Below are 72,089 nucleotides of genomic sequence, written 5' to 3' on the forward strand. Positions count from 1 at the left end.
TGTACCACTGGGCTCCAAGGAGATGAACGGGGAGGCTGAGGCACTGGCCAAGGAATTAGTAAATAAGCGGAACAAGTTTTTCAGCTGTGGAAGACCACAAGTACCTTGCAGATAGGGGTGAGTGACATGTAGCTGCTGTACCCTCACTCATGTATGTAAGCACATCATTGCTGTGCAGGAGCTCCAGCTGTCTGTGCTGGGAGACACAAGACATGTTGGATATTCATATGGGAACGAGCTTGTTCCCTCCCTGTGCACTGTTGTGTCCACAGGCAAATCCCCATCTGCAGCAGTGCTGAAGGGTTTTTAAATAATCAAACAGTACATCCATGGTAAAGCCCAGGAGCTGGACTTTCTCAAGAGGAATACAGCCCTGGTGAATACATGCAAATAACTCCTTTCACATTTGGGGACCACCTCTTGCTGGTCCCCAGTTGCCTGATCTAGATCAGTGGTATGTTCCAACAATAATAAATTCATCTGGAGACAACTGCCTCAGACACAACCAACCCCATTCCAGCACCACGATCCGCTCAGCACTAATAACTGTCTCTACACTGCCAAGCTGGCTGAAAGGCAATTGCAATAACTAACAGTGCAGAAAACGAACAAATGTGTTTTGACATCTAATCCACTGTGCAACTTGGATGAGCATAAGCATTATGTTGGTGCGGTTCTGACCAGCTGGAGCCATGGAGGAGGTTTTCCTTTCTGACAGTGCTGGTTTACAATCAGATTCAGGTGAGCGGTCAAGCTGTGAGCAACCAGAGCAACTGGGAGAGTCTGGCCTTTCTGGCCAGCCCCAAGAGATACATTCTCCATCATTAATGACTTAATGCAGAATAGTAGTCACAGCATAGAAACACTATCAAGTTCATGAGAAGAGCAGAAGGGGGTAAGGCATGTGAATTATTCAGCCTCAACAGGCTCTTTGGAAAAAATGACATTCCCACTGAAAATGCTGACTTTTTGGGAAAATGGATCAGCCTAAACCTGAAACCATTAGATTCAAGCTGTCACTGTAATTTCGTGTGCAAACTCCAGCTCAGATGCCACGCTCTTTCACTCTGCTCTCTGGGTAAAGCTGTCTGACATATCCTTCCATAATATGTTTTTCCCTCCCAGTGAGAGAGGGCGCTGCATGGCAGCCCAGGTGTTTCACAGGAAACATCGTCCAGCCACAGTCCTGCAGGCAGAGGCAAGCAGGAGGTTGCGGCACTTGAACCACAACGCCCATGAGCTTACATGATGGCATTTTGAAGAGAAAAAAAATCTCCAAGGAGCTCTACTTGAAAACTCATATCACTTTGAGTAAATGATTCATCCTTTAGAAGAAAGTACATTTGATTGAAAATGCAGTTTTTCATCAAAGATCAGTACTGATGGAAATTACCAGGTAGTTCTGATATTCTGTGGGAGGCAACAATGTGAAACACCACCACATGGTACAATAGCCAGAATGTCAGGAGGGAAATATCCAATCCATCTTTGTTGGATATTCACAAGAGTACTTCAGGAGGGACTGGGCTACGTTAGTAGTTTTGATAACATTTTAAAAATCCTACTCCACCAAAAAAAAAAAAGTATCTACACTTCATATTCAGCCTTGCTCACATGGTCTTGACTCTTTCACCAAATGAAGTTATAAACTGTAATGTAATATCTTGTGAGTGGTGAAATAGAATGATAAGAGTCTTCCGGGAATAAAAGACCTTTGATCAGGCTGAGTGAGCATTACAAGTCTGACCCCACTTCTCAGTGATTTCTTCATGAGCCCAAACTCACTGGTCCACCCTGAGGATCTGACTGGTAAATATACACGATGTCTGCTTTGTTTCGTTCACTTTGTGTCATCAGCTTCTCTTTCATCTCCCTACTGCAGGACTGGCTGTTGCGGTAATTTCTGTGCTTTCAGGAAATTAAAAAAAGATCTGCCGTCCTTGCGCTTAAAATAGACTAGAGGGCGCAGCTAATTTATACTTGCCTTGTAGGATCTAGGAGGTGGTGGAATTGGAAACCAATTTGAAAAGGAGTAAGTGATGAGATAGAGAAGTGTAACCTTTTAAAATAAAAGGTCCTCAGTTCACTCAGAAAAATTCTCAGGGCATAGGAGTTCAGGAATCACTGGGACACCCACTCACTGGCACAACATGATGCTGCAAGAACACGATGCTCTACCCTGATGTGAACTGCTGCTGAACCAGCCCTGCCAGCAGCATCTGCTCACTGGAAATGTAACCAGGCAAACTTAGCCATGTAGATAAAAACTGTTCCTTGGATTTCCTCACTGCATTAATGCAGTTATAGGGAGCAGCCAGGCCATTTGGTACCCAAATTTCACCCAATTCTTCCTATGATTCAAGATCTTTTTCCTATCTCTCTCTTCTCCAAATGAAGCAGGGGTTGATTCTCAGATTGATTATTGCATTTGATGGAAATGACTTGTTGTTGTTGTTCTTTGTTTTAAAGAGGCACATTCCTGCTTGTGTACAGTAGTAACCCTCAACACTTCTACCTCTTACCCTGACCAAAGGTAGATATTAGGAAAGGTTTCCCCCGCCCCTGGGCAGAGACTTGATTCCATGAGTCGGGTCAGTTCCTCTCCTCAGCATCATCACACAAAGCAGCTAAAGAACTATCCAGAGGAAAACCTGCAGAGGCAGAAGAGAGACAATAGCTACTGAAGCCATTTTGGTTATGGATTCAGATGATGAGGTCAGAAGAGACTTTTAGCTATGCAGACATCTGCATCAAATAAGATCATCCTTGTACTAATCACATAATCGCCTGTACCTCTGAGTGATAAAACATCCACTTAAAAATGATATTGCTCTTAAAAAAAAAAAATCTTCTTTTGCCTGAAGAACCTATGAGTACCAGAGATTAAATGTTATGGAAAATAAGTACACATAATTTTCACTTTGCTTTGTGCCAGCAAGAGACAGGGAATGTTTGGACAGAGAAGAAAATTGGGATAGAAACAGTCTGCTCTGCCATTTGTCTGCTCTTTCACACTAGCAGAGGAGAGGAAATATTTTTATGATTGGGAAATGCAGAGACAAGAACAGTGTCTGTACCTCTTAAGAGACGATATTTCAAGTGGATAGTGTTCATTCACCACTGCTCTTTTCTTTGTTAACATCTCTTTTTATTATCTAATGTTTTAGCAAGAAGCATTCATGGCCTGAATTCAGGTGGAGATGAGGTTTCTCCTGTTCACAGCTCTCCCTGTTACCTTAGCTGTGACATTTCCAGCAGGTTTATTTCCCTACAAGAATATATCACATAGATCTTTCTGTTTCCAGTTCCACCCTCAAGTTTCCCTGTACTCAGGAGCAGCAATCACTTGTGTCTGACACTGGCACCACGTTTGTTTTGCAGGTGGTTGATGATGTCAGGAGTAAAGAGAAACCCAGATGAAGAGCGGCATAAGCAATGGAGGGACCAACCCCCGAGCCTGTGTATGTTGATGTGGACAAGGGACTGACATTGGCATGTTTTGTCTTCCTCTGCCTCTTCTTGATTGTGATGATTATTCGCTGTGCAAAAGTCATCATGGACCCTTACAGTGCCATCCCCACGTCTACATGGGAGGAGCAGCATCTAGATGACTGAGAGGACTTTACTAGGCAGAGCCACAAAATGCTGCAATCCAGGAGGCCTCTTCCCGCCGGGAAAGCAAACACACAAAAAGCCATTTTCAGATATGCAGGGTAATGGCAATATCTCTAAGAGCACACAGTGTGAGTGATTCTTGCTCAACAGATCAGGATATCAGCAAGCCATTCAGGCAGCCCAGTTTAATACTATGCAGCAACCCTTATTTTGCTGAAACCAGTTATCATTAACTCAAGTAGCACAAGACTTCCCAAACTTTTCACATTGTAACTCTTGGTCTAGCACAGTTTGCCCTCCTCTTACTGTCTCCCACAAATTCAGGGTAACCATCAGAATTTGGTAAAGCAACAAGAACATTTTGTCTTTTCTGGAAATGGATTGCTCCAAATATCTTCCTCAGTCATTATATTTCTGCTTTGAAAAAGGCTCAGGTTTTATAGTGTTGTATCCCAGAGCATCAGTAAGTAGAAGCTCTAAAACATCCTGGTTAAATAGGGTAATATGAGCAGATTAATTCCTGGCTCGCTTGTTTCTGGATACACACTTCCTACCACAACACAGTCATATTTCCCATGATCAGGATACGGAAGCTCTCAGATTGCGGTTCCCAAGGGTGTCACGCACTACTGATGATCCTGTAGCACCACCTCACTCTATCCTACTCATGCAAACAACAGGCATTTTATCATCTGCCACAGTTCCATGGATTAGCCAGAAGTGTCAGACCATCTACGATGAGCTTGGTAGCCACAAGAAGTCCAAGGAGAAGAGCTTGGACAGCACTAGTTTCAAGCATATAGAACTCGCTGTGATTTTCAAAGAGTGATTCCACATGCAACTTCATCTTTTGTTTCAGATTCACTTCAGTGGGGTGAGATACAAATAGAATGACAAAGACAATAAGCAAGGAGACAATGCTCCTAGTTTGTCCCTCAGATTCCTAAGCATAACAGTTACGGCAACATACAATAATATGCATTCTACCTCGGAGATATTCAGCACCTTCGAAAGAATTTTCCTGCAAATGTGTGAGGCGAAGAGCTGTACATTTCCTTCTCTCAATTCATTAAGACAACCATTTTGCAAGAAAGCTTATGAGAACAGGGGAGCTTTAGAAATCTATTATTTACCATCTGAACAGTGGTGATTGAGGGATTCCCATGTCCTCTATTCCCCCTAAGGTTTGCTCACAGCTGCCTTTTTTAGCGACTACATGTTTGGCTTAAGGGATTTTAAGGAGTTGCTGAAGCAATATGGAATAAGTACTGCAATCACAACAAGCATCATATGCAGACAAGACTTGAAAGCACAAATCTGCAAGAAGGGCATTTCACTATTTCTCCTCTTCCTTAACGTCCTACCATCCATTCCCAAAGGTCTGGGAAGGAATCAGGACATAGACATTGAAGGTTACCATTCTCAGTTCTGACAGATTTGTTTGATGATCACACGAGTCACTTTATGTGCCTCGGTCTGCTCATTGGTGAAATGGCTACAACAATATTAACTTGTCACACATTGTTTTTTCTGTCTCATAATACCAGAAAGCACTTGGAGACCTTTACATAGAGACACAGAAATAAGGTATTGATTCACAACTCTTCCTGTGAAACTAATGGGGAAGGTCTGAATCTTAGTATACAGCCAGGGAAGTTCTCTCCAGGCAGAGGACTTGTCCAGACCTCCATTTACTCTCTCACTAAGACTGTAGTATTTTGAGTCATGCCAAGTATCTCCTGGCTTTGTTACATAGTCCACTGATTTCTGAGGACAGTCTGGATGTAAGGCACTCGGCACTGTGATTACAGAGTTCCCAAAATAGCAGGCTATGAGGCACATGATGATTTTTGCATAAATCCTTTGCACTGCATAAATTTCGCTAATCTCTGTTGTAGGAGATCTCATTCAGGAGGCAGGAGATTTGAGGACTGGCTTTAATCCTCCTATTCTCTACCAAGAGACCTCCACTGCTTCAATTACCCACTACAGATTGCTCATCAGGCTATTATTTAGCCTCAGTTTCTGCTAGCCAGCTAATCACCAGTAACAGGACTTACTCAAGCGTGAATATTAATGTTCACCATACTTTGAGCAAACACATTACTCTCTCTTATTCATGAGTGTGTCTATCTGTACCATACGAATGGGTGCCCTAGCTCAAAGGAGATTGCTTCTGTTCCCTGGGCTAAAGCTTTAAACCCATTTTTTTATCACCACGTCTCACATCCCACCTTGATACTAGTGGAGCCACTTACAGAATAAACAAAAAAATCCCAAATAAATCTATTTCCAAACTAGAGATGCTTTCACTTCACAGATTACCTGGCTGCATTCACAGATGATGCAGAGCAAGACCAGAGCCTGTCATCGCTTTCCCAATGCCAATACTGCACTTGGTGTTTATCTGCATGCAGAACTCTCTTTGTCACGTGTCTCTGATAAGCCCCTGTTCAGCTAAGGACTTACACACATGCTTAAGTTTAAGCCTCCGAGCATCCTGCTTGACTACGCAGAGATCAAGGCCAGTCATGTTGCTGTCTTTGGCAGGGTCACCAATGCACAATCCTTGCAAGAGCAAAGCCTGTGTGAGAACAAAGGGTTACAAATGCTGGGGAAGAAAATGAACATTTTTTTCTTTGCAAGAATGTGTGCCACTTCTTTTATCTCTGTTTGTCCAACTGTACAAACCATCTTCTGGATCTTCCTGAAGATTCTAGAGGAAAGATCCCTATGGGTAGCTCTATTTTATAATGAAAAGGTACTTAACTTTCTGGCATAGTCTGTCAAGTCCATCCTGCTGTTGACAAAAAGAGTCTCTATAAGCATCTACATATTCATGTCAAACCTTTTCAGATGACTGTGTAAAAGTCAATGCAATTGTTTTTATATAGCTAATGTAAACGCATTCTAATTTCTGCCTTCACCCACTGGTTACAATCACACAAAGTCACCACTTTTTAACCAAAAGCAATACTAAACATCATGCCAAAAGCAGAAATTTTACCCTTCTTGTATTCAGAGTCAGGACTTGCCCACCTGAGGTGCATCACTGCAGTATTCCAATGCCAATCCTGCAAGCCTTGGCAGCAAAGCCGCCCTCACAGCCCATGGATGGTCCACTTTAGCAGGGGCTGCATTGCTGGGCTTGCTAGTAATTTCAGCTGCATGCAACAAGTGCCTCTGCTAGTTTGTTTCTTTTAATCATTATGCCATACTACCAGCAATTGCACTCAGAGGAAATAATTCAAACTTGCAGCAAATATATTTATCTAATGCAATAAACAGCTTCAATATGAAAAGCCTTCTTGTTGTCTCTCTTGTGGTTCACTTGTAGTTACCAGGATCTCTCAAAAGCCACCCCCAACACAAGAACATGATTTTCAAGAAAGATACACATTCCTGAGAGCCCTCCTTAGAGGCTGACAGCAGAGAACTGCTCGCTGTGCAGCAACACCACTACAGACTCTCAGGAGCTCAGGACAGAGCTGATGGAGCTCTGAGGTTCCTGGGGCTCTGCTGGGAGGTCAGGTCCTCCTAAAGGGCTGTTTCAGGTTATTCCCTTGGTCAGGAGGAACACAGAGCTGAGCAGAGCTGCAGTTCAGCGGGGGACTGCAACATGCTGTGTTTCAGTAACTCCTTATCAGTAACGAATTGCATGCTGAAAGAAATACAGAGACCAGAATCCCTCCTGCTAGCAACTGAAAATGAAGAGTGTGGAACATCTGTGGGGTCTCTTTGAAGAAGCCACAGAGTATGGGATGTGCTGAGTACCAAGTGCCCAGGGAACCACTCCTCTTGAAAAAGATGAAGAGATAAATTGCTAATTCTTTCATCTTGTAAGAAAGCTCTGTTGCCTGAAAGCTGGGCACTTTATATATGTGCTTGTCCCTGCAGTGAGTCCTCTGGCACAAGAACCTTTTTGCCTGAAACCCAGTTTGTCACAAAGACAAAACTCCAGTGATAAATCATTAACCATGCCCTAGTCAGAAGCAGAGGCTGGAGTCTTTATGCAGCTACTATGGCTAATATAAGTACACCTGAACTGAAGCCAGCAGTGCCTGAGTTTGGGTAGACACCCTGGACAACTGCAAGCATAAAGGTTTTTTCTGAAAAAAAAAAAAAACACGAATAATGCCAGCCAGGGAACTGCATGAGCAATGCTGCTGCAGCCTGGGCTGTCCAAAGGTGTCCCCAGCTTGTTGGGTCATTACAGGTCTCAGTGGGTAACCCCAGCCCATGTTACCAGAGCTCGGAAGTCAAGTCAGCTCAGGACTTTGATGGGGAAAATGCTTTGCTCAGACTCTGGCAATCTCCATGGCACACACAGGGAGGGTGGTGAAGACAGCAGACTTCATATATCTAACAGGTTCACTTTAGCAGCCAGTGCCCCAGAAAAAAAGAGTGAGTGTATGAGAGATTATGGCAGTGACTTCAAGACAGCTCCAAATTAAACTTCCATGGAGCCAGACTGATGGCAATCACCCGCAGCTTGGCTCTCTGTGATAATTGAGCCTACAAAGCCTTGAGCTTCTCCACCTGGAGATACCCAAGGACAGCAGCGACACCATGACCTGCATGTAGACTGAGCATTACTGCTGGGGAGCGAGGAGACAGCCCAAAGGAGCAGCCACCCCTACAGATCAACATGGCAATGCATGGAGTGACATCCATGCACCAGCACCAGACACCAAACTCAGTCCTGGTCCACAGTGGTGCTGGATCTGCCCCAACCATCAGCACAGCAACACCATTGCAATGGCTTTGGCTGAGCTGCCCATGACAGGAAAATTAAACACATGCTGGAAAATTTAAATTCACTTTCTCCCTTTCCTTTGTCTCTGTCTCTGACCTTGTCAACCCAGATTTGCCAGCCTTCAAACCACTTGTCTTAGCTGTCTCATGGTTTTATGTCTCAGGTGACTTGATTTAAATAAAGGATATTAAATCCTGAATTTTAACCATGTCTTAACACTGCAATGGGAATTCTTTATTTCAGTCAACATTCTTTTGTATTTACATATTTGTAAAAAACTGGTTTTGTTAAAAATGGTTGACACCCTTTGGCCACTACTTGTTCTTGCTAACCAGGAGGAAAACACTGCTCATACATACATTTTTAAAGCAATACACAGTTTAAGATTCTGTTTGCATTTATTCTCAGGGTTCGATTAAATGAACAATGGCATTAAGATTTGTTGAATGATACACTTCTTAGTTACAAAACTCCATGTTTTGTACTGGGACTTGTCCAGGCAGCTCCCAGAAAGAAATCAGAAATCAAAAGTGTATTAAAATTTCATGCAGTGTGCTGAAGCCATAAGAAAAGCAAAGTTTTTTGAAATGTATTTTATATTTAAGACTAATTGGATTTCTCAGGCAGCAGCTGCATTGCCTCTGCAGAACAAAGGAAGTACCCGGTATGGGCAAGTGGGCAGCAGAGCTGGGCAGCCCACCAGCCCCTGAGGACAACCCCAGAGCCACCCAGGATCAGGGTCATGGGACATGGCAGCTCCAGGGCATCCACCGCTCTGCAGGGCAGTGGGGATGCAGGTCCTCAGCCCTGAAGCACATCTGCCCTGGCTCCAGCAACAGCAAAGAGGGGGCCAAAAACCCCTGCTTGCACTTGCAGCTCCCAACCACTTCCTTAATATTCACTGGCAAATGTGTCGATCTACAAGCCAACCCAACAGGTGCTCAGCTGCCTCCAGGGACCTCTGCTCCTGCAGCCTTTCCCTTAGACATTAACCGTGTCTACCCCAGCCCTGTTACAGCTGCCAATTAAACAATATCAAGCAAATGGAGTAAAAATTAGAAAGCATAGGTCTGTAATTAAAACTTCACAGAAAGCCAAAGACATATGCAACAGAGAAAATGTTGAGGTGAAGATGTTCTTGGAGATGAGGGGACATGAGGAGGAGAAACAGCTCACAGCAGATTGGTGCGGGGCAGCATGGTGTCAATACTTCAGTGTGTCCTCAGCTACTTCCAAAGTCTTCAATCAGTTTTTAAATTCCAGAAATCATCTCTTTCTTTCTTACTAAGCAGTAACTACGTGGGCATCCTAAACAGAGGCAGCAATCAAGCCTGAGAAATGGCCTCCTGCCTTACTGCTTAAAGCCAAAACCAGTATGAATATCACCTACCACCTCTGTCCCCCTTAACAAAGCCACTGCCTTGACCCTGAATAGCTACTGAAAAAAACGTTTTACTTTGAGTTATTACCATCTGGTTAATGAAAGAATTGTGAATATTGCTGACCAAAACATTTTCATCAAAACTGATTTTTTTTTCCATGATATCACATCCATTTCTAATTAGAATCACTGCAGAAAACTATTTTTGGCAAAAATGCTGGCATTTCACACAGAAAATCTATTGTTTCCCTTCAATTCTGAAATAGTGCTTTAAGGGCTTTATTCTGTGCTTTTCTTTTGACACTTAATTATACCAAAAGTGCTATTATAAATTATAGTCAGCTTTTTCATTACATACCAACCAGATGATGCTTTGGTCTATAAGAAAACAGATCTCAAACAGAGGCTGCCTTTAGTTTCCTTACCAGCAAAATAACAAAAACAGATGAAATATTATCAGGCAGTGTGATTCACTGCAGGTATGACCCTCTCAATAAGGCAGCACAACACAGAAGTATCTCCTGCATCCCTCCAAGACCTCCCATGCAACATTTCAGCGTTACTCACCCCAGGATCGCTGCACTCCAGCACGGGTCACTCCTGGGAACTGCTGAACTCCATTGAACATGAAACACAGTCAGCAAGAAGGATGCTCCAGGCAAGCTTAAGAGCTGTGGTTTCTATTTAAACACACATTTTCCTTTCCTCTGGTCAGGAAAGAAAGGTCTCCCTTCCAACACAACTTTTCATGGCTCTGAACGAGGTCTCCCTGGTGGCTGACCCAGCAGAAGGGTTTTATTTTTCCTCCAGGCTTCTGAAGGTCCAAGGAGGAATTTCTTCTCCTACACCCAGGTCACAAACCTGGTGCTATGACATGGCAGAGGAAAAGGAGCTCTGGGATTGATTTTTGTTCCTTTTTCATTTTTGGTGGAACCCAGGTTATAAGGAAGCTAAGGAAGACATTTAAATCAAATTAACATTGATAACCTCTATAAGCAGAGAGAGCAGTGCTCAAACTTAGTTGCAGCAAAAACCTCCAGAAGCAGGGGGTAAGCTCTTTACAAAGAGGATCAACCCAGTTGAAATGGCACTTCAAAAATAAACTTTTCTAAGCACCAAGCCCACATGCTGAACTGAAAGCACCCAAACTGAAGCACCCTCCTGCTCCAAGAACCTCATCTTCTCATCTCTGCTCACCTTCATTTCCATTCTGCAGATACCTTTCCCCCAAACCAGAAGAAGAGCTCTCTGACTTTCAATTTAAAGGCCAAGGGTGCAAAATGGCCCCAGCTGCCCCAGTGGAGCAAACAGGAGGTGCCCAAAACACCTGGGTGTTTCCCAAAACTTGCCTTGGAGGCTGTTACCTCCCCAGGCAGTGGGTGCAGCTGTGGCTGTACTGCTGCAAGTCGTAGGAAAAAGCAACACTAATTTAGGACAGCACTGCAGGTTGCAATATAGATGTATCCTTCATTTTCCCCTTGACACAGGATACCCTGGCAGGGGTGAGGATCAGGAGTGTTGGTGGCTCTGGGTTTGCTGTGCCCAGCTGTGGGACCCCTATGGGACCCACCCAAACAAAGCCCATGACCTTATTCTAGGGTTGAAAAGAAAGTGGCCTTGGGCATCAAAAGAAAAGTTTATCTCCTTTTTTAGCATCTCCCTGCTTTTTGGCCCCCATCCATGCAGCAGGCAGCAGATGTCTCTGAGCTCTGTCCTGAGCAAGGTTTTGGACTTTCTCCAGCTCACCTCTGAAACCTGCTCTCAGAGCTGTAGCTGAGCTCTTTTCCAGAAAATCTTCACCTTCTGGGAACCTAGGACTTCTCCATATGTCCCCAGGCTGGAGTAGCTTCAGCTCTGTCATCTTGGAGTTGCAGGGGGGACCTTTCCACCTCCCGCCCATGCCCAATCCAGTGCAGGGGTGCTTGGCCAGACACTGGGGGTTGTGGCCCCGGGACGGGACGTTTGGCCACAGCAGATGGAAAGGGGCTGGGGCTGTGGCTGGCAGCCTGGCTCTGGTCGGGATTTGTGCCTGGGTGTCTCTGTCATGGCAGGGTTTGGTTTGCAGCAGGGCTCTCAGCACCACTGACCTTCCTGCCTGCCCAAGCAAGGAGCTCAATTTCCACTTGTTGGCAGCAACTGTAGCGTCAGGTTGGCTCTCTGGCAGAGGAACTTGCTGTCCATGTACAGGACTCACCTTTCCCTTGCACAAAGTGAGGGGAGAGCACCATGGATTGAACAGTTCCTATAAGTATCCCTGCACCCAGAAAGCATTGACACCGCGGTCCTTCCTGCCTGCAAAATGTCTTGCATCAAGGTCAAACCCCACGACTAATGACACGCTGCCCCAACATCAGCTCTTGTCTCTCTGTAGTTGCACCCTTCTCCTCAGACATCGCGTTTCCAACACATCAGATACAGCAAGGTGCAATATGGGTGTTGTTTCTGCGGAGAAATTCCTCCACTGGATAAATGCTTTCTGTGTCCTCCTGCTGCTACCAGGACTAAAGCCAGGCTGCACTCAGAGGAGCCGCATGAGTTATTTCAAAATCCAAGAGGGAGGGTGTCAACTGTGGTTGTGCTTTAAGGTCAAAAGAGAGCACAAAGCATCCTATAAATTGACAACCAAGTCAGAGTACATTAAATAAATATCTGCCTATTAGTTCAGCTCTGAGTTTCCACAAAAGCCTGAAGGGGAAATAGCTTTTCCTTGATAAACAACGAGCCACTGTTTTCCTGGCCAGGTCATCCCTCCCTGTGAGAGTGGAATGTCTTGGGCTGAAAATTTAAATTGATCTGGGGATGATCCTCCAAGTATAATTCTTTAAAGGGACTATTATTACTGCACACTGGAATAGAGCCCATTTCAGTTAACATGCCCCGTTAGCAGTGATTTATCTGCATTGCCATATTTTTTCATTAATCTTCACTTCAAATAGATTTTTCTCTCCTGTGTGGCCGAGAGGTTCACACTCCCGATGATATCAAACACCCACGTGGCCCACACCAGCAAAACTACCCAGGAGACCTTGAGAGGAGCGACGGGGCAGCCACGGAAAAGCAGCCACCTGTGCTCATCCCGCTGTCACTGCACGGAGCCAGCAGCCTCATCAGGCTCTCCACTTTGAGGACCAAGCAAATATTTAACAAGTTCCCTTTGCATTGTACCAGAGTTCATTATCCAGTCTCCTGAGCTCCTTCAGTCAGTAATATCCCTCTAATTGATGTGATTTGGCACTTGGCCATAGAGTTTAATTGATTTGTAGGCCAGCGGGAGACGGCAGATGCCCTTTACACTTGAGAAAAGTGGCATGTGGCTTTGTTTACCGCTGGCTGCAAGGGGATGCCAAGGCAAGAGATGCCTTGTAGGAGTGCGGGAAGGGGGTTTGCCTCCTCCCTGTCCTCTCACCGCAGCCCCTGTGAGGTGACCAGGTGTGACCACCTGCGGATCACTCCAAGCCATGAAGTTCACCCTCCCTCCTTGACCCCAGGGAAGCTGGTGCACAGGGTGAGAGAAATCATAGAATCATAGAATCATTTGGGTTGGAAGACACCCTTAAGATCATCGAGTCCAACCATAACCTAACTCTGGCACTAAACCATGTCCCTAAGAGCCTCATGTATACATCTTTTAAACATCTCCAGGGATGGTGACTCCACCACTGCCCTGGACAGCCTGCTCCAATGCCTGACAACCCTTTCTGTGAAGAATTTTTTCCTGACATCCAATCTAAACCTTCCCTGGCACAACTTCAAGACATTTCCTCTTGTCCTATCACTGGATATTTGGGAGAAGAGACCAACACCTTCCAAGCTACAACAAGGAAACCCTTCTCTAAAAGCAGGGCAAGGTCACGAGGTATGTCCACTCTCTCTTCTGAGGGGTGTCCCAGCACAGGCTGCCATCAGGTCTGGCATCGATCTCTGTTCTGGGGCATGGAGAGCTGCCTCTGCCAGTGTCGGGACAGGAGGAGCAGGGACAACCCCCTTGCTCCCAGGGCAAGGGGACGGTGGCAGATTTGGACTGCACCCTGCTGGGGTTTCTTTCCAGGAGCTCGTCGGTGCTGCGCTGTAAGGGCTGAACTCCAAATCCTGCACAGATTTTCTTTCCAAGATACAGGAGTTTAGTGCTGAATCTTCTCGGTCATCATTAGTTATTCGTTGGTGGGTTGGATTTTTTTGTACAGTACAATTTTTGTTTTCGCTATTTTAAAGAGTTGTTAGTTTGTCTAGTACTTTTTTGTTTTGCTTTTCTGTTCCTTTCAGTCATACTATCACATTTGCAAATTGCTTTGTTACAGATTAATTTAAGGCATAATCATGTAACTCTCTTTTACTCAGAATGATCTACAAGTTTTTAGCATCCATATGCAACTCGCCTTCAGGGTTTTACCTTCAGTGTATTAACACTGAAAAAAGGAGGTCAGCATGCAGTCTCAGCTATTATCATCAACCTAGCGCTCTGAATGTGCAAGTTTACTTGAAAGCCTCTTTTTATCATTATGAAAAAATATCAATAAAATAGAAGAGTTAAGATTCTCACTTTCCGTTTCGGTAATCTTATTTTGAGAATTTTAAGCTAGCATTGAAATCTTTTTCTTATCACACCAGAGAGCCACATTCATCTGTAAGATATTTATTGATCGTTAAAAATAATAAGATTCCAATCACTCATATAAAAATAATAAGTCTGAATAAAGGAGCATAACTGTTAGAGGTGGGCGGAGAGATCCTCTTCCTCAGATGTCGCCTTACTCCAGTCGTCATGGATCTGACAGGGCTGGAAGGATTTTTCCGGAGCACTGGCCGAATCCCACGCGGAAGCCGTTGCCCTGGCAGTAACCTGGGCCCAGAAAACAACAGACAGCTTGTTCTGTAAGGACGGCAGGATTTTACCAAGGGTCAAAGTGAATAAAGGCATCAAGAGATGAAAAACTAGTGGAAACATTTCAGAAATGAAATAAGGGGTAAAAAAAAGAGCACCTGGAAGAGTTCAAGTAGCCCAGGAATAGAAAAGTAGAAAAAAGAAGCACGAAACATTAAACACAGCAATATGCAAGTTCAGTGAACTGATCAAAGAGCCAACAAGATGTGCAATATTTCTGTTTTCAAACCTAATCTGCAGCATCATCAATCTAACCGGCAAGCTGATTCGCTGCCTGGCCCAGCCTTGCAATTAATAAAGTAAATCTGAATTCTCTTTCTGCAGCATTAGGACTGCTCTTGGGACAACGGGATGCTTATAGCCAGAAAGATGATCATTAAACCTCCTCAAACAGCAGGACCTACCCTTGCAGAGCCTGTTTCTCTCGCTAAAATCAAGTAGTTTGTTTCCATGAGAAACTCAGCATCTGACTCAAAATATTCATTTATCCTCTGTTATATAAAAAGGCATTGAAAGTCTGCTGACTGCTGCTGAAGTTACCGGCCTGTGACAACATCTCCAGCTGCAGGACGATCCAATCTCTCCCTGCTCCTGCATGATGGGACAGATGACATTAGGACCGAGACGCCGCAGAACCTCTTGCTGCCACGGGCCAGCCGAGCTGCTCCAGAAACAGCATCCCTGAGCAAAGCTGCGGATAGAGGAGGGGAAGGGACACAGCCAGGGGCTTCAGGCCCATCTGGGAAGACTATTCTGGGAAGACACAGCTGAGTAGACCTACTGTAGCTCTCCGCTAACAACAGCTGATCAAAGGAAGGACACGAGTGGCATATGCTGTATTTTAAAGACTGATTTCTTAGTTAGAGATGGATTTTCTTAAAATAATGGAATGCATCATCTTTGCTGCATGTGATAAAACCCAGCTGCCTTTGAGAAGCCTAGAGGGAGCTGAACAGAACAGACTTTAGCCCCAATTCCCACCTTTAGCAGGGATCAGTGGCAAACTCCGCTGAGGAAGAGGAGGACGGGTGGGCTCAGGCAGCCAAAGTAACTGTAGCATGAGGACATTTTTCCAAGGCCAGCAGTGTCTATAAGTGCTAACAGCCTGCCCACGGCCACCACCCCAGTATCTGCCGGCTAATCCTCATTCCTAAGATTTACTTGAGTAAGGCACTTGCTTTGAGGTTCAGCTCAGTTTCCATTTGTCTCATTAGGCTTCATCGCCAGCTCTCCTTTGAGCGCTGGCTTATTATTTCAGTCCAGTTTAGTTATCCCTGCTGTCAACTACAATTTAGAGCAGCACCAAATTTAACAAAGCGAGCTCTGTGCTGCCAGAGCGGTGGCCTGAGCAGGGTGCCAAGGAGCAAGAGGTTTTTACAATGGCTGCAGCAAACCTTCCCTTGCAAGGCTCCCTCCCTGAGATGCACTTCTTGGGAAATACATATTTCTCTCATTTTATGTGTTTGGGTCCTGAAATAGTTCCTATGAGGGGAGTGAGAACAAAATGTTGAAATAGCAGACTAGCAATTATGGGTTGGTCACTTCAGAAGAGCTAACAGCACAGCCTCGGGGGAGGATGCAATAGCAGTAGCCCTGCCTCAAGGGTGTCTTAAGGCACTGGACTTGCTATATATCAGTAAACAGGAGCAGGTCCCAAACTGTCCCAGCAGACAGCCCCAGCAGCATCTGCCTCTCACGAATGGCGTGATGCCCTGATCACTACAGCCACAAACTGTTGCTGGTGTAAAATAGCATAGCAGAGCGATTAACGTGAGACTGTCCCACTGAGGCAACAGTGCCTTCATCCAGGTTAACACCACCACCATCGTGCCATCTTTAAGGAGAAAAGACATCAAAGATTTAAAGTATTTATTTAAAGGCAGCTTGGTCTGGGTATGAAGAACAACATGGGTCACAGTCTGGTCCCATTTGTCACACAGCTGGTCACCTTGTGCCAGGTTGCCAAACTGCAAGGTGCTCATTGCCAGTAAGGATGTCAGCAAGTAACTCCAAAGGGACATTCAGAATACCTGACTGTACCCTAAGTGAAGGCTCCTGGCATAGTTACTGGAGGGACGTCTGCACCTCTGGAGGGCAATGAGGTGCCCTGAATTGCTGGAGGAGCGTCTCTTTGCACTGAATGTATGGGAGCCTATGGAGAGCAGCATCAGGTGCCTACATATTGCAGCATGAATTGTTGCTGGGTTGTTGGAAGGCAGAAGGATGTCAGTGGTATTGGGGACTCCTTGGTTTCACCATCCACAGTTCTCTCCAGCACATCTAGATCTCCAGTTGTCTCAGCATCTTCCTCTGCAAAACTGGCAGCATCTCACAGAAACATGATTTTCAAAGCTATTGCACAGACTGCCAGATGGGAGGCACCAAGGCTCTGGCTGCAGCACTACCAAGACTACTCATAGAGCTATCACTGGGAGATTGAAATATATCCGCATATGCATAGGGGGTTTTTTTCATCACAGGCAAGTTCTTGGGTTTTGTTAAAAAGCTTTCTGAAAAAATGAGAAATTTTAGAATGTTTTGGCAAAAGTTCTAAAAGTCCTGGTTGGATTGAGCAGGCACAGGTATGTGAACACATACTAGCGTCACACTGTCATGTCCTTCAGGTTGCTGCATAGGCATCAGTCACATTTTCTCTTCCTTAAGTCATATTTTTAAGTGTTTTCTCATCGCTTGAACCATTTTGCTCTTGTGCAGACTATCCCTGATCACATCAGCACAATGGAGTTGCTCAGAGCCAGTTGTGGCACTGGCTGGGTCTCAACTGATGGTGCACAACATCCCACAAGATATTCTCTAAAAATGCAGTAAGTGACACGGCAAGGACATATGCAGGCTTGAATCAAAAGTTTCTCATGGCTGTTTTGCCAAATATTTGTCACCTCAAAGGCATAAGGGGTTGACAGGATGAGAGGAAAGGAAATAATAGATTTTTTTGCACTGTTCTTTGGATTTAAAAAAAAGTAGGAGTGGGATTTAGATTGCAAATCACCATGGTAGATTTTAATTAATAAAATATTTAGTTTCTCAAGGTGAAAATTAAAACCATGCCCCAGCATGAAACAGCTCTGAAGCACAGCCCTTTTCAGAAGGGAGCTTGTTAGCTGTTTTAGCAGGCTTCGTGCTGTTGCCTACATATTTGATTTGCAACACACTTCACTGAATATGCACATTTTACAATTTTTTTTTTTTTTTTCAAAATAAAGTTGTGAAGCATTTGCCAAGCTCTGTTCCAAATGCAGACTTGGACTGTGGTGGCAACGACAAATCAACTACTTTTGGTCCCGATATATTTTTCGTCCATAAAGGCGAAAACCTCTCCATTCCCTTAGCATTCACGCCCAGTCATAGTGAGATTGTCAATTACTTAGCAAAGCAAATAATCTAACTCAGAAAGCATTTATTGCAGGGAAATTTATATCCACCTGCTTCTGCCTCCTGACAGGTAGGATGGAAACAACGGTGCTTGCGTGCCAGGTACGTACACAACAGCCCATCTCCCCGCCAGGTGCTCGCACTGCTGGGATCAATCTATGGAAACACGTCCTCGCTGCCATGTAAGAGCAGATTTTTGGCCATTACCTGTCAAAATGATTTCATCTCCGTCCTGCAGGAATTTACGAGACTGTCCCCTGCCAAGAGGGATTTCTTTCGTTCCATTCCAGGACAGCTCCAGCATGGAGCCGAAGCTCTCCGGCTCCTGCAGCAACAGTTCATAAACAAATAAACAGCTTTTTAGCATCTGTCCTACCGTTAAGCTGCTTTCTGCTGGAAGTACAGGCACAAGTACGTTAACTCTACAGAACAGTGTTTTGCTGTTGCTTGAATTCATTGATACATTATCTTATTTTCCTGCCTTTGCATTTTACTTGTTGTTTGCAGTCAGAAGCTGTGCTTCCAGCCATTAGCTGGTGTGTTTAACATAGCGCTAAAACCTAAAAAGCAGTTTAGTCTGTTACAGAAAGAATGGAAACAAATCAAGGGCACTTCCGCAAATGCAGTGCTTTTATGTTGTCACGTTTCGCAGTTTTATTTACATTTTGTTCTTCAGAAGAGCAAAGCTGGCAAATGTTTGTAAGTCTTTAATGTCAATCTGCGGTACAATAGTTCAGAAGAAGGAAAAAGCACTTCAGAAATGCTTAAAATGGAAGTATAGGTATCCCAGCTTGGAAACAACTTACTGTCTTCCAGAGCAGGATTTAAATCGGATGCTTCAGAAAGTGCTGGTACCTTACCCACATATTGCGACAACTGTGCATGTGGCAGTACATGCAGAATAACAGCTTGTGAAATTAGCTCCAAATATGTAGCATTAGAGAACTGAAAAGTTACACCCATGCACCTTTTACATGCTCCTCAGAAATAAAAAACCTGCATTTCACAGAGTATAAATGGGCTGTGTGGATTCTTGTGCACAGAAATTAATTTGTATCTGTAGTAAAATAGTTCTTAGGAAAAGGAACACAGGGGAGATCAAAAAACCAAAAACCAATAAGAACAATATACCCACCACTTCTCAGTGCAATTTTGGGGCTACAAAAGCATTAACTCAAAGTACCTAGGAAGTACAGATATTTTCATGGCTGCTCAAATCAAACAGGGCTTAGACCCAAAGCCCTGCTCAGTCAGTTTTGGATTGGTGACCAGTTCTCAGCGACTGTCGTTATTTGAACACTTACGGGTCCACTGATGGTGCCGGAGGCCAGGAGATCTCCAGGTCTGAGGTTGCACCCGTTGATGGAATGATGAGCCAGCTGCTGTTTCATGGTCCAGTACATGTGCTGGAGGAAGGAGAAGAGGAAGCTAAAGCAATGAAGGCCAATCCTCCCAGGCATGTCATTAGCCTATGCAGAATATATTGCATTCTCGGGATGATGCTGGTAAGGCTGTCCCTAAAGAAAAGTTTCCTTATTTAATGAGGAACCGCTGCTACTTAGTGCTGCATTCACAGTATTTACTGTGGCCTGGCTGATTGCTTCCTAAATGATGACCAAGAGCTCCTATGTGCGTATAAAACACATACTTTAACATGCAATTTAGTCACGTAAAACTTCTCTCCTTTCAGCTGGATGTCATCCCTCATCTTATTCTTCCTCTTTAAGGCCAGCACTGCTGACCCAGGATCCATGATTAAGTTCAGTATTTTAATGAGTTTATAGCAAAATCTCCTTATTACTGATTTACTGACTACTGATTTACTGATTAAGGCAATTACTATGCAAAGAACCAAATGTGAATATGAAATTGATTGAGAAATCCTGCAGCTGGTACATATACCTCCTGCCTTATGATCCCTTCGGTCAGCCTGCAGGGACAGAGGGACAGACAGGGGCTGGGGACAGACTGGGGCTTGCACCTCAGCACATCAAGAGGCAATTCCTTTGCTTGCGAGTTGTCCGCTCTCATTGCTCTCTGCAGAATTAGCACATGATTTACAATGCTCTGAGCATACTAAGCTGAACAGTGGAAAGAGCTGCCACCTTCTTCAGTGCTCGAGCATTCAGGTATTTCCATCTCCACAGAGGGATGAACTATCACCACCCTCCACTCTTCTGTCTGTCCCCTACAGAAACACTCGCCAGGCTTGACCTCCAGCTAATGCAAAAGTCAGTGTTTGAAATTGCCTATGGCTGGAGCTGATGGCATCAGCAAGATTTCAAGCAAATGAAAGATAGTGGAGCCTTACCTTGAAATTGGATCTGCATATGGTCGTTGGCATGCTCATTCCTTCTCCTGCAGAAAATAAAAAATAAGAAACATGGAAGCAATTTGTTTGTGTCGGGTGAATAATTTTGGAGTCTTTTGATTTTACAGATGGATGGAGACTTCTTTTATCATTGTAATCGCTAGCAGGAAACAAGCAACAACATTATCTATTTCGATATGAAGGCCAGCATTTCATAGAAAACAAGTGTGTGGTGGCACTGGGGTAGTATCAAGGTGCCCATTTCCTACACTTTGCTCTCCTCAAGGAGCAGCACCTGGACCTATGGGGCAGCAGGGCCACGAGCTGGCGGTGTGAGCTGAGTTAACGTCTGTATCTCCTGTCGATCTGACCTTTCCATGCCCAGGCAGGCAGACCCCACAGGGACCCTCCTTATCACGAGCTGATCACCTGGGAGACATTACCTCCTCAACAAATTGCTGCGCGGCCAGCAGGGAGCATGAAGAGCTTTGCCTCTTTCTCTGGCGGAGACAATATGGGCAAAGAAAGAAAAGGAGGATCGCAGAGCCAAGGGTAAACTGTCTGAAATACATGGTGGCTCTGCATCCCTTAATTGGCAATTTCAGCTTTATAACTCACTCAGCAGTATTGTACCTTTAATAGCAACGAAGAGCTTGATGTCAAAAGTGTAGGGCTCTTTATCCTGAAGGTAGGGCAGTGGCTTGGGATCCTGAAAGCAAATAAACGGCACCACAGTCTAAACAAACAGAAAGGAAAAATTCCACCAGCCATCCCGGTGACTTTTTGTTTAACCAGGCTGTGCTGCACACCCCATTTACTCCACCGTTGCTACTGCTCAGATCATTGCTTTGCTTGCTCTCATGCACACGCTTTGAAAGATCTTTCTGAGCAGATGTGATAGCCGTACAATCTGACTCCTTGGTCTGCACGTGGGCTCCAAAAGCCCTCTCCGTCATTATGGCGTGGATGTCAATCCAAAACAAACACAGGGCTCGCACACCTTTGCTCTGTGCCTGCACAGAGAAGGCGGTGGTGAGCTCTCTGCAGGACTCTTTATTGTCTTTTTCCATATTAACTAAATCTCTACATAACGCAGATGACTGGAAATGCTTGAACAAAGTGTTTTGGCTCAAGTTCACTCTCTCCACTGCTTGCTGGATGCCAAGGGCTACCGGACACTAACAAGAAGCTCTCTGATCAGTTTATTTTCCAGATGTTTTTAAGGAGACCATTTTTCTGCCCTGCTCAAGCAGGCAGGATGGCAGCTCAGGGCACCATGTGGCAGCGCCAGTGACATCAATGAGCGTTTGAACGCAGATGTCCCAGGATGCCTTCATATGTTTAGAAGCAGGATCACACTTGCAAACTCTATAAAGAACTGGTACAGCTCAGTGATTTCTACTGATGGGACCTACCAGCCCTGCCGAGATTTTTCTAGCCCTACTTTGTTTCTACCCTTTCTCTTGCTAACCTGGACAGGGTTTGGCAGCACGAATGGCATAAGAGCTTCCATGGTAACCACCCAAGGAGAGATGGTTGTGCCAAAGCTCTTGCCCAGGAACGGACCCAGAGGAACATATTCCCATTTCTGGATGTCACGGGCTAGGAAGAGAAAATTCAAAGCAATACTGTTAAATATATCCCAGGAATTACACAGCCTTCACACCTTTGAAAGAGTAATATGGACTGGACATGTTATCACCACCCTTTTCTAGCCACTGTGCCCAAATCCTGATTTCAATCCATCCCTTTCAGATCCTCAAACTAGTTTTCTTAGACCAGCTAGATTAGGAAGAAAAGTCAACTATAATTAAACAAGTCAGGCCACCCCTATATAACCAGTAGTTTTGTCCCCACTTTATTTAATGTTTTTACACCCAGCTAAAGGTCCATGCCAGTTGCAGGGCCAATTTCAGCCAGTGAAATCTATGCAGAGACTGAGGGATTTGTGATTGCCAAATCCTTTTCCTACTCCTGATACTGAAATCAATCCTCTGTTGGAATCACCATCCTTAGGGCTGCTCAATCCCTGCCCAGAAGAACTTAGACTGATACTAGCTCTTTCATGAGTAAATAAATCTTCATTAGGCAGCAATTTCTGGTTCTACTGATTGATCGAAGATGGATTGCGATAGAGCCTGAGAAATGCAGACAGCATTTCATTTTCACCCTTTTCAACCATACCCAGTGGTTTCAATCACCACTATTCTACTATTAAAATATATAATTTATCCCTGTCTAAGGTTTCCTGTGACGCTGTAACCCCCTCTCCAGCAGAGTCCCACACCACGGATTACCGCTCCAATCGTTCATCAGGACCGTCCCAAAGATGTGCTCCTGTGCTCTGCTGATAGGAATTGGCTCCCCATACTTGTTGCCAGGACCTACAAAGAATGCCTGAAATTGCAAAATGTTGATTAAGGAAGTTTTTGAGGCTAAAAATTTTCACTGCACAGGGGGTTACATGCACGAGCAACAGAGGATGTGTGGGATGGGATTTTGCATCATTTCCCGTATACAATTAGACAAAACCCATGGCCTAACTCCTCCTTTCTTCCCCTCCATGGAGCTGGCAGGCTTGAAATACTTAAGAGCACTGTGTTGCTAAGAGACAGTCATTAAACAAGGGCGTGACATTGTCAAAACACTGGAGAAAAAATGGTCCCTCTCAATTACAATCTGGATGCAGAGCAGGTTTGCCCACTGAAGTGACTCTGTTTGCTGCAGACAGTGACCAGGAAAGAGTTTAAAGTCATCTGAGGGGATGCCGAAGGTGGCTGGAGCCTGTCATGACAGTGGGGAAGAGGAGACAGGTGGAGAAATGTGCCCACTAAATAAAACAAGCTCATGAACTGGGTGCCTGCCCTTACTCCTTTAGAAAATGCACAGCCTGAGCCCTTGGCAGAGATATCTACAGGGAATCTCAGTTGTCTCTTTCTGCCAACAGTATGAAAGTTTTTTCTTCCAAAGCCTTCACCAGTCTAAATTCACTCTCACAGCTGCCAGCGCTAGAACTCAGGCTGCAAAGCAGACATACGGCAGCACTTCAGGTACCCCACTCTATGGGGCTGCCTCCTACTTTATCGCATTGATCTGCAAAGCATACAGCATTAAAGGCTTTCAGTTTATTTTTACTACCATTTCCCTTTTACATTAAACTTCTTTCACTTTTTTTTTCTTTTTTTTTACAGGAGAGAGTTGGGGAATAAATCATATAAAATGATACAAATCATATAAATCATAATGAACAGTCCTGTAAAACTCTCTCTTCTGGGCCACACTAAGCCACAAGAAGATGCACCTTCCAAGGATGATTTTTTACAACACCCACAGCATGGGTTTCATCTTTCCAGCCAGAAGGATGAGGGGTTTGAATTGCATTCCCAAGAACTCACGTCTTCCTCTTCTCTAGACTCAAGGCACAGACATCCTGTACTTCCAAAATCCCCAGCATCCATTAAAAGATCCTGGCTACAGTGCAGAGGTAACTGCTAACCAGATAGCAGGCTGTGGTGTCTGATAAAAAGAATTATGCCTGAGTGCTTCCAGACTGCTGCACTGGTGCTCGGATTTGGCCAGACGAGCTGTTTCCAGCCTGAAAGCTGTATTAGCAAACCACTGAACAAGGTAACGCATCCCGCGACTCCTCAGAAGGGAAGGTTTCTGTCATAGAAATCTTTATTGCCAGCTGCACAGACTGCTCAGAGGAAAACACAGGAATGGACCTCATGAGACATTCATTTTAGAAGATAAACCTACCTTTTCTTCTCTGTTTCTGTTTTGATGTTTGTTTATTAAAGTACCAGGGGGGAAAAGCCTCATCTTACCATTTCTAACTCAATATCCAGACGCTTACAAGCACCAAACACTGGAGGTTTATCTGTGGATAGAAGAAAGAGTATTTCACGGCAGGGAGGCAGGTAGGGAAATAAAAGTAACAGCCAGAAGAAACAGAGCAGCATGGCATGCAAAGACGAGATGGACTTAACTCAGGGCTTTCTCTTGCCCTGACCCCAGGCTGGGCTTTGGACAGGGCATCCCAGACCTGTCCTCTCCACTATTCTGTGATGTGGAGGAAAAATAAAAACTAAAAAAAAAAAGAAGTCGTATTAAACGCCTACCACGGACTCACCATTATCAGGTCTCATTTGCCCCACAGGTCTCCGGATGGGTGTCCCAGACACCACAACGGACGATGCCCGGCCATGATAACCCACAGGTAAGTGCAGCCTGTGAAAGAACATCACAGAGCTCAGGTTAGCTGTGTAACCATCGCCATCCAGAGCAGCTTTTTGGGGTCGAAACACCACGGGGATGTGAGGTACAAGGAGCGAGCTCTGCATAAATGGGCATGGACATTTGCAGCTCACTTGCTCTGATATAAAGATGTGAGCAAACTATAATCCAAAGCCATGTCTTAATGCACTTTTCTGCCACTGCTCCACTTAATTCCCTGGAGCTTAAACTCTGCTTTCTTGTCATTCAGCAAAACACCATTTCTTAGGTAAATCTGTCTTTGTACCAGAGGTTTGCACTGTAATTGGTGCGGCTGCTGCAATGAAATGCAGTGCAGACTCAGCTAAGGCTGGGGAAATGTGGTTTTCAGTTCTCTTATCAAACTCTTGACAGTATAGATTCTTATCCGCCACAGAACTGAAATCAGTATTTTCCTGAAAAACCGCTCAGATCTTTGAAAAATTCTGTATAAGTACATATAAGCATACAAAATAATGCTGTGTCAGGGAAAAACCTGAACTACCCACCAGTTAGGCATCAAAGCATTCTCCTTCCCCCTGAACATGATCCCAATGTTGGTGGCATGTTGGCGTGAAGAATAGAAGTCAGTGTAATCTCCTGCATGGAAAGAAACCCGTAAAATAGAGATGAACGGCAGGAAAATCCCTCATCTGCTTGGGCTAGATCACAGTGCACACTGCTGGCAATGAAAAGAGTAGAAAAGGAGATAGTGAGAGCGCTGAGCAGGAGCATGTAGCAACAATTAATATTAGCAGTACAGGAATGTAATTAATAGCACAAAGGTGGTGATTGGCACAGTTCACCTATAAAATTATGCATGCAAAACTGGCCTTTTTTTTTTTTTTTTTTTTAAAGCCTTCAGCAGAGAAGAGGTGTAAAAAGAGCAGGGACATAAAACAGCAGCCAGCTTCCCATGGACAAGCCGGGTCCCGCTGCTCGTTTTGTTGTTTTGTTTTGCCGGCGGTACCCGGGTGAAGGGAATCGGCTCATACTCAGGACATCTGCTGCCCTCTGCTGCCATCCCTGCCAAACAGCTCCCACCCTTCGGATTCATGGGAAATCAGAGGGTTTGGGGGAAAAACCTGCATTTAGCATGGGGCGTTTACATGACGTTGTTTTGCAAGCTCAGTAAGTTATCTCGCAGCCCCAGCAGAGGATACAGCCAGCGCTTGCTCTCAGGACAAGCACGAATGTTGCACAGGGCAGAGCTGAACCAAGTGTGGTGGAAACATAAATAACTTGTAGATGTGTGAGACAGCGAGTTCACATCTCTGCTGCTGTGAAGGTCGTACCCCTCGAGCGATTTTGATCAAGTTGTTTTGGGTCCAAATATAAATTTCTGTTAAAAACAGGAAAATGTTTATATACCTTTATGAACACACTAACTCCAAACCAGTCCATGGCCTCACAGGAGTGGAGGTAAGATCTGAGCTGCAGAGTAACAGTCTGGGAGCAGAGACTCATGCTTATTTATGAGGCTGTGCCAGAGACTCTGTCTTGCAAAACTTTGAAAGATCTGCGTTATTTTCTGATGGCAAATGAGGAAAATGTTGGAAACTGAACAAGCGTTTCTTCCTTGGCTCTAGTCACAAAGGCCTTTGGTGATGCCAGTTTGATGACAAGAGTTATATGGCACCAGGCAATATATTCACCGATTTAGTGAAAAATGCATCCAGGAATTTTCTGGCTGCTACTGAGCTTCCCCAGGCTTTTATTCTTGTGCCACAGACAGCGCCTACCTTTCATTATATGCAATAATCTACTTCTAGCTCCTGCAAAACCCATTCTATGTCACGGTTATGATCTGCCTGTCTGAGCAAGCTGGAAATAAAGCAGCTTCTCTGGGAGAGAGCGAAGGGCAGCACTGAGCAGCCCTCGGCTGTGGGAGACTCACCGATGTGGGCTGGCAGGTGCATCATCGCAGAAGCCTGAGGTACGAACGCTCTGAAATGAAAAACGATGACTTCAGCTTTCAGAAAACTTGCAGCGCTCACTCTTAAATATTAATAGTTTATAAGCATGTAAGAGGCTGAGTCTCGACTAGCTCCTTCCTTAATTTCTTTTGCAAAGACTTGCAGCAAAAAAACCTTGCAGAAAAATTATGACGACTGCACAGGCTGCTGTTACTGAGACCGAAAGGAGCATCCATCGGGGCGTGAGCGGGACGGGAGGTGATGCTTGCGGTGAGCTGGCTGGCTTCCCAAGGGGCACGGAGAGACGCGCGATGCCCGTGCACACAGCCCAGCTGGTTCCCGCTGCCTCTGCTGCATGGAAAGGAGGATTTCATGGGATGGGGCTCTCGGGGTGCCCGATTCAAACTGCTGAACATGCTCAGGGAAGGTCTACGAGTCAAGCAGCCATTCAACCCGTTTCCTGCCTGTGTGTGCCTAAGTCATCCCGGCAAGACAGGCAGGAATGGCTCCTGCTGCTGCCAGGGTGAGTGGTTGTAGTGTTTAAAGCATCGCTCTGGACGAACAAGGTGTGCGATTAACGGACACGCACATTTTCCATCAGCACAGCACGGAGCAGGGCCCCGTCCTCCCCTCCCACCCCACACCAGTGCACTGCCCCGTATCTGAAACCAATTTGTGACAACGGGGTTGGTTTTAGCAAACTCAGGCTGTTTCTGAGGAGCAATTGGAGGGGTGACCCCTTGCCAGAAGAGGCTCCAGGCGGGACGGGGGAGGTGGCAGAGGTGGGGTGCGGACCCTGGCAGCCACCTCCTCACTAAGGGCCGTGATGGAGGGGACGCAGCCCCGCGCCCTCCTGGGCACCCAGCTGGATGCTCCGTGGAGGCAGCGGGCCTGGGCCACCCCGGGGCAGAGCTCGGTGTCCCCAGGGGGAGGGTGACGCCCCGGATCTGTGGGCAGCTAAAGGATTAATCAGAGACATAATTAAAAGAGGGAAGGTCTCAATATACCCAAACCCCGGTGAATTCCCGTGTAGGTGGCCAGCGGGTGACACGGGTGGCACAGGGCACGGGCGGAAGGCCACCGTGCCGCTCTCCGCTCCCTCACCTTCCCCGCAGCTCCGCGTTGTCCCTCAGGGCCGGCTCGCTGGCCGACAGCAGCTTCTGCAGACAAGCCCTCGCCTCCATCCACGCCGCCCGGCCCAGCCCCATGAAGGCGTTCAGGGTCGGCTGACAGGTGACAGAGAGGCGAGAAGGCGGATAAAAGACCACGTTTTGCTTCCCCTCTGTGCGTGTGGAAGACGTCCGGCGCTCGCGCCCCGGGGCTGTGCGGCGGGGCCTGCCCAGATAGCCCGTCCTCCCTGTTGGTGACCCCCCGTGCTCCCGTCCTCCCACCACAAGTCCTCCGCAGCAGGACCTGCCGCTCCCTCGCCATGTGCCCATCCTACTTCAGGCCTTCGCAGCTTTGATAACTCAACTAGCTGTGACCAGAGGCCATTTGTATTTTCCTTCAAAACACAGCCTCTCTGTCATCAAAATCCCATCTGATTCCTTGCCATGAAGTGCTGAAGGCACGAGGGGGACTGAAGTAATGTTTATGCTGTCAGGCCCCTGCATTGCCAAAGTCTGATGAAAATGTCCTTTGGACCCCAGACGCCTCTGATACCCTTGCTATCACAGGTGTGATGAGATTTCCCTGTAAGTAGAGCCCACCTGACAACGCATTTCCAGTTCTTGCTTTTTTCTCTCGCCACAAGTTTCTAAAAACTCTCAGGGATGTTTCCAAAGTGTGTGTGGAAATTAGAACAACAGACGCTATGATAAATACCTGGTCAAAGACTTGCTGATGTTTGGCAAGAGCTGGTCCATTGAACAGATGTTTAATGACACTGAGATCCAAAATCTGGTCTCCAATCGCGACCCCGAGCCTGTGTCTGGGCTGCAAAGCAGTGAGAGCGGGAGAGAAGAAGAGTTTACGCTTGTACCCAAAAATCCGCTAAAGAGGGCATGGAGGAAGACGGTGACAGAGAGTTTTATTCATCGAGGACAAGGGTATTGCTGGTATTACAGCAGTTTGCCATTAAAAGCTAATCAATGAGACTGGCTACTGAAAAATGTGAAGACCTAGAGGCAGAGCGTTATTGCAGACTCCCTGCAGCCTTTGAGGGGTGCGAGAGAGCCTTCCCCTCGTCCCCATCTTTTGGGAGAATGATAGGACAACAAATAGAGGTTTACTTCCATGCTCCCTTCCCCCCACTCCTCATTAATGACATGCATTTCAGAATCAACTTGTTTAATTGCCAGCCCAGCCTTCACGCTGTGAAGTGGAAAAAAGCTATTCCTCCTTCTACAGGTGGAGAACTGAAGCACAGACATGCCACGGCAGGACTGATCTCATCCCTATAGCCATGTAACTGGAGAGATAAACAGGGATTTCTGCAGCACAGTTCCTCCCCAGCAGACAAAGGGTGCTCTGGACCCCACTGACGGGAGCACAGCACATATTGCGCAGCCACGTTATTTCTGCCCCACGTTGAGTGAGGCCGCCCTACGTAACCCACCCTCATGCCACGCGAGGCGAACCCCAGCCTGGATCCTCACTCCATGACCAGCTTCCCGCATCTACACGGACATCGCGGCTGCATTCACAGGCAGATGCAACCCAGGACACAAAGACTCTGTTCATCCTCCACAGCACCAAGCACGTGCGGAGCCGGCGGCGACGGCGGGGGAGCAGCACGGACGGTCCCGCCGCAGCTGCACGGGGGGTTATAAAAATGCTCCGTATTTCAATTATTCCTGTCTTTAGACAAACTAGTTACAGTCATCATGAAAACTGGCTTACCAAAAGGGAACAGCCATCTATGAAAATCCGCGCTGCTAAGCCTTTAATTTCTGAACAAGATTCCAAAAGTGATAGTAAGTGTTTATTCAGCAAACATTCATGCAGAAAACTCTAAAGGTCATGTCAGGTTAATTTGTAACTGGGATAGTCAGGAATGACATCGACTGCTTCAGCTTGAAATCGTTACAACACTGGGCCACTTCTAGAACATTATTTTCCTAAATAATTTCTCTACGTCCTTGTCTGCCTTTTCATAGGGTTTGAGTGATGATTTCTTCAGAGAACAGTTACTGTAGAAGGCAGAAAAATAATCCCAACTTGCTAGATAACAGTACACACATCTAGGAAGAGATTAAACAAACCATATCAGTTTTATCTTTGGAAAATACCACATCGGAAAACACAATCTCCCAGTTTACATTTTTTTTTAAACCTGCATGGATAAGCCAAGACAGCAGAAACCAGGAGATAATAATGAAATTTCCGTGACCAATGATAAATAAATCCTCCACTTTTTCCTTCCGAGATGCAGCTCTTGGCTCGTTTCCCTTTCTCCGAGGGCACATCCCCGGGCTCTGTCCCGTCAGGCACTGGGAGGTGTGAGATTCTGTCCAGCTGGGCTCAGTTCTCATGAAAATGGGAATCAGGAGCCACCTCCTTGGAAAAAAAGGTTGAACCGTGTCTTCTTCTGTTAGCATAAAATGCAAGGCCTGAAGCTGTGGCTCAATCTGTAGCCTTTGGGCACAGCTTTAAACGTAACACGCTTTTAAATGTTTCAGGCATCATTGCATAAATGTACACCTGATAAAACACAATGGGTTAGCTGCAAAGACAGAAATGAAACATACATTTTTGTGCCCCGGTTTAATGCTTTTGCAGCCACCAAACTGGCCAAGAGCCGGCTCTTAGACCACCAGACCACACTGGCTGGCAAATGCAGGGTTTGCAGTTCAGACTTCACTCTTCTGTCAGTTCCTGCTGTGCAGGGGGCAGTGGGTGCTTCAGAATTAACGCTAGATTAAAATAAATATATAATGTGGCTTCTTAAGGGTGAAGATGTGATTACACTCAGCCACAAGGAAAATGAGGGATTGAATTAAGAAAAAAAAAAATAGTGTGAACTGTGCCGTGCCTCTACTTAAAAGGATTAAATGCAGAATTAATGATTTCACAAACACAGTCAAAAACACACAGAAACTGCTGTATGTATTAGCCAAAGTACTTCTCATAAGTATTAACACTTTTGTGCAACCTTAAAAGAAGCTGTTATCAGAATAACCACATTAAGAGCCAATGCAGCAGCTATGGTTTTGCTGTCTCATCAGAAAGGTCCTGCGAGCGTCTCAGGCTGGGAAGTTCTCCTTTATACCAGGTTGCGGGGGAATTTCTGCTGTTATCCGTAGCCTCGGAACAATTACGACACCCCAAGGACAAAGTTTGCTGTTACTCACCTCCTCCTTAGTGGAGAAAACCCCATATGGGAGATTTTGGAGAGGAAAATCCGAGTCCTTGTCCACCTGGATGAAAGACATGCTGACCACCGAGCAGTCCCCACCTCCCGAGGAGGAAGATCCTCTCCAGATGTTGCAACCCAGAGCACAGCAGCACCAAATCCCACCCTCTGTCCTCAGCCCCAAACCAATCGCAGACCCATCTCCATCCCACCCCTCTGCTGAGGGTTAATTAGTGCCAGAGGTCAGCATGAGCCAGCAGCTCTTAACTGCTCCCAGTGACGTAGGGACCGGTGGAAAAAAACTCTTCCTGCTCGAGAAACCCGCATGTGAACCTGGGGCCCTTCTTCCTGCAGTTGGACTCGATAATCTTAAAGGTCTTTCCCAATCAAAATGATTCTATATGTGCACGACTGCGGGTGGGGGATCTGAGCAGACAGCTCCAAAACCAGGGGTAGTCCCTCTCATTTTACTTCCAAGGGGTCACTTACATGCCCAAGCGATGGTGAAACGATTATCCCCACACTGAGTTCTTCCAGCAGGAGCTCAGCAACCCTTGGGACATCACACACCTCACTGTGTGCTTTTTAGTTTTGAAATGCTGCACCTGATTTGAGTTCTTCCATTTTCTCCAGATAGCTCCAGCAGCTTAAAACAAGACATATTTGTGCAACCAACCACAAAAAGTGGAGAGGCTGGTCCCTCTGCTCCCCATCCCAACTGTCTCCCATCCACAGCAGAAAATTCACCCATATTCAGGAAAAGTAGAAAGTAATGAGGGAATATCCTTGCAATTAGAACTAAATAGCAAAGACCACCCCTTTTCAATAAAAAGGGTGAGATGCTTGCCACTGCCAAAGAACCTGTCTCTTGCTCAGCTTTTTTTTTTTTGGCAGAGAAGACTCATTAGAAGAGATGCAGCACACTGTATAGCCAGAGATTCAATGTGAAGTGACGCAACACCACTGATGACAGCCCATCTGTGACAGCTCTTCACAAGTGGAGACACAAGCTCACATGATGCTGGTTGAAAGGGGATCTTAGTGGAGGACAATGCCTAGCACAAACTTCTGTAAAATTTCCTGTAAAATTCCTGTATCTAAGGTACAACCCATTACACTGATTGTTGAAAAAGGTTTTAACACAATTAAGGGGGTTCACACCAAGGTCATGGGAATTGGGTGTAGAACTGCTCGTTCCAAAACCACTTTGAAAGCATGTTTCCAATACACACCATGTATCTTGAGAAGACAGATTCACTCAAGTGTTGTGTAGTGCTGCTAGTGTGCTGATATTAAAAAATTCATTTCCTAACCTCAAGCTGATGACACAAAACATGAAGCTTCACTACTTACCCATACTGAGAAGCAGATCGACCACAACAGCACAGAGCCAGTGCCAAAACAGAGACAACATGCAGTTCTTAAGCATTAGGGAAAGGTGGGTTTCCAGTCAAAATACAAGCTTATACACCAGGACCATACGCTCTTTCAGTATTCTTAGCTCTGAGAAACCTGCACAAGACAGGCCAGAGGAGGTTTATTGCTTTGAGAGTGACAGGAGTGACAGCAGAACTGCCCGATGCTGACCTGCCTCCCTGTCAGCGCTGCCATCGCCTTGAAAGGGAATTTTCCTCTGAGCAGTTACATTTCCTACCACATAACCGACAGCCAGAAGAGTTGTTGCTTCATAACAGGTAAAGGGAATGCGAACTCCAAAAGGTTTTTATTGTACTTTTTCTTCTTTCAGTCTCTTAGATACCAGAAAATATGAACAGGATCGGTTTCCCCTCATTGTGAAGTCTACAGCATCTCCTCTCTGCTGGGCACCATCAGCTGAAAGGTGGATTGGAGGGGAGGGCACATAAGGGAGAGAAAAAAAGATACTTTTAGGAAAAGGAGGAGACCAAACATAGGGAAAAGGGAGGAGTCAAACTGAGAAGGGAAGGATTACAGAACAGGGAAGCAGCAGCAAAGAGGAAAGCAAAACTGAGGAACACCCACACAAAGGAGAGGATGCTGCTGCTGTTCCATGCTCTGTGCTGTGGTAAGAGAAAGTTTAGCAAATGCTCTGAGAAAATACAGGATCTTTGACCCATAAAAAGGCAGACCATTACTGAAATGTGCCAGTATGAGTTATTTATTCCCTCCTCTACTATAAAAACCATGTACTTCATAGATTGTGGTTAAGTCATTTTTGCAAGCACAAGATACTTCATTTATTATTGGGTTTTGCAGATTACTGTCCACAGCTATCTGACAGAGGAAGCTCCTTCTGCTGCGTAGCATTTTTATGCTAAATGTAGTGCTTTATCTACTAATTGCCAGCCACAGCTTATAAAGAGCATTCCAAATTTTAAAGGATGTAGCCCAGCTTTGATTAAAAATTTAACATTTAAAATAAAGCCATGCAATCTCATTTATTTCACAAATGCTCTAAAGCAGCAGCAAGTCACCAAGTGAAATTTCAACTGCAGATCAGTACCATCTGGAAAGGAATTAGTTGTACTTTAGTGCACTGTTAAGTGTGGTGATAAGCAGCACTGAAGTTACCTACGGCACTACATAAACCACTCAACCTTTAAGTTATATAGGTGACCAGGGTGGATGGATGGTTGAAGCAGACACAGACTCTGATCTGCCAAGACAGGCAGTCTTAATTAACTCTGAGCATCCTCACAAGACAATAGAAGAACAATTCCCCCTACCTGCAGATCACTGACAAGCCCGTAGATCCACTAAGGAGCACGTGAAGGGTGGCTGTGGCAGCATTCAATGTTGAAGTCTACAGATACCAAACTTCAGGAGGACATCTTGCTGCAGAAACTGTCTCAAGAACCGTTCTCTCACCTAACTTCAAGAAATCTGTGCAGCGCTGTCAGACGCTGGATCACAAACCCCATGGCTGTATTTCCAAAAACCACATAAATGGATCCACAGCCTTGTCACCGGCCACATCTGTGCTACCTGCAGGTCTGCCCCCAACTGAAGGACATTGTCACAAATTACCCCAACTCCTGCACAGAGTGACACTGCACAGGAAGCACAGAGAACTCCCTGCGCAGAATGTATCGACACACAAGCTCGAAAGCTGCTGGAAACTCTGGTCTCTGATAGTCACAGGTGAAAAGGTAAAAAAAAAAAAAAGTCAGAAGTTAGCTGGAATTGGGATATATGTGGTCTCTGTGAACAAATACACTCTAAGTAAAGGAACCACCAATAGAGGGTCCCCATGAAATCAAAACAAGAGAAATCCAAATTACAGATGCTAGTGACAGCCACAGGGGCTCCAATTCTTTTAAATTTTATTTAATCAAAGTTAAGACGTGGATAAACATAAATACAGCACAGGTACTTCAGATCATTCTTCATATTTGTGTACAGACAGACTGGTGGATGTAATCCCAATGAAACCTGCAGTCAATGAAGTGCATACAGCCTTCCCCCCCACACACACAAAAACAAAACCCAATTTAAAAAAAAAGGAAAAAAAAACCCACCAAAACACGCAGACAATCTCAGCACACGCTCTCATTACAAATGATTCATACATAAATAGGTAGAGGGTGCAAACAAGCTAATATGCAAACATGTATAACCTCTCGTTAATGGGAAAAACAAAAACAAAAAAACAGAAGCAGCCATAATGATTAAAATACATTCAGTTACTGATAACTAGTTGTCCCATACAAGGCATTATCAAAAAAAGGAAATTGTGCTGCAGAGAAAAGCTATATACAACAAGAAAATAAACTGCAAAGTTAATGCATGCATGTTTTATCCTGGAAAAGCACAGCCCTCCAATATTTTCTCCACATTTGTTATAAAAGCCCTCTGCACTTAACTAAAATTAAAATGATCTTAAAGGATAATACTTGTAAAGTTTACTTAAGTCTTCAGCCACAGAAAACTGCAATGAAAATAAATGTTCAGAGTCATTTTCGAAACAAACAAAAAAAAAACAAAACCAAAAAAATCTATTCATCTGATGACATGCATGATTAAAAGGTCTAGGCAAGATACACTGCTCTACATTCCTGATGACTAAGGAAAGAAGCTCAAGTCAATTTAATCTGCAGATGGTCAGAGGATTTTGTATTCCAGCAGAAGCAGCAGTTCAGATCTTCTGGATCTTTTCCCCAACAACTACAGGATTCTCTTTTCTGATTTTCTCAGCAGCATCGGCTTTGTAGTTGTAAGAGCAACTGTGTACATCTGAATAACGGTGCATACCACAGTAAACATTTCCACACCGACACTCAAACCCTGTGGACAGAAATATTAGCTTAGACATTTCAACATTCTTAATTATACGGGTTTGTTTTAAAACCTGAATCGTGTTCACTCACTAGCAATAAATGTCAGTCACCACTGTCAATCAGCCAAAGGGCCTCTGCTGCAGAAAGCATAAGAATCACAAATAATACATTTTTAAACAATTACAGCAAAATTTGACTTGACCATTCCTTCGTATCGCATGACACACAACACATCCCTGGAGACCTCCTGCCCTTTTTCTTTGTTTAGGAATCTTCACCTAGAAGAACTCAAGTTTTCTTAGGCCCTTTCACTGAATCACCGCAAAGCCAGTTAGTGAACAGCAGCAAACTATCATCCAATTCCTCAGCTAAGCAGACTTGCAAAAGGGAAGTATTGGGAATTACGAATTTCAATTAAAGACAGGAAGCTGAAAAACAAAATCCATGAATGACTAAGTCTAGTAAGAGCCAAGCTGAAAGCAGCTTTGGCCAAGTTCTGTTTCAAATCAACAACATCAAGATGACCACGGACCCTACAAAGGTCCAAAGCGTAACCGAGTCTCCCTTTAAGAAAAGGTGAAATCAGAATTTCTTACCAGTAAGTCCAACCTTCTTCCTGCACATGAAACAACGATTCTTTTTCTGTTTTGGTTTGTCAAGTGACTTGTCTTGTTCTTCAGGTGTAGGCTCTGCGTTCTCTGACGCTGAAGCTAACATTAAAAAAGTTAATGAGAACAACGGAAAAAAAAAAAGTCTGTCTCTCTCCCCTTCTTCTGTTTAAGTCATACAATAATCTAAAGCCCAAGTTGTAAATTTACAAGTTCTGGGGTTAGCCACTTTGCTGCAGCTTCCGTGTCAGAAATGTAATGGACTCTTCAGTAACTGTATTCCCTCTAGACCTTCAATCTCATTTAAGGAGTGAATTCGCTGAGTGCTCAAAGTTCATGGTAAAAAATAGCACAAAGAAACATAAAAATTAAAGTTTGAGAGTAAGATTCAAAGAGGTCAGATTTGGTAACAGAATGAATATCCAACACCGAATATTTCCCTACCAGTGTTACTAGTCCAGTTCCCAAAATCTGCTTATAAGCAGCATTGTACTTATTAGGATCAGTTGAGTAAAACACTCATATCAAATCAACATTATTTTTGCTGAAGGCTGCAGTACCGAGGCCACACAAAATGCAGTGTTTCAGAACAGTCTCTACCACTGTGATGCTGCTAATCTTGCACATCTGGAAAAAACCTGCAGATGGGCTATCGACTACCTGGGGTGAAAAAACGATCGGCTCGAGACACAGACTTGCAGGGAGGACACACACTACCCTGAAACCCAGATGGAAGCAGGTAAACACCTCATTTTAAAGACAACTTTGCACCTACTTTAATATTCTCTCACATCTGAAGGAGATAGGTTACAGGTTGTGTGGGAGAATATAAACAAGCAATGGTAGTATTAGCCTGACCCAGGTAAAAATAGAAATTGGCTGCTTTTCCTCAAGTATTTGCACATTCCTTACATTACAAAACAGAAATAGAAACCAAAAAAACCCAACTGCATTTCAAGAATGGCTCAGAGCCAATCTCCGCCTTCCAGCCCATTGCTAGACCACAGCAGGACAAGTCTCCAGTGAGTAAGGTACACAGAAGCCAGGAGTATTTGCAGCAAAGAACAAGAGCAAGCTCCAGGAAAGAGCAGTGTCAGTGGAAGCAGAGCCAGAAGCGGCGCCGTGGAGAAGGGGATACAGCAGCACGGCCAGACATTTGTCAGGGAAAAAGCTGCAGCATCTCAGTGCAGCTGGACTTTTGTTAGATGGAGACTGTCAGATGCAGCTCTGTGCTAGTTCTACGCCAGCCGACTGCTGTTCTGCATAATGATTTTCCCTGTGCTGCTATTCTGATGACTTTTTTTTAAAAAAAGGAAAGGACGCTTTGCGTCTTTGCGATGTATCAAAACAGTGTAGTCAGTACCAAGTATCAATAGGCAGCAAAATACCTGACCTCCTGCAAGGACTTTGCCAAGTGGACAGTATATGCCAAAGGTTAATCTAGCAAAGATAGGCTGCTACACATGGTTTATTAAACTATTTATAATCATCATGTTACAAGCAGCGCTTTTCTTTTTCCAGAAGCATATAAGAATTGATAGTTTGCAAAAAATGGTTCAATGGCTTTAAATGGCTTTTAAAGGGCATATTTCTGAGTGGACAGGTAATATCCAAAGGTTTGCCAGATAATCGAAAGCAGTAAGGATTGAAAGATAAGTAACAAAAGTGGTAAGACTTACTCAAATCAACTCTTGCTTTCTTATACAGGACATTTCAGTGTTTATTAATTCATTAAGAAAGTTTCATGCCATGAATTAGTGTTCAGCAGCCAACACTCTCAAGTTTGCATTTCCTGTTGTAGCAAAATCCAGTTACCTCAATACAAATTCTACTAAAAGCCGCTGTAACTATTAGCTAAATTTAGGAAAAACTGGCACTGTTCCCTGCATAAAAAGGCGCTCTAACACATACTTAGATTTTCTTTGTGTGTATGGCTCTCACATCAAATGGGTTTAAAATATTTAAGGGCTGCTGTTCACTGTAGAACTGAGTGGGAAGATTCTTCTACTGCTGCCACGAGTCACTTTGTATCTACTGTAGTAACTAGTTTTTTACCTCAATTTGCTTTTGCATAGAAGCCAGAGATTTGACTCAAAATCCTCTCTGATAATCGTGAATACCCTGACCACTAAGCCACCTTTAGATGACAAAGTGCCCGTGTTTAGTGCTCTGTCTATAAACTATCTGTGATGAATACAACAAAAAATAGGCAGGTAAAATGTGATACGAGCTTGGAGTTCAGAGGAAACACGTTGCAGCCCCTCCTGGCTCCTGTACTTTGTCTGGGCTCAGGATGCTGCCGCCTGCTTTGCTTGAACCAATTCCCAGCTGCTCCCAGCCCCAGCTCTGCCTTCCATTGGAGAACAGAAGCACCGGCAGCACCAGTACAAGCTGCCAACTAACCAAGAAAGACTGCAGCACGAACACACACTAATTTTTCTGGAGCTGACAAGTCACGTTGGCTGCTGGAAGTTCCCTGTTTTACAGGGCATGTTCTTAGCTGATCAAAACAAGCAGAGCCTGGATTTCCTCCTGAACGCAGAAGCTTTTGCTACTGCTTTGCTTGTGCCAACCCTGCTTGAACTTCAGTGTCCTCCAGCTGACTCTGAAAACAGCACCCGTGAGATCCAGCACAGCCCGACCCTGCAGCCCTGGGGGACAAGGCGGAACGTTTGCTGCAAGGCTCCTCACACCTCAGCTGTTCTCTCCTCTCCCCCTACCCTCAAAGTTTTACGTTTATCATCCCTGTATTACCAGACAGAGCTTCTCAAAGAAAGAGGTTCCTCATCACCACAGGAAGAGTATTTACGTTTATTTACCTCTTAAGTATGTCTGACCAGACCTAGGAAGAACACCGCCCACTGTTCTGGTGTTAGGAAGAGGCAAATTTTAAAAGTTACATAAAAGTACACTTACCTACAGAACTTAGTTTTAAATCTTTCTTGTGAATGTGTTGTCTCTCCCTGGAGCATTCATCTAGTAAGTCAGGATATCCTGCATTATTTTCTATGCTCATATCATAATCATACTCTACCTCCGAGGCCCTGGTACCATCACAAAAACCTGAAATATTCATCAGTACCTTTCCAATTGTGTCTCTGAGCTAGACCTGATAAGGTCCACTGAAGTTCATGCCATTAGCTCAACAGCATTCACCTTAGGCCCAGGTTATCTCCATGTAAAATTCCATAGCAACTTAATAGTTTTAATATCGATTCTTTAAACTACGTCAGCAATGACTGAATTTTTGAACTGTTCTACCTTACAAAAATCCTGTATGAGTGCAAAACCAGGTGACTTCACTGAGAACAGTCATGTACCTTTTAGTTAGCTAAATCTTCGTTTAGTATTTTGACTTTTCAAACTACTAACCACACCATATTACATGACTGATTGCATTTTGCAATACTAATATATGGACCTCTCTAATTTAGCAATGAGTAGGAAAATCAGAGTGGCTGTTTTGGTTCTGTGAAATTTTCAGCATCAAAGAGGCTAAAAACCTCACCCCTTAATACAATTTATACTTTTAGCCCTATGTTCTTGAGTTGTAAGAGCTTCATAATGTACGTGGTAGAATGCCTTCCATGACCAGTTTCATTTACCTTTAAAAACCTCCCTGAAATATAAAACATGAATCCCAACCTCGATGCTTTTCAACTCATTAATCCTAGAGAAGTGAAATGCCTCTTCACCCACTTGCAGTCTTGCCAGGAGGCAGCCCCGTTAATCCTTAAGTGGACAAATAGAGACTCTGTACTGGCTAAACCCAACAGGGCTGTCACTTTGAGCGAAAGGTACATCAGCCCACAAGGAAAACTAAAATGGGCTGAAAAGATGTTCAGAAGAAAGCTGCTACAAGAGCTGGATTGTACCCTAATGTGTTTCATCTTAGGTCATCGTTAATGGTATGTTTGTGACTTTTAAGAGCACTAAACTTAAAAATAATAGCCACTACCTAGTGTCTGGGCTCTTTGTAGTGTTCAGTACCTATAAGCATTATGACACAATCACTAAATGTAAAATCTAGATTAACATATTCTATAGTTTTCCTCTATTTCTTTTGGAATGCATAAGTCCCATGAAGACAAATCCAAACGGCTCTTTGGGATTTTTATCCCTTTGTAGTTCTAGCTTGTCTGCAAATAGCAAGGACTGTGTGCACACACCTCAAGTCCCATTTATCTGTCTGCTTGAAAAAATAATAATAGTAATCTAAGAAATCCTAACTATTCTCACATTCTTTCATTCATTGTTATTGTAGCCAAGTAAATTTTGTTAAACAGCAAGTTAAGGGCACCTCAACTACATACAACTACAACAGACTGCTTTACTATACAAATAGTGTAAAACAATTTGCTCCAGAACAGACATTCCAAAGCAGCAAGATTTTTATCAGACTAAACACTAAGCCAATTATCAAATCAGACAATTTCTTTTTTTCCTCCTCTACATCAACATAAGTAGCATAATAAGTTCTTCAGTCTGGGACCAACTCCCACAGTTCTATGACTTTTTATGCTACAAAGCCTGACAATACTAAACTTTGATTCACACATTTCTATGACATTCTTGTCAGCAGCCTAAAATTCAAATTCTGAATGATGTGACAAAACAAAAAAACCCACAACTTCGGGATGCACATTAGTGACAACAATTCAATGAAATCCACTTAACATCCATTATATGCTGTTTTCTTTACAAACTTATACTTTTAAAGTATTTTAAATATTTTAAAATTGGAAACACCCGATTTACTATGATTTTCAGTTAAGGGATAGCACAGAAGCTACTCTTCAGAAAATGAGGCTGACCCTGCCACAGTGAGTTATAAATAGGGATTGTAATTTAGAACTGCAATTACATGGTGGTGGTGTTCTTAGTTTAGAATCACTGTGGTACAAAGAAATGGACACAGCTGACTACTTTAAACACCTAATATAGGTTGATCCTTGAAACACATACGGTAAAATGCAAATATGCTCCTGAAATCAAAGCTTCTAGCTGAGAAACCTATTTTATCTTCTCATAGGGAGAATTAGCTGTAAAGAATTAGAAGTAGCACAAATTTATCCAAATGGGTAAGAAGAGAGACATTCCTCTGAAAACTTGCTGGGAAAAGTCTTTTCACAGGCCCAAGTCACCTCACAGTATAAGAAAAGATAAATATAAAAAAATATATTATATTTTTTATATATATATATATATTTTATATATATTTTTATATATATATATTTTATATATATTTTTATATATATATATATATATATAAAAAAATATTAAAAAATAAAGCACTCCCTCCTCCTCCGGCTCCCGGTGAAAAGACAGTGGATGCTGCAAACAGAGTTTCAATTTACAGCTAAGCCACATAAATAAGACACACGTAAACAGAGACTAATTCAGGCCTGGATGGAAAATGAAGAATCATAAGACTAACAGGAAGAAAAAAAAAAAAAGGTAGTAGCAAGATCAGCTTACAGAAGTTGCCATTATGTTCTCTGATATATGCCACATCCTAACAGTGTAAACCTGCAGTGCAATAATGTTGCTGTGCCTCACCCAGCTGTTCTACTACTGTGGCTCCAAGAAGGGGATGTACCTGCACTGGAGGCCTCACAGCTGCCATGCAGCATGTCCCTGCTGCCCCACACTGCAAAACAGGGACAAAAGTAGAGCCATGTCTATTAATCAGAGGTGTATCAACTCAAAATGTAGCTTGAGAACCTACCTTTGCTGTGCAAATATACAGAACTTAAGCAGCATGAGCCTTTTCAGCACTTGGTCTTCTCCCAAGCTGGGTAAGGCCAGACATCATTGATGGGTATTAAGAGCACAGCTCATGTGCATTGTCAAAACCGAGGCAACAAGAGCTCTCAGCTCCAAAAAACAAGCTATGTAGCAGGTATTAGAACACGCCTAGAACATATCTTGTTTCTAATAATTGACACCTCAAAGGCTAGCACAAAACGGCACTAGCATTAAAGCCTTTTCCAGAGTGTTTCAGCTACTGTTTATGTGACCGAGGAGGTGGCCGCAGCACAGGAGCTGAATAATGAGACTTCAATTCCACCCGACAAAGGGAAAGGCTCAGGTTTAGAAAAGTATCAGGTTTAGAAAGTATGAAAACTTATACTTAGCACCTTTAAGTGGAATTACATGTTGTATCTGTAGAAAACTCAGACTCCTCTATTTAGACTACTCTACCGAAACATAACTCTACCCACTAAAGCCTTAGCTGTGTCAGCAGAAGACAGCTTATTGACTTACCTTTAAACACCTTTTATAATGTCTACAGATTACAAGTCTGAGCAAATTTTGTATACTATCTTGCATTTTTTCATTTTCCTAAGAAATACTATTAAAAATTCTTTAGTTCTAAGCTCTGCAAGCCTGCGCATAAAAAGAAAAAAAAAAAGAAAAAATACCTTTACATTATACCAGCAATAAGGATTTTAGGTCAATATAGTTATAACTCATCCACTCAGACATTTTCCTTCAAGAAATCAGAGTTTGTGGCTTAGTATTTTTATATTTGATCGAGTGAATTTCAGTGGGTCAAAATATTTCACCACTACAGTTCATAGGTGGAAGGTTCTTTTATAGGTGTTTCATGCTTATACAAGATACTAACACTGTTCTTATAATGGCTATGTCATAATACCCTCTATCACAAATATGCTCGTAAACTTCTGCGATATTTGCTGCAAATGACTACTCTGAGAAGAAGCAGATACTCAAAACTCTACTTACATGTAATAGCTGTGGCATAAAGACAGAGCAGCAGATTGATTTACGATTCGCATTTCTAAAACCAATTAAAACACTTACTAGAGCAGATACTGAAATTGCTAGTTAAACATATAAAAAATTCAGTTTAAGACTTGCCTTTTAAGAAAAGAAAGTTTATCCTTACTTTGCCTTCTGCTTTCACAGAATTTTGGGGGTTGAGAATAAGCCATCTCTTGAATAGGAGTATATTAAGAACAGTTAAAGTTTTAAAAACATTATTCCTAAGTTCTGTCTCTGAAAACTAGGCACCAACCTTGCAAGTCTTCTGTCTCAGGTACTGTTTTGTCCACAGCTGAACTATCCGCTTGGGATGATGCTACAGATTCTGTTAAAAGTGACTGACTTGACACAGGACTGGGGGGCAAAAAAAACAGTTATGATTTTTATGAGGCACGTCCATGTTCTATAGAGCATTCCTGAAAGAAATACATTAGAGTAAGTCTTGAGGAAAGAACATGACAAAACTCTTCACTCTGAAGTTGCTTAAAAACACCACAGTGTCTAAGAATACTGGACAATCTGAAGTGATGAAAAATAAACATTTTTGCATTAATATTAAACGCAATAAACCAGTTCAACTATAAAAAGGGAAAAAAATATTTTGGGATATTTTGGCATACCATCCTTCCACACAGAAGCAACAATGCAACATTCAATATGCAAGGATTTTTGTAACGTAAGTCAGCAAGATAATTGTAGAGGAGCTACTTTTGGTGTTCTAGTGATATGAACAAGAAAATTGCAGCATGTCAATGTTTCCAGTAATAAAGCATCTGCAGCTGTACACAGAACCCCTTTGATTTTTACAGTGTAAAGTGGTGCTGCCCAGACTTCCCAACCCTGCCAGCAACACTGCTAAAATCACATAATGGCTGAAAACTCAGAGGAGAACACCCAGGCTAGTGATGGGAGATTCAGCACCAGCCACCTGCAGCCAAACGGCCCCTCCAGCAGCTCCACCATGGAACAAGACAGAGCCCAAGTCCCAGTCCAGCGGTGGCTCTACCCCATTTGCCCAATTTCTCCCTTTCCACGTAGGGATCTGCTCTGAATCCAAGAAATTGCATGTAGATCTTGAACTGCAGGTTTTGTCACCAACAGAAGGGCACTGTCAATTTTGTAGACCTATCATAACTCTGAGTTATTAACAGCGACTAAAGTTGAATACCTGCCTTTATTTTGGAAAAAAGAACAAGTCACACTGATTTTTTGAAGTGCAAGTCTAAAAGCAACCATCCATTCATTCCTCCTGTAACCAGTAATCAAGCTAGTGATCAAACAGATACTTTTTTTCTCTTTCATGGGATTATAAAGATTTTGTGAGAAAACAAACCCAAGGCACTGTAATTGCTTTGCCTTTGTGTATTGACCTGGATAAATTCTGACACCCCCCCCCTCCCCCATATACCAGAAGAGTTTTATCAGAGTAAGGTTCTATTTTCTACCCCAATTAGAAATCCCAGAATGGAAAGAACAAATATAGCATCAAGCATGGCACCTAGCGCTCAGTTCATATGCAGGATCCAAGCATGAGGTGACACCTCCTATAAAAAGCCAAGGGGCAGAAAACACAGTCTGAACAGAATCAGCCAACAATAACTTTATGAAATCACCCTCAGCCTGTGTTTTACTACAATCTGATTTTTAAAGGAAAGTCTGCATGAATACTACTGCAAGTTGGCTTCCACAGTATAACACACTAACATTTTTCACCCTAAAAATTTCCAAAGCACTTAAGTTGCTGTTGGTTGTGTCATTCTAAATTGAAATGCAGCCACTAAATATAAACAAATATTTCACTTTTACAAATGGAGAGCACTTAGTAAGTCTGAGTGATTAACAAGAGGACATTATGTCTCCTTGAATAATCCAGCTGGAAATTACTTGTTTAATAAGAAATCAGTTCAGTAGCACAACTTGTACTAAGATCCAGATATCCTTCCCCTGTTCTAGAAGGCTCCACTTTTCACAAAGCAACCAGTTTGTTAAGATACTATAATACATTTATTTATGAGAGTTCTAGTCAACAGCTTTCTGCCATTTTACAAAGTCCTCTAAGATGGAAAGAGCTCTCCTTTGGTAAATGTACAACCAACTGCACATTGTGGAGTCAGAAGACTAGCCAGGCAAATCTCTGTAGAACAGCATGAAGCTGGCAATGCTCCTATTTGAGGCTAAATTCTAAAGATTAATTTGCATTTGAATGCAAGACCAGCTACTATTTACTGGGAGATTCCATGTTTTCAAGTTAGCAGTTAAATCTTACACGTTTTCCTAATCCAGGTCCTAGCGTTCAATTATGCAGCATCAGTACAATTCAGATACAGATTTTTATGTAAAAACACAAAATAACAGGCAAAACCAGCTTACCTTGGCTGCATAGATGGAGTTGATGTAGAATCTAAAGCTGACTGAGTTTCCTGGGCGCTGCTTTCTGTGCACTGAACCGGTAAGGACTCGGTTATACTACTGACAGAAGTCGCTGGAAGGAAGACACCAATGTGAAATGTGTTATACTGCTTCCTGGGATTACTAAAGTTACACAGTCAATTTTTTTTTTTTTACTCTCATGACACCAGCCAGTAAAGTAACTGAATGTCAGCCTATATCATAATGAAACATAATTCTGCAAAAAAAGTCATTATGTTTGGCCATATTGTGATCACGTTCCAGCCCCAGACCCCTAGAAGTTACAGAGCATAAAACATGAAGCTGGAGCTTTAAAACAGTTACTATTTTCTGCTAATTAAAGCATCTACAAACATCTTTCTCAGCATACACTGTAGTACTCTGACAAAAGCTTAATTTTTGTTTAAGAAACCAAGATGGATCTATGAGAAACAGCAGTGTAGCATTCCAATGCCAACAGAGGATCCACGTTGAAGTTGCAGAACCTAGAGCCCCAGATTTCAACAGAAGCTACTACTTCAGTTTTAAAAGTCAAGTTAATATTAGAGCCAAGGAGGAAAGTTTTCAAAGGTGCACCATGAGATTCCTCGCAGTCAGGATCCAGAAGAGACATTTTCAGAGCTCCAGGGAAGCTTTCCCTAACCCTCCATCCCCCAGCAGAACATGCTGAAGTTGAATATAACAGGGTGAACAGAGCAGAGAACGGATCCTCCTTCTGGAGGCACTATCATTAATTTAAAGTGGGAAGAATCCCCTAGCTTTATTTCTAGAGAGTGGATGTAGGAAGACAGCATTTATTTCAACGGGAAATGTGCTTTGTAGGAAAGACCACAATACATGGAGCACTCGGCCAAAAAGGAAGTTAGGAGAAACTATTCCTATAAAGTGTCTACAGGTTAATCCTTCAGCATCAGGCTGCAGAAATTAAATACCTTTATTTTAAATGCTTTTCACAAGCATTCGCCAAGCTAAATGTTATCTCTACTGTCAGTAATTTCAGGAAAAATACGTTGGTATAGTATTTTTTATGCATTTTTCTATCTTCCAATCGGAAACACTCAGATTAATATAAAAAGGGGTTTGCAAGAGTCTGCTTCTGAGGAGATTAATCACAGCACAATTATATTACAAGCGTTTTATCTGAGTTCATTCCATAAGGTAAGATACCTGTATAAAATGGTTTGCACTAATGCTTCTATACTTTTAGTATTTGGACATGATCAAGAAGCTGCTGTCTGCTGTGCCATTTTGAGTTGTCCAAACACAAGTACGTTGGCGTTACTTACCAGGAGGGCTAATTCTACCATTACTGTTCTGCCTTTGAAGATGTTCTTTGTAGCACACCGAACACATTCCGTTTGTACGAGGGTTCCCATAAAATCCGCAACCAGTGGAACACAGCATAGGCACTTGGCTACGGTTAGTTTCTTGAGCCATTTTCCCTTCTTCTATAAACCTGAAATTGATATATACAACTCAGTGTTTAGAGACCTGAGAAAACTCTTCTTTTACAGTTGACATTTGAAAATCTGGAGTTTCCCACAGCTCAGCAAAAAGATCTTCTAGAAAAGATGTCTTGCGGGTAACTCAACGCCCTTTCCTAAGAAGTCTATAAAGTCTGTCCAATAATACAAATACAGCCATATGTATGCTTTGCATACACGCAGACGCTTTCAGCATCACCACTCTATAGTCAATATACAGCCTGCAAAGAAAAGTCATTTTAGAAAATACTGAGAGTATCAACTGCTGCCAGCAGTAAGTTACAGAGAGGCAGGGGAGGGGGACACCTACACTGAACTCCTCTTGAAACCTGAACACCTGATACTGTGAATGAGAATTATAAAATGAAAGACACGTATGGTAACATGCTTGCTTACTGCATAATAATTGTAATTAACAGTCATATGAATTCACAAGTTACAATTAAGTCACTGTGTCATTAGTGAAGGACAACACAACTACTTACCACAAAACCCGTAGTATCATTTTTCACATGCAAAAATAAAACCCTTTTCAGTCAAAAGTATTAGACTAGGTACAAATACCTCCTATATATCAATTTTGTGTGCAAATACACTAGAAGTGAGAAATAAGAGAAATATCAAGCCAATCCATGTAACATCCTTAGATTTAGTTTTCATAAACACTGTACAGTTTGTATTTGTTGTCCCTGGCTTGAAAAGGTCTGTAAACCTTCTTAACACAAGAAAATTATAGCAAATGACTATTTTCAATGTTGTTCTGAGACTCAAATGCTCTAACCTGTAAATCAGTTAACATCTATCACTCAGTGAGATAAAATTAATTTTCCATTTTTTGCCCCATCCATAAATATATTCTCGCCCTTTTTCACATCAGTTTTGAAAGAAAAAAAAAGCTTCTCATTAAGAAACTGAGTACCTCAAGATATCAATTATTTTGTTTGAGATCAACTTAGATCTACCATTTTATACTTCCTGATTGATTAAAAATTAGGCTGAAGCATGGGTAACTTTAACTCTTGCAGGTCAAACCAAACAAAAGCAATACTGCTGAAAAAAGTAACACCAGTATATATTTCAAAAGCAAAGAAAAGAAAATCCAGAGGGGAAGGGGTTTCAAGATGTGTGAATACTTCACCAATTGCCAAGTTATAAAACTAGATTAAACCACAGTAAGAAGTACACCAGGGTAAAGAGATTCCTTTTACGTAAGGTGTATTTGAAGCCAAATACAAACAAGTTTCCAATTATTTTGTTTTTAACAAATATGCTCATCCCCTCTCACACCCACTCCCATTGCATTTTGGTTTTATCTGCCCAACACATATGAAATTGATACCTCAAAAGCAAACCCCTGGGTTACAAAGCTGACTGTCATTTTTGTGTTGCTGTTAAGTCTCCTGTTCACAGCAGTAAGATACTCTATTCTAAGGATGAGACAGTAGTCAAGATGAAAGACAAGGAAGATGTACAGGCAATAAGATTAAAAAAAAATCTGATAGTATCTTATTCAGCTTCAACCTGCAATTAAGCTTATTTCAGCTGTTTGACTGTACTCCCCCACCCCAATATAGAAGCATTTGCTTTCGACATACAAAGCCCCCATTGACCTCAAACAACAGCTAAATTTGATTTTGCTGAAGTATTGTACTTGTAGCAGAAAGAGCACTTTCATTCCTGCCTTTCTCCAGACAGCCATTCCCAATGAAACTGCAAGTCCTGCATGTGGGAATTCAATTCTTACACTGGGCGCAACCTTCAGTGAAGCCATTTCAGGAGAATATAAAAGAACATAAGTTGTCTGTGCTTTGGTAACTCAAACCAATTTAAAGATGAAACCTTACGCAAGTCACTCTTGTCATAGAATGTTTAAGATTGAAAGACTAATTAAAAAAACCCAAAAAACAAAAACCACTTTGGATAGATTATTTCAAGGGCTAATAGAGATTCAATGTCACAATACAAGTATTAATCCTTCTAATTTTAGACAGCAGCACATTAAATGAACCCTACCACACTAACTTTCAAAATTTACTATGATTGCCTTTCTGTTTAATAGTTTTAGCTTCAAACATCACACAGAAACTCAATAACAGCACCAGTGCCTAATTTTCTTATTCCCCAACACAACTGTTGCTGAAGGGACCAGGTGCTAATGCAATCACAGCATAACAATCCCTAACGCGGACATAAAAAAGAAAAAGGTCTGCTCCAATTCAATAAACAAATTGTGAAAGGTGCACAAAGATGCCCAGAAGAAAAACAAGAAAAGCTGGACTGAGTTCCAGCTAAGCCAGTTCACAAGTTCATTAACCAGCGGATCCTGCCACCAGCCAAAGCACAAGCCACTGGCATGAGGCTCCAGAACACTTAAATCTCCAACGGGAAGTGCCAGGGATTCTCCTGAAGAGTCTGAATAAAAGCCACAGGAAGCACAAGATCCTTCATTGGTTGCTAATACTTGGGGAACAATGGACAAGAGATAGGATCAAACTGATGCAATGTTACAAAGTCAAATGAGACAGAAGCTGAACTAATACAACAGCTGGGTGCCCACACCAGCTCCAGCACTCAGCTGGACCCTCACTGACCCAATTAGTTCCCTGATCCATCGGGGGCGGGGGGGAAAAAAGAGGCCATCACCACCATAAAAAGTTTTCTGACAGTTCAGTGAGCAAAACCAGTACATACAGAAGGAAAAAAAAAAAAAAAAAAAAGACACCACGCACAGAGAAAAATCTCTGGAATTGATGGGAGGGATGACGTGTGACCAGGAGGGACAACACACAAGGGACCACCTCTTCCAGCAGCCTGTAAGCTCCTAGCTAAAATGGTTGAAGTGATCTGTCCAAACCCCAAAGCCAAAGAATGCCAAACCAGTATAATAAGCTCTTCCTCCTCAGCTTCTCACTCCCCCTCCCATGGACCAAAATGAATCGAGGAAGAGACCCAACTTAGAAAGCCAAGTACTCCATCTTTTGCCAGTTGATTTTAACAAAGGACTAGTTTCTGAGCTTGGGCTTACCACGCATGGTGTTTGTGCATGAGAGGGTCTAGATGAAGAGGCGTGGAACCACTTGTTTCAGCAGCAGAGCAGGCTTGGAGCATTAGGAGAGCTACTAGCCAAAAACAGGCATTGAAAATGTAAGGAAATAGAGATCCAGGTACTGGTGGTTCCTGCCACCGTCCTTCAGCCACGGCTCTCCTGTCCACATCCACATTGCACAAGGGTGAAGGCCAAGATGACACAGCACTGTGCCTTGGGGACTTTTCTTCCTCACCACTAGGGCTTGGTAAGAGTCAAACAGCCGCACAGGGAGCAACCCCACTCTGTCCCCATCTCAAATGTGAACAGCAGGAGATCACTGAACAGATGTTTTGGGGGGAGGGAAGACCTCTCACCGCAGTTCTTGGTTCAGCTTCAGCTGATTTTTTGTTTCAAAACCGTCCATGATTCCTCATGCAGGAAGATATATAGCATCACACATGCCAGGAATGGTGGGCTGTCACTGAAACTGCACCCTTGGAAACGAATGAGTCTCTGGCAGCCCCTGCTGCGCACCCCCACCCCTTCCTCCAGTCATATCAGCTCATCCACCTGATTGAAAAAACAGGAATATTTATTCTGGTGGACTGGAGAGACTGCTGATCTGAAAGATCAACAATAGAGAACTGACATCCAGTGCAAAGGAAGTGACAAGGCTAAAAATAGGATGACCCTTTTTAGGGGCAGCTAGCCCTTGCTGAGCATCAAGCCTACCATAAAATACATTGCAAGTGCATACCCTATCCATAGCTTCAAACCGGTCTCCAAGCTTGGCTTCAGTACAAAACTTGAAGCAACTTCATAGCTGAAATGACAGCAAACTCTTGGGATCAACATGGCTACGTGTACATTCTGCTCGGTTTGAGGTGTCACAAGCAAATATGGAGCTTGGAAAACTGCTGGGGAAACCTCCAGGTTCTGCCGGTTCCCTCCAAGCTGTGCTTGCAGAATGTTCATAGGGTCATCCTGTCACTTCAAATGCAGAATTGATTCATCTTAGAGGAGGAAAAAAAACCAAAACCAAACCAACCAACACAAAAAATAAATGAAACAAACAAAACCAACCAAAAACCCAAACCACCAAACTCTTTACAATATTTTAAGTATGTTCCCTGCTTTGTTCTACATTATAGTTGTATAACCAGTTGTATGAGCACTACTGAGGGAAGCATACCAAAGGAAAGGGCAAAAGCCTTAAAAAAACCAAACACCTCAACATCCACTTTGTTGAAGACTATGGAATAAATGTCCTGGTTTTAGATTAGCTAAAAAATTGTTAAACTCAAGCAAAAATTACATCTGGTAATTTTCTTCTCAATACAAAAATATTTATTGTCACTAGAAGCCTGCAGAGCTATGTGCTATCATGCCAAGTCCTTCTTTTCCTACAAATTCAATGCTTAAATGCTGCCCATTCCTTTCACTCCTCTCATACACAGATATCTTCATACATCTAGAAGGCCTGACCCAACAATATCTCTCATACAACTAATACAATAGCCTGCTGCTACAGGTCCCCTTCATCGGTACACATCCTCAGAGAGTAAATTATCCCCTGTACCAAGCAACAACCACAAAGAACCATATAAAGGGACATTCCTGATTATAAAACGTATATAGAGCTGAAGCTGTGTAAACACTAAAACAGGGCAAGTATTGCATATCAGGTTCTCTAGGAAGAGCCATCTCTTCCAAGACTCTGCAAAACAAGTAATATATTTATGTATATCCCTTCCGCACAGAACAGGCACCATGGTATTTGTCTTTTTTCCTTTTAATTAAAATGTTTATTTGCTACTAGTTACTGATATCCTTGCTTTATAGACTTCAAACGTTAATCAGTAAGATCAGAGAGAGCAGCATTTAGCAGGATTAAATACATAAGGTTCAGGAATAATCCCTTTTTTCTCCCGCCTCTCAAAAAGAAAAAAATCCTGCACAGAAGTCAGTCACTTGAATTCTAGTTGTCCTCATACTTCCAAGCTGTGGGTAAGGAAAGTGAGCAGATCCTTGCATCCACTACCCTGGCTGAAATAGTGTCTTGTGTTCTGCAAACACTCCTACAATTCGTGACTGGTATGAGAAAGATTCCTCCCAAATGCTAATGCTGAAGCAGAAGAGACCACCCAAACAGCATTCGGCTGCTTCAGCTGCAGTACCAAACCAGACACAGTTTGAACCAGACTGACGCCAACTTTGGAAATGCTTCTCAAAGAGAAAGGAGAGCATTTAGTGTGAGCTGCTCTCTTCACTGTCAATGATCCACACACCGAGGACTGACACTTCAGCTGACACTCACCTCAAAGGATGAACCCAATTTTTAAAAAGTGATTAAAATATCTCCTCCTCTATCATAATCACCTTTATAATGAAGCAATTCAGCACTGATTTAAATAGCACCAGTATTAATGGTCATTTTCCTCTTGTGCTAATGAAGCAAGGAAGAAACCACAAAAATTGTGATTTGTACTACTTAAAAATACAAAGTTTCATCACAGGCGCAAATAAAAGCAAGACATAAAGTAGTGTAGACAAAAAAACCAAACCAAAACCAAAAAAAACCCCAAACAAAAAACCACCAACCACAACACGACATTTCATTTTATAGCACGTACTGGTACAGATATCTGATACCACTTCTATCACCGTATGAAAAGGCATGTTGGCAATTAGTAGGAAATGCATTCCTCTACAGGCTTATCAAAAGAAATGCCACAAAAAGGCCTAAGAGCTCTGTTGAATCTTGCTGCAGAAGTTACCAAAGCCCTGACTATGTTCAAGGATACTGCTTCATAGCAGAATTTCCAGAGACAGCTGCTCAGGTGTCCTGCTGGAAGCAGGACACTACTCAGGGTATAAAGCACTAGACTCACAAATTAATAGCAAGTTACAGAACGGTCCCATTTTCTTTTTTGTTCCATCGCTCTCTTCCAAAAGGCCTCAATTTACATTCACTGAGCAGCCACTTGTAGCTGCTTGCAGGCATTACCATGTCCCAATAACTTGCTGTGGAGCCAAGAACTGGCAGATTTGAATAGGGGCCTCAGTCACTCCAGTTCAGCCCAGCGCACTGGCTGCACTCAGACATGTCATTTCATCTGCAGCTATAACACTACAGCTGGTTCAGATTTGCCAGCACACTTACACGTGTAGTTACACTCTGACCCAGTTTCATCGGAATGCTTTGAGTTAAAAAAAAAAGTGAATATGGTTAAGAACCAACTATGCAAGCAGATCTGTAGGGGCAGTGACCTCTCTGTTCCTGCAGCAGCAGAACACACAGCTGCTGCATTTTTCAAAACACAGGAGATGTCCAACTTCCTCTGCACCAAGAGAATCCATGCATTTTAAAGCTTTCCATTCGTTCCAGCAGGCCTCCAGTTTTCTTCCTGCTCACAACTAAATACAGTTTTAAGCTGTAATTTAAACTACTGAAGCAGGATTTATATAATGACATATCAAAACCAAAATATTCAAACTAATGACCAAAGACTTACATAAGATGTTCTCCCAACTCACTTGACAAGTCATTCAATATCTACTTATGTTCCAGTCTATTCCTGTTGAACAGCTTTTTTATTTTTGTTTCATGCATGGACTTATTTTAGGCTGAAATCAAGTACTTATATTAGACACTCCTAGTAGAAACTTTACAAAAAGATGGAAAGAGCTACAGAAGTATTTTCTTCACTTCTAAGTAGTCAGCAAGTTTAAATCCTTCAGTACAAGAATTAAAATATAAATACAATTTGGACCCTCAAGAAAGCTACAGATTTAAGATGGGAGAAAGACTCTGAAAGAATCCTACTAAGGGGAAAAAAGAGACACAAATATGAGAGAAAGTGCAACCTCAGAAGTGGCAGATGGACAGAAAAGAGAGAGTTCAGGTCCTAGGAAGGGAAGGAAGATCAGCAACTTTCATAACTAATCTGAGCCAGAATATCATACTACCAACATTACATCATTATACAACCCGGGAACACCGGGTGCAGACAAAGCCTCCAGTGTCAAAGCGCGTACATTGCTAAGTACAGCTGGCTGCTCTGGTGCTCAAGGTTACACGAGGAACAAGGGAACACTTCACTACAACCTCTTCACTCTTATAGGCAAGAACAGAGACGCACAGATACTACACTGGTATCAAGAAGATCACTGATAATGAGGATTCAGCTTTCTATGCTTGTCTGCATACGCTATTAATAGATGTTACTTGGAAACTGTAATTACTACTTGTGGCCACGCTCAACCTCTGCAAAGTACGGATTACTAGAGCCAAAAATTAACTGCTGTAAAACAGGGTACCTCGGAAACTCTCATTCACCTCATGAAAATGCATCAAATTACTTGCAGTGACCACTTAAAGTCTACAAACAAAAAACAGAAGTATAAGCAAGTTTTTCTTATTTAATTTCCAGACTTTTCAGTATAGTCACCATACCGAATGAGGCAATTCCATGAAGCTCACTACTCTACTGAGTATTAAAATTAAAAAAATAATGAGCAATGTAACAGGTACATTATATTGACTAGTAGGAGGAATCACATTTTGTTTACGTGGGATTTCAAAGAGAGAGAGTACAGACAAAAGGAGTTTCATGAAAGTGCTGGAAATCCAGAAAGCTGCCGCATCGAGCTACCAGCTTTCAGTATGTGATGGTGGGTTTTTGCAGGAACAACCACTACTTTATGCTGGAGCATCTGGTAACTGCTGCAGCACCTAAAAGACTAAACGAAGCACTCTGTATACAGCCTCCAAGAATTTTCCACCTATTTATCATGTGTTTCAATTTGAGCCTAAAGCAGCAAAATACAACTCAAGATGCCACGGATTATCACTGTTAGTACATTTCTGCATGTACATTTGTACTTCTTAGTTGTTCAAGACTAACACTGCAGCACCACTAGAATCAAGCCCTTGCATATGACAGTATCCAAACTTCGTGAAATTCAAAGAAACATCTTTTTTTCCCCTCTGACTTTGAAAACTTAATAGCCTCCTCTTTACTTCTTATTCCCCAGCAGCACAATACATTTGTAGGCAACCTCAGTTAAACCAGGAAACTGCAGTCCACAGAGGTACAGAGATGCTTTCAGAAAGAGCACCACCAGTATGTTCTAAGTTTCCAATTTTTCAGTGACGACTACCAGAAAATCTAAGCTAACAAAACTGCCTTTTTGGAGAGGTCAACCTGAATGCAACTGTAAAACAAAACCCACAACCTAAACCAATCTACCACAAAACCCACCCACACCCACCCATCCCAAAGTCACTTCTTGGTTTTGAGAGGGGAAAAAAAAGCAAATAACCCTTGGAGGTGGACACACTTCTTTACAGCAGGACACAATAGGGACCTTCAATAAAGATAACTAGTTAAACATTAAAAGCACTGAGAGTAACACAGTAACTACAGTTGTTCCATACAAAGTAAAGACAATTTCTGAGGGAACTGCAGACCAAGGAAAGTGATCATGAGAAAGGGCATGTTGTGTGTTTTGGGAGGCTGTTTATGTGCTGGTAACTCTGGGAGAGCCATGGTGAGGAGTCTGAGAGGAAAATCTGAGGAAAGCAGAGAGGACACTGGCCAGCTGCCCCACTGCTCATGCTGTCCTACCCAAAGCACTGTGTGTCCACACACAAGCCAGAGGAGAGACCAAAACGTTTTTCTCCCAAAATGTGACATTGTACTCAAGTTAGCCTACCCAGATCATGCAAGATTTAGGGCCAGAGGCAGACAGGCTCAGCAGATCCATTCTGGCAGATGGCTGTCTCCATGACAAGACTGCCACAAAAATCTTACACGAAGTTACACTTGTGACAGAACATGCAACTACTAATAAAAGACTATACTTTTAGTTAGTGCTTGCTCTGGCGTCTCTGCTCAAGAGGAATAAAAATTCAGGAGTTACACCCATTAGCAAAATCAAACCATCTCAGTAATTACTTGTCAGAACTCTGCTACGTCAACTCGCACAAACCACAGTTTCCACCATGCGCAGCTGAACCGGTATCAAGCTGCACTGGTTGCAGATACTGCTGGAGGAGTCCTTTTCTTTCCTGTGGACGTTTACTGCCTCATAGCTGTACTTTGGCATTAAGGTACCCAAGCCAAAGACTGCAGGAATCCTCAAGTTGCTCTTCCACATTTCTACAGAGCCCTGCAAATTTAGGGTTTACTTGAAATCTGTCAGATTACAGAAGCGCCTTGTTTTAAAATGCCTATGAAAGATAAAAAAGCTACTCTGAAACAGACAAGACGAGGCTTCATTCTGCTTTCTTTGGCATCATATACTGAAGCTGGTCATTTCAGAAATCAGAGGTTGTGTAAGATTAGAATCAAGAGAGCCAAAAATTCTCTATGTTCCCTTAAGATATCACACCAAAGTTTAAGGGATGCAGGAGGGCAACTCCATAAACGATCTTTGATGCTCTATTTTAAAACAGATTTGGTTTTACAAACTGATGAAAAATAATCTGTAAAAACGATTCAAACACTTACAAGATTACTCATATAATTACCAAAAGAATAGATATAGATTCAGTAATCGCCTCTTTTGAGCTTCAGTGAATAAGTAATCTTCTCTCAATACAGCATAAGTTTCACTTATTTTAAGCATATGAAACCCAGTAGAGATAAAAGCTGCTTTAACATGAGTTCCCAAAATAGACAGCTTCTTGTTAACAAAACACCTGTTGCTGAGAACTGACAGTAAGCAGAAAATACATTATAGTGCTGTTTACAAAAACAAATTATGTAGAATTTTAATTAGCTTATAATGCTATAGTTCTACATGGGCCTAATGCTAAAGGAGGTCCTGCTCTAATATCAGGGTTTCTAGCTGTTAATAAATAAAATTATCACCGTCATCATTTCTGGCTAGGGCATTTTGAATTCAACTTAACTTCCAAGAACATTGTGATTATCATGCATGATGTGTTGTGCCATTTAGAATTATGCACTATGTCTAATTTAAGTGTTCAAAATTATACAATACCCTTACTGTGGTTTGATGGGGAACTCAACCTAAAGCTGAGGCCCAACCAAACAAAGAGGGTATTTAAGGACAAGTTTTTGGCAGAAGAGGTGTAGGTACGACATTCCCTGTGGCACAGCTGCATTCCTCATCTTCTGTAATGCACTTAAATTTAGCCAAGGGACTCAAAGGTGTTACTTTGTTTTAACCCTAATGCTATTCTAAGGTTTTTTAGTTGGTGGTTTATTTTTTCCCTTAATTATCTCAATCACTGGGGAAGCCAGCTTACATGTTCCCAAACAAATTACTGGATGTCTAAATATTAAAATCTATCACTGTTGCCACAGTGTTGCTGGGCCAGGAACTGATCTATCTTGAAGACTTCATTCTTCAAAAGCTTGGATTGGTTCTTGTATCTGGCTTAGGGTGCAGCTTGACAGCTCCGTGCTACAAGAGTCAAGGTTAAGAGTGCACTGCAGGAAGAGGGTGAAACTACCTGGTTAGTATCAGAATGGAACTCTTAAGACATAGCCTTGCTCATAGTATAAGCCAAGGAAAAATGCATGTATGACCAAGAGGTCAGAGTGAAAATTAAGTAAGAGTTGCCTTGTGTCAGCCTTAACTATCCAAGACAGTGTCAGATTAACAGATAAGGGGCTAAGGAATGATCACGGATTTGCAGAGTGTAAGGCATTCTCCTTTCGGAAGGTTTCCAAAACTACACTGCTTGCCCAGATGGAGAGGTCATTACACTACTTAGGAGAAGCTTAAAAACCATTGGAAGAAGCTTGATTGAGGACAACTGGCATTTTTCCCACTGCCATCATGGAACAGAAAATAGGGTTTTTTACATTTCTTTCTCAAGCCCATACAGAACAGACTGCACGTATTTCAGTTTCTTAACTGACAAGTAAGCCAGAGCTGACAGCTTTTGAGTAAAGCCTGCATTGCAAACATTGTGCTTTAATCACCAGGGCATCCTTTTTACCTACTAATACTCCAGGTACAACTCTGCAAACTGCCTTTCCGATAACCAAGTTTGCTATTCATTCTGTTTTCAGACAAGATTCAGCTACGTGAGCATGTATTTCTCATACAATGTCTCCCCCACTTGCTGTCCAGAACACTTAGATCAGCAAGTTAAGAGCACAATAGCCTAAAAATAGCACGGCTGTATGCCACTGTCTCCCCATTTATTACGATGGTACCTTTGTACAGAGTTCTTTCTACAATTCTACACAGAAAAATACAGCCATAAATGGCTTTAAGGGAGGGACTTTTATCCAAAATGGCCAAGCTGTTAAGTAGTACCATGGGATTTCCCTTTTTTACTCAAGTCACATAAACACAAATTAGCATTTTAGAAGCATTTTGAACAATAACTCTTTAAGTACATGACTCCTCTTTTTATCCTCTTGCAATGGTGATTGTATTCTGCCAGAGAACAGATTGACACATGACAGAGTAACAGCACTTTCCAGAGAAAGAAAAATTCTTGATATAAAGGAGAAGTAGACAAACATAGAAAATGCAAACCAAATCTCTCTTCGATTACTTTGCTTGGCATATTAACGCCTGTATCACACTTTAGAATGGATGAAGAGGGAACAAAATCTGCTCACGAGATATTGAACCTCAACTGTCAGCAAGGTGCGGCTTTCTGTCATGATGCTCATTCCCGTCCATTAACACACATTGGCCAAGGGGCTTCTATCAGGAAACAATGGAAAAAGAGCACAACATATTCCCTTTTATTATTGTATAAGGTTGGAAACAAGAGGGAGATCAGTAAGACCAATGCTCTTCAGCTTGGCCTAAAGATGCATTCGCAGGTCCTGTAGCTTCAGCTGCTGCATTACACTGGATTAATTCCACAAGTACCACAGCTTGAAAAACAAAAGCCCAACGCCCTAACGCTGTCTGCCAGAAATCTCTTCTGCCTCACACTCCTTTTGTGAAGACAAAAACCCCCACACTACTCTTGGAGACTATTTGTATTCCTTACATTAAAAAAAAAAAAAAAAAATCACCAATTTTAACCCATAACCCCAGGTTTCAAGAAAAGACTTGGCCATTTTTACAACCAGCTTGATGCTGCTTAAGTAAATCCAGCAACACTGCAACACGCGGTTTACACTGTTTGTGCCACCCTGTGCGAATTCACCAGATCGAGCCATCAGGCCATGAGAAGAAGTTTCAATAAAGTCTTCATCTCGGGCCTTGACAGTCTGAAAAATTAAGGTATCAGAGCTGCAGCAAGGACAGAGGAATTCCTCAGCAGAGTGGTATTTCAAGCATTCTGATCGTGCAGTGGGGGATCTGAGGTAGAAGATAGAAGAATAAGTAGGTAGCAACTAATCAGGGATTTATTTATATACAGAATGACTAGGTATAAACTTAACACCATGGGTCACAGTCGCATTATGACTTTGCAGAATAACAAGCTCATTCTTGCAGTAATAGAGACTATAGGTAACAGTAAAAAGTTTCACAGACACCAAGTTAGAGAAAAGCAAATGCAGCAAGGTAACACAATTGACCAAGTGACCAGAGTGTGAAATCAGATTTTGTTGTTGTTTTCCAAAAATTTTTTTAAAGCCAGTCAACTACTCCACTGCTATGCATAGGAGTTTTAAATCACAATCAAAGCACTAAGTTTGACTAGACATATTAGGAAGGCAGAAAAATTCATGCACAACTGCCAAGTCAGTCCACAACAAATCAAATACTCCTTGATCTCAGCTCTCGTCTCAGCTCCCGTGTGGCTTGTCACACTCAGCTGACAATTTGTTTGTTATGTAACTAATAATAAACTTACCTTGACCTAATGCCACCCTCCTCCTCTCCTAGGATACTTTAAACAAACCCCATGAAAATACACTCATATTCAAAACAATCCTGTTGACCAATTCTAAGGTCTCTTCCCTAAAAAATGTTCCCAGTAAGTCTTTCCATATTCCCACAAAGGGGTTTTTCCTCTCTGTTTTGGTTGGGGTTTGTTAGTTGTTTTTTTTCTTCTTTCCAAGTTAGTAAACATATTTTTGATATCATAAAACACTAAAATAATTACTTTCCTAGTTACTTTTCACCAGAACAATAACATTTGTTTGATAACTAATTCCAGTTAATATCTACAAAATCACTTTATTCAAGGACTTAACACCAATATCCAACAGTATGTCATACTAGCATGATATTTGGATAGCATAATCCCAACATAAGAAGTTTGGTGAAATTCGCTTCGAAAACTCTCCTGTACCAGCAACAAAAACTACCTTGTGAGCTTCTTACCTGATGCTGAAGGATCTGGGCAGGAAGAACAATCTCCACACAGTTTAACACTCAAACACAGCCACGTCTTTTGCCCCTGCCTTGATAATGGTGAAGGTTCCAATGCCAGGTCAGTCTGTTGCACAGAACACATTCTGCTACACCATAATGTTACATTGCATTCAGGCCTTGATTCCAGATATCCTTCTAGAAAAACATTTTTGATTCATACAAGGGGTAAGGGAGAAACAATTTTATCCTTCTTTGCAGTCTCATATCTCCCCTGCCACCCCATCCTCAAAACCAGCACGATCAACAACTCATTACGTGTTCGCTTCTGGCAATTTAACTCGGCCTTTTGTATTAAAATACATGAGTATGTCCATTCTAGGTACTGAAATCATGCATTTTTGCCTGCAGACTCAGGGGTTCTCTCTTGCATCTCACCTCCAAATATAATCTAAAACCTTAAGAGGAAAATATCTGCCTTCCCCATGCAATATTCTGCTTTCATCAACCTAATTACATTCAATGGCACACTCACAAAAACTGTCTAGCCTCCTGCCTTGTTCAAGGCAATGGTGAAAACTTAAGTCCTTGGTTTTGGGGGTTTTTTGGTTTGTTTGTTTGGGGTTTTTAAACAAACAAACCAACCCAAAGCAAAATCAAAAACATATCCAATGCAAAACACTTAAACGAGCTGAAAGTACCTCACTTCCGTCTCCAAATACTGCTATTATGCTCCTAGTCCAATTTGGTTATTAAGTTTATATTCGTTTCCCTAATCCTTCACATAGATAAATACGCATTAGCAGCATGAATCACAGGACATACCATCCCAGCGTCATCTTAAACCCTGGGCTAGTTAAACTGTTCAGGTGGTTGCCAGGGCCTGCCAAGTCAGCCACACTGTTGACAGTTTAGTTCTCCAGATACAGGATTATTACATTTCAGACAAATATTGTATCCTGAAGGTTAGAGCGCTGTGATACAAATAGATCCTGACAGGGCAGAATAGTTGAGCAGGGGTGGTCTTCAGCATGGAGACCGTTTTGGCTTCTGCCAGATTGCTGAACAATTCAGTTAAAGGAAGAGCTGTGTGTTTAATAAAACTGCTGCTTAAAAAGGAGCTATTTTTGTGAAATACTCAAATGCGAGTGTTCATTTGTCTAAGTAATACTCAAAAGATTGTCTTAAGTTGATCTAAATGGAGCAGAAGATAGATCAAGTTAGGATTTAACTCAGTTTCTCTCTTAATGCAAAATGTGATAGCCAAAAAAGTTACTTTTCAAATAAAAAACCACTCGGTTTCTATCAACAACTGGAGCACAAGCAGAAAAACACAACTTGATTGAAGAGAAACGTTTTTTACACCATCAAAGCTTTGTTTTTGCTAATCTCTATTTAGCTCAAAAGCCCTATAAACACTGTTGGAAGAAGGGATCTGTTAAAAATATATCACCCCACCCCTTCAATTAAGGGCTGAGAAGCTTATGACACATTTGAGACATCCAACAAGAACAGGGAAGAAGGACTTCATGTTCCTGATATTTCTAAAGGTAAAAAAAATATAAAATAAGCAGGTTTAAAAATCCCAAACGTTTCATGCCTCTCAAATAGATTTTAAAGCAAGAACAGATCAAAGCTATTTTACTCCTTTTTAATCACGTGTAATTGACTGCGTATTTTCACAAAACCTTACTACAGTAAGTATCACCGGCCAGATCATCTGCCCCACCCAGACTGAGCTCCACACCACGGGAGGCCGACGCTGAGGAGTGTGTCTGCAGGAGAGCTCTGGAACTCTGTCCCTCCAGCGCGGACCTTTTCTGCCACAGCGCGGCTGTCACCATCAGCAGCTCCTGAGCTCACCCCTTCACCACCTCCTGAGAAACCACAAGTGAACGAGTTAACAGGCCTGACCCCACATCTAAAACTACAGGCTGATGTCCCTTTTTGGATCCAGCTGAAACTCTCTAAGATGACATTATTCTTCTCCCCACTCCCTTATGCCTTGGGCACACAGTAATTAGCAGAAATGATCACTAAACCACTGGGGAAATAGGAGGAGGAAGAGGAGAGGAAGAGAGCCACTTGGGTTGGCTCGAGCCACTAATTTAGAACTATCTAAGCCAGCCTAGTTGACTTGGTCTCCAGTGCTCACACGACCCGCTCCACCGGAGAAGCGGCTGGAGGCCCCGAGCAGAGGGCACTCAGCAAGGAGGGATCTGAAGCCCATGTCGCTGTTTGTGGGATGGACAACTGCCCTCCCCAAGGCTCCTGGCACGTATTACAAAGATCATCCCATGGGAGGCGCGCAGCCTTCCCCAATTAGCGTTAAACAGAACCAGAGCGCAGGGTTACCATCCCTGCACATGGTGGGCCACACACCATAACGCTGAGAAGTCCCACCAAGGTGGACCATAGAGCACAGATCCCCTTTGCCTCATAAACAGGGGAGATAAAACGGGGTCCTGCATTTTGCATGCAGGTTTACAATCACTTTAAGAATCTCTTATTCACATCAGAGATGTATATTCCATCCTGGCACAAGAAGCAGACACACAAATCCCACAGCCCACAACGCATTCACAGTGTTTAAGATCTGCAGATGGAGCATGTGCAGGAAAAGGTTTTATGAACAAGAAGTGCTGGAACAACCAATCATCATGCGGGGACAACACAAGTCCTGCCAGCGACGGCTTTGAACGCAGGCAAGAAACATTTGCTGTAGCCTGAATACAGAAGTTGTACAGCTGTGCCAGCAAAGTGGTATGTTTATCCTTTAGGGCAGATTTGCTTTCTACAAACAGCCTGCATTAGAACTGTATACATTTGGTGTGAGAGCTGAGCATTGCACTTCTGTGAGGAATAAAACAGGAGAATTGGTCCCAGATAATATATCTTTCCTAACTTAGTCGGGGAGCAGAGGGGACCCCAAGAAGAATGGCTACTCAGTCATCAAGCAATACGAATCAAGTTGCCCCATGTATTCAGCTTTTTTCCTGTTCTAAGCAAAACCAGCTTTTGGCTAAACATAGTATTTAATAGCACACAAATACTTGAATTTGCTTCCTTTTGTTTAAGCGACTCTAATATACATAGTCATAATGTAAGTTTATAGAAATTATAGCAAACTATACTATTCTTCTTGCCCTCATCTCGGACATCTGATCTAGCCACTCAATCTAGGCCTGGCATCACTTTTAAGTTAAGAAATGAATCAAAATCCAGGTATTTAAACACTTATATGTCCCAGCTTTAAATATCTCCCCTGATACAAGACATCTGGCCCACCTCTCAGCTAAAAGACCATATTTAGTCACTGTTCATTCTAAAGTAGTGTTTCGAGTTTAAATCCAATCTAGAATATTTTTTAAAATGCTATAAATAGATAAAGACAGATAGGAAGAGTGAATTAGTAATTCAGACCTATAAACCAGCAGAGTCTGGCAAGATGCCAGTATATCAAGATACTCTGACACATATAAAAGTAATCCATACCCAGCATTTGGGGAATAAACAAAATGGCTCAATGTAAAACTGAAAGAAGGAGGTATACTTTAATAACCACATTTGTTTACATTCAGTAAAAGTCTAAGCAATTGCTTTCCATTGTCATTTGAAAGATTGTTGCTCAGTTTTTACATCCATTCTCTTATCATCTTGACTAATCATACAAACCCCATGAAACTGCTTAGACTCAACAAGTATTAGGGCCATGAGTATTTCTTTCCATCTGCCAGGAGGAGCTGTATACACACAAAGGTTTTTATAAAAAACAGGAAATATTTAGGGAAGAAAATATATTCAACATTCTGAAAGCATTGCTCTGTATGTGGCCTCATCTAGCATGTTTGTCAAAGATACAGAAAGGACGACAATTAAAAGAAAGTCTTCATTCTCATTAGAAACTCCCTGACTTGCCACTTCCTGCTTTCCTCCCCCTCACCCCGTCCCATGCCGCCCACAGCAAATCGTACTTTTCCTGTTCCTGAAGATCTTCTAGATGCACAAAGTGTCACTAAAAATACCATATATGATAAACCTTGTACAGAAACTGAAAATAATTTTGCCTCAAAGAAAACACCTGCTATCATTGAGCAATTCAGGATCCAAGAGAGATTCTGACCAAAGGGGAAAGAAAAACCATATATATATCTGACCCCCCCCTCCCCCTTTTTTTTTTTCAGCTGGAACATGGGGCAATAACACTTGATTTTCCTGCCTGTGTTTGTAATCAGAGCTCTGACAGACCCAGATACTCTAAAAAAAAGTGACTAAAAGAGAAAAATTGCAGTGCTTTACATAATTTTCACACATCTTTGTTCTAAATGCTAAAGACCTGCGAGACATTCATCTCATCAAGAACAAATACACAGACAACAGCACAGCAGTCTTCAGTGATACAACAAAAGACAATTTAAGACAAATGCCTTAGAGCAAATGCTGTCACTGAATAATCCCATAGCAGCTGTCATAATTAGTTAGCTCAAATCTCATCAGAATCAGAGAAGTCAGAGTTAAAATCGAGCTCTCTTCCTGTAACATTGTGTAACTCCAAACCAGCAGCATTATCCTCGCTATTTTAGAATTAACATTTCTCCATAAGATAAGGTGGAACGACTCGATCCTTCGACGCCAAAAAACCCGGTGCAAGCCAACAGATGACAAAAGAAACTCGGTCAAGTTTGAGCCTCTCAACACCTTATTTCCTGTCTAAAGAGCCCTTTTGTTCTGCTTCCCTGCATAAATGTTAATATTCTGCCATCATCAGAAAGCGAAACAACGAAAAATGCCCCACGCACATGAACTTCGCTGCCCCAGAGGGCGAAATAACGCCACACGACGCGATTAGAACCGGAAAATTCCTACCAACAAAATCTCCACAATTTTCTGTTTGCTTCACCCCAGATTAACTTCACTTGAAGCTGTACTTCGGCGCAACGTAGCATGGACGCGGAGCCACGCCTCCCCCAACCCTATTGGCCGAGCCGAGGGGAACCCCGCCCCGCTAGCCAGACTCCGCTCCGCAATTGGAGGAGCGGCGTATCCATTATTTAAAGAACTTTTTCCTTGCTAGCAGGTTACGCTGAGCAGGTTAGAACACCCTGGGCAAGCTGGTTCTTAAAGGGACAGCACCCCGCTCCCGGCTGTGACAAACGACAACCTTTGGCGACGCGTCGCCCCGAGCGAGCTCCAGCGAGTGCCCTGGCGAGCGACAGCGGGCGGCCACCCCCCCGGCGGCCCCTCTGAGCCTGCGGGCAGCACCGGTCCCTACGGGGCACCCCCGCCGCCCAGCATCCCGCTCCCGAGCCGGAGGGATCGAGGGCGGGGAAGCGGAGAGCGCGGAGCGGGCTGGAGACGCTTCTCCCCCTGCGGGGACACAACCTCCGCTGGCTCCTCCTGCCCACAGGATAAAAGGAGGTGTGGGGTTTGAGCCCATCCGCTCCAGCAGTGACTGGGGTTACCCTGGGCAGCCGGGCACTCGATATGAATCAGTAACCCCGGTTCCAAACACGCCGGGGGGGCAGTTGCACAGACTTCGCCCAACTAAAGCGTGAGTCAGCAAAGCGCAGCTCCGCAGGAAGTGACCGGCTCCATCTCACACGGGGCCATGGCTCCTGCCAGAAACTTTTCGTGCTTATTCAGCCTCCACTTGGCTGAACAAATCTGCAAAATACTGCTTAAGTTCTGCCAGTCTAGAGCGTTTCTCACAGCACAGCTTCCTCTTAACACCGGACAACAAACCTGTCGTTTAGATTAAAAGTGTTTCTTTTTCCTCAATGTAAACATCGATGCTTGTTCCCTACCCATCTATCAAGTGAAAAGCCTGGAACACGCGTGCGTCAAAACAAGGCTTAATAAATATTTCACAAGCACAGATATGACGTCTCATTTGAGAAAAACCTTGCCTCATTCCAAACAAGCCTCGCGGGGAAGAGCCACAGCAGAGTCAGTGTTGTTCCCTCCTGCACCCACAAAGTATCACCACAGTTACACAAGACTTCTCTGGTGAGCAATGCTGCCTTATACAAAACATTTTCATGTGTTTAGTGTCAACTAAAAATATTAAGCTAGAGGAAGATATAGCATTTGTCAGCGTAAACACATTTGGGTTGGTTTTGTACTGTGCAGGGGCAGAAAGGAAAAATTCCTCCTCATTCCTGGTTCTTAGCACCTTTCCTCTCTCTAGCCAGCGCTGGAGCTGCCTTCCCTTACTTCACCTCCCGCCTGCACCGCAGAACACGGAGCCGTTTTAACTTTCCTGATGTAGATGAATCAAGTCCAAGACAGTTAACATACTGCTTTACTGCAAATACCAACATCAGGAAAATAGTTACAGCTAAGTACTCCCTTGAGCTCTGATACATACACCAAAAGAGCATTAAAAACACCTTCCAGAACGACATTCAATTCCTCTAAAACAGTCAAATTGCACATTTTGCGTTACCTTCTATTTCAGAGCAATCTATCACACCACAAATCCAAATAGGACTGAAAAGCAGCAATTAGTACAGTTGGAAGTTAATAAGTATGAAACACTACAGAAACAGAATTAACATCACTTCCCCTACAGAACCTAAAACATAAGCTGAAAGAACCAGACCTTAAGTCTGGCACATGAATTCAGTGCCCTGCAAGAGTCAGCACTGCTAGAAGTTAATCAGGTTCTCTGAGAACAACTGAGAGCCCATACTTACATGACACTTCTCTGACCAAATGTTATCCAAGCAATCAAAACCAAGAACGTAGTCCATGCAAACAAAACATACAGGTAAAGCATCCTCTTAAGTATCTCAGTAACCAATCTGGGAAAGCTTCGATTTAGAGCACGTGAACTTCAAGCCCATAAAAACAACAGCAGAAGTAACAACTCTTACCAACAAAACCACCTAGTGCTAGAAGAGGACATGACAATCCTAAAGTTAGTGTTATTGTTTCAGTACCTTCAAAAGGGTAAGGGGAAAGAAAAAAAAACACACACACACACCAATTACCCCAAAACTCTCCAGCTCTATTTGCTACCACGGAAGTCTAGCCAAATCGCAACTCCAATGGTGATGAAAAATAATTTCTATTGTCAAACATCCCACACTTCAACTCGTGCTTCTGTTATGCAGGCAACCAGCAGCTCCTTATCACTACAAGAGAGAAGTGTCATCCCTTTTTCTCTCCACCTTTCCCCTCCCAGTCACGCAGTCTGGTTGACTCCCTCAGCCCAGCTCTGGTGCTCATCAGACCCTTCCACCTGCCTCTGCGTCATGGATCTGGCAGAAGTTTGGCCAGGTTCTGATAAGCGAGAGTGTGGCTTCCTCAGAGCATAAGGGGAATGGCAAAGCAGATTCTCCTCCATTCAGCACTGACCTCCTAGATTTTCTTACCTCATCTCATTTAAAACCAAAAATACACCCCACACAACATGAAACTATCATATTAAGAATGCCCCAAGAGCAACTTGCTATCCCCACAGAAATAAAGATCTCCAAAAGTATCTGTGAGGTGGGGTATCCAAACTAGCTTTACAGCTGACTCTACCTCACTGGACTGGAAGTTATGGGTAAACACATCTGCATCTAGCTGTTGGTAATCTGGACATTAAAAAAAAATTGCTATTCAAGTTATTATCTCATGCTGAAGGACCTACTGACACTAGACATTAAAAAGGTTAACTTATAAGCTCAGTTTGTGCACATAAACCACCTATTTTCCCTGTAAACACACATACATTTTGGAGACAATCCAGAGGCACCATTTTACGATCCAGGCTCCAGCCTTTGCTATTCTTACATTACCTGTAGCAATGCAGAAAAATGAAAATAGCATATTGCAGCTGCAAGTACATTAAGCAGGGAAGCCTTGACAGCAGTGTAAAAGGATTCAGTTTGCTGCCACTGAACTTTGCACTGAGGACAGTAACAAGAGAAAGCACCTGACTCTCACTTGACTATTGTAATCATGGACCAGCTAAAAGGCCATTTGTTCTGTAATCTTACACACACAAGACAGCAAGTTTGCAGGACTTGACAGCTCAAGAGATCAAGAACAGAACCTTTCATCTTTAAGTCACCAGTTCAGAGACCAGAATAGTAGCGATCAAAAGCTGCATGCGATAGCTGTTCAGGGATTACATGAGGAGATGGTTACTCGCCATCCAGTTCCCAACAGATCAGTGTGAATCACAAGAGCTTTCTTCACAGTTTTGCACCTGTTTTTCACACTCTTGAATACATTATACCTCCCAGATTCTGTACACATTAATAAGTAGCAAAGCTGCTGAACTGCTTGCTGCATACACGTACTGAACTTGCATTGTAGAAAAGGACTTTACCCTCTGGTTGTCAATTATGTCAGCTCTACAGTATGTGCTGAATTTTTTTATTATTATTTTTTAACAATTCTAGCTTTGACTTTTAGTTTTTTTATTAGCATAGACAGCTTTAAAAGTAATATTTAGCTTCCCATTCCTTTTGCAGCCTCAGATGCTGCAATCCTGTTTATTATAAACAACAGTTCCCATAAACTTGCTGTGTAAGATACTTTTGGAAATATATCCATTTTAAAAGCACATTAGTATAGGAATTTTAGAACGTTGGCATTTGAGAAATGATTTTGAGACATTGGTAATAATTTTTTAATCAAATCTAAACAATGTAAACTTCACAAGGGCCATGTCTACAGAAGGACAGGTGAAAAAAATTCCCTGTGTGAGGAAAGAAATGTTCATTCTCATATTCTTATACATTCTTCAGTACATCAGTGTGCAGTCTCTAGAAAATCATTTAGCAATAGCTCCTTTGCAACCTGACTTTCGATTTAAAAGTCTGCAGAAGTACCTGGAATTTTCAGGCTGGATAGGCAAGATGAAAACAAGTTCAGAGTTTATGTTGACTGAAGGTTCTGCAGCGTAGGTTCACTGTCTTGCTACAAATGCCACTACCAAAACCAATCTTCTACACAACCCCAGCAACACATAGTTCCATAGTTCTTAGCAGTGTTATTATTTCGCGAGAATGAAGTTGGCTGATGAAAAAACACAGTCCTAGAAACTTCTGTATCCTTAAGAGTAACTAAAGAGGCCCTCACATGCAAAGAATTCAACTTGCTATTCCAGGAGTCTAGAGAGAGCAACATACCAGACTGATGAGATTTCAGTAATCTTGAAGAACTTTGAGATTTCTCTTGCTGCTTTCAGTCCAAGATGTACTGCTGCACTGCAACAAGCCAATCTGGAAAAAACAAAAAGGTGCATGTGGTAAATACCAGATCTTCATCAGAAGGGACTGGTCAGTTGTCTGGACAGCAGGACAGATGCACCAGACAGAAACACATTCCCCTGGAAGCTTTAGCAGCTATTTCAAACTACCCAGAAGCTTAGCTACTCTGAGAACTTAAAGTTCATCCACATGTTAAATTCCAACTGTTTGTTTCTTTCTATGTACAGAATAAGACCTTTTTTTTCCCCCTCCCCTGTTATCTCCTGGCCTATAAAACTGCACATCCTTAACGGGTCTCAATCACTTTCAGCAGTTGCCATGTTGGTTTTGGGTTATTTTTGCGGTTTTGTTTGTTTGTTTTTAATCAGGACATGGAATTATATCTTGTTCAGCTGCACCATGGAGGACTCCGGTGATACATGGCCACATCACTCACTTTAGTCAGAGTCCTTGAGAAAGGATCTAGGCATTTAAAAAGACTTTTCCTTGACATCAGATATCTTTTCAGGGGGAAAAAAAAAAAAAGTACACTAGTTTCCACTGAATTCAGCATGCTCCAAGTATGTTTATATGTAATCTATAATACTCTTTGTAGCTTAAATCAAGTATCTTGAATCCAAGTCATAGCCCATTCAGTACTTGAAAAAACCTGCATAGCTATTAGCTGCCAAGAAAATTGAGCCAGAAGTTTGTATACTTGCAATTCTCTCAGAAATCAAACTGATTAATACAGTTGTTACAAAAGGACATACTTTCACAGAAACAGGGATTACCTTTATCTGTAACCATAGCAACTTTTCAGTAGTTTCTGTTAATTCTACTCTCCTCCTGATAATTTGCCACTATCTCTTCTATGCTATTTGTATAAAGTTTTGAATGTGACATCTGAAACCATAAAGCAACAAGAACTTGAAATGTAAACTTGCATTCTTAGATCACACTCTTAAAAGTGTATTGTGTAATGTACAAAGTTGTTCATTTTTGCCATAAATTTGTTATTAGTCGAGAAGTAAATTTATTTTAATCTGTTACTATTTTGAAATGATTCATAGTTTTGTAAGACACAAAATATTTTAAGAGGTATCATATGAAATACACACGAGAGCTTCTTCGGTAGTGGAGAACTTCCTCTCCTGTATCTGTAAAGTAGTAAGCCTGAGGAATTATGCCACTGTCATCAACTTTGATATTCAGTATCATAAGGAACAAAAATCCTCCCAAAACACATTTCTTTTGGCCTGAACACATATACGACAAATCATAAAAGAGCCAGTCCTCCTGTTCTATGTTACGTGATAATATAAAGAAAGGGTGTAGGTACCTCAGTACCAGATAAACGAATCAGGCAGAATTCAAAGCGCAAAGCTATAGAAGTTAAAGGAGAGACAGGAAAGAGACTAAGGAAGGAATTGACATATTTGCTTCCTCAATTGTTGAGTTACCATCAGCCACAGTTCAGAAGAGGATTAGCAATCTGTAAAAGAAGTTATTTAAGATGACATCAGACAAAATCATTTGCTTGGAAGCAGGAGGAGGAAGAGAATAGTTCGGTTTTGTTTTTTTTTTTTTTTCCCTAAAGTTCATAAGGCAGCCTACCAAGCTGCACTCTTCTCCCTTCAGTGTACACAGTCTGGCACAGTTAAGGAGCGAACACAGATCCTTAGCACAATGAAAGAAACTCAGCAACGCTCTTTACTCCCTGTAACTCCGATGTAATGACATGTTTACAGGACAAGTCTGGACAAACATCTAGGGAACGGACTCCAGAACACAACAGCGCACTTTAAGTCAGTCCATGCAGGGGGAGAAGTAACTACCCTCGGGTTTGCCGACTGTTTCTACATTACAGCAGCACATTTGGTGGAAGCTTCTGCATTTCGTTATTGTTGCCATTGTTATTAGCAGTAAGATAATTAGTGCTTTTATTTTTTAAGATTCCCCCACCCTAACTTCCTGTGGAAGCCAGTGGATGTTCGCACCCCCTACCTATCACTCCGGGCTTATTGCAGAGCCTAGAAGGGGGTATATTTGCTTAAATTCCGCAAGATTCCTCAGTGAACACAAGAGCAACAAGAACTTTGGGTACAACAAAGCACAAGAGGGTGACAGCCTGTGGAGCCCTAAACCCTCACTTTAACCGGAAGGTGCCACCACACAAACTGCATGTTGCTTCCTGAATCCTCCTGTCCTCAAACCACCCGAAACTTATCCCAAGAACAAATAAGCACACGGACTGCACCCACCGACCGCCCCGGCCCGGGGGAAGGCCGCGGAGCCCACGGGGAAGCCCCCCCTCACAAGGCACCGCCACTCGGTCAAGTCCAACCCCCTCCTCAGCAGCTGCCAGCCCCGACCCCGCCGGCTCTGCCCCCGGCTTCTCGCAGCCAAACTAAAATAGCTCCGGGGAGGGCGGGGAGCACAGGGCTGGCTGCGCGCCGCGGGCCGGCCCCGGCCTCTCCCCTTCCACCCAAGGACACGAGTACAAACACCTCTGCCCTGGGATGGCTCCTGCGCATGCAGCGAGGAGCTGCCCGGCGCGGGGAGGAGGGGGGGGGGAAGGAGGAAGGAACGACCAAAAAAGGGAGAAAAAGAGCTGCGGGGCCCTGGGCCCGGCCTGGCCCCGCCGCTGCTCCGCAACCCCGGGCCCGCCGGGTGCGGGAGTCGGGGAGACGTGTAGGGGGGGAACCCTTCCCTCAGCCCCCCCTGCCGCCCCCCGGAACAAGTGGGCGGCCGCCGCCCCACCTGCCCGGCCACAGAGAGCGGCCGCCGGCCCCCAGGTCGCCCGTCCGCCAGTCCCCGGCCCAGCCGCTCTGCCCTCACCTGCCTCCGGGCCCGCCGCGTCCCGCCGCCGCCCGCCCGGCCCTGCCTGGCCCCGCTCGCTCCTCACCAAACTTTTTTTTCCCTTTCTCCGTGTTTCGTTGCCCTCAGAGTGACGCGGGCGGGCGCTGATTGGCGGACACGGGGAAGGGTGGCCGTGAGGCGGAGGGGGCGGAGCTACGGCCCGCGACTAATTATTACACGGAGACGGCGGCGACGTAAACCGCAGAATGCTATTTAAAGGGACAGCGGGCCGGGCCACGTTTCCCCCCCGCTTTGGGAGTGACCTGAGGCGAACGCACGGGTGGGCGCGGGGCAGCGGCTGGGGGCCGAGCGGGCAGCGGCCGGGGGCCGGGCAGCGGCCTCCAGCACTGGGCAAGTCGAGCGGTGGAGCAGGGGGCCCAGTCGGGGCCTACGG

At 43.1% G+C, this 72,089-nt stretch overlaps 3 protein-coding genes across 3 annotated transcripts; 1 reads left to right on the plus strand and 2 right to left on the minus strand.

The window, feature by feature from the left end:
• The first annotated feature begins 3,435 nt into the window (after positions 1–3,435).
• Positions 3,436–3,615, plus strand: CTXND1 (cortexin domain containing 1). Its single transcript, XM_065642158.1, has one exon. The coding sequence runs from the start codon at positions 3,436–3,438 to the stop codon at positions 3,613–3,615; it is 180 nt and encodes a 59-aa protein (XP_065498230.1).
• A 10,897-nt stretch (positions 3,616–14,512) lies between these two features.
• FAH (fumarylacetoacetate hydrolase) lies at positions 14,513–30,881 on the minus strand. Its single transcript, XM_065642040.1, has 14 exons — positions 30,801–30,881; positions 28,333–28,443; positions 27,613–27,734; positions 26,490–26,539; positions 25,102–25,192; positions 24,471–24,568; positions 24,166–24,218; positions 22,636–22,735; positions 21,810–21,940; positions 20,972–21,047; positions 20,339–20,385; positions 19,332–19,433; positions 18,235–18,352; positions 14,513–14,592 (listed from the first exon to the last, which is right to left on the minus strand). Exons 1-14 carry the CDS (start codon positions 30,879–30,881, stop codon positions 14,513–14,515), a joined length of 1,260 nt encoding a protein of 419 aa, XP_065498112.1.
• Positions 30,882–34,087: 3,206 nt separating this feature from the next.
• On the minus strand, positions 34,088–71,773 carry ZFAND6 (zinc finger AN1-type containing 6). Its single transcript, XM_065641688.1, has 7 exons — positions 71,675–71,773; positions 68,774–68,866; positions 46,151–46,320; positions 44,826–44,937; positions 42,709–42,809; positions 35,655–35,768; positions 34,088–35,065 (listed from the first exon to the last, which is right to left on the minus strand). The coding sequence occupies exons 3-7, from the start codon at positions 46,299–46,301 to the stop codon at positions 34,917–34,919; spliced, it is 627 nt and encodes a 208-aa protein (XP_065497760.1). The 5' UTR covers positions 46,302–46,320; positions 68,774–68,866; positions 71,675–71,773; the 3' UTR covers positions 34,088–34,916.
• Positions 71,774–72,089: the final 316 nt, after the last annotated feature.

The sequence above is a fragment of the Caloenas nicobarica genome, chromosome 10 (assembly GCF_036013445.1).
Source record: "Caloenas nicobarica isolate bCalNic1 chromosome 10, bCalNic1.hap1, whole genome shotgun sequence".
Taxonomy (NCBI): domain Eukaryota; kingdom Metazoa; phylum Chordata; class Aves; order Columbiformes; family Columbidae; genus Caloenas; species Caloenas nicobarica.

Coding starts and splice junctions, on each gene's coding strand:
- CTXND1 (XM_065642158.1), top strand. CDS start 3,436: ATGGAGGGACCAACCCCCGAGCCTGTGTATGTTGATGTGGACAAGGGA.
- FAH (XM_065642040.1), bottom strand. CDS start 30,881: ATGTCTTTCATCCAGGTGGACAAGGACTCGGATTTTCCTCTCCAAAAT. Junction 27,735..28,332: donor ATCAGCAAGTCTTTGACCAG/GTATTTATCATA, acceptor GTCACCTGTCAG/CCGACCCTGAACGCCTTCAT. Junction 21,048..21,809: donor TGCTGCCAAACCCTGTCCAG/GTTAGCAAGAGA, acceptor ATTTGCTTTCAG/GATCCCAAGCCACTGCCCTA.
- ZFAND6 (XM_065641688.1), bottom strand. CDS start 46,301: ATGGCTCAAGAAACTAACCGTAGCCAAGTGCCTATGCTGTGTTCCACT. Junction 35,769..42,708: donor TGAGACAGAAGACTTGCAAG/GTTGGTGCCTAG, acceptor TTTTAATGTTAG/CTTCAGCGTCAGAGAACGCA. Junction 35,066..35,654: donor GAAGAAGGTTGGACTTACTG/GTAAGAAATTCT, acceptor TTCTGTCCACAG/GGTTTGAGTGTCGGTGTGGA.